Source organism: Carcharodon carcharias (assembly GCF_017639515.1).
Source record: "Carcharodon carcharias isolate sCarCar2 chromosome 27 unlocalized genomic scaffold, sCarCar2.pri SUPER_27_unloc_24, whole genome shotgun sequence".
In the NCBI taxonomy this organism is placed as follows: Eukaryota; Metazoa; Chordata; class Chondrichthyes; order Lamniformes; family Lamnidae; genus Carcharodon; species Carcharodon carcharias.
Genome location: NW_024470640.1, coordinates 1 through 72,089, shown reverse-complemented (window position 1 = coordinate 72,089; position 72,089 = coordinate 1). Strand labels below are relative to the sequence as shown.

The 72,089-nt window shown below is 41.4% G+C and overlaps 2 gene segments (V, D, J or C); both read right to left on the bottom strand.

Annotated features, from left to right (window-relative positions):
* Positions 1-37,066: 37,066 nt before the first annotated feature.
* On the bottom strand, positions 37,067-54,722 carry LOC121273915. The segment is given in 7 exon segments: positions 37,067-37,350; positions 37,490-37,617; positions 42,903-43,232; positions 43,730-44,035; positions 47,649-47,960; positions 48,910-49,209; positions 54,642-54,722. Coding segments are annotated over 7 exon segments (1,404 nt in total).
* On the bottom strand, positions 54,653-56,429 carry LOC121273916. The segment is given in 3 exon segments: positions 54,653-54,731; positions 55,841-56,209; positions 56,335-56,429. Coding segments are annotated over 2 exon segments (399 nt in total).
* Between the last annotated feature and the right edge of the window lie 15,660 nt (positions 56,430-72,089).

The following is a 72,089-nucleotide window of genomic DNA, read 5'->3' as shown; positions in this document are numbered from 1 at the left end:
ATCTCTTTTTGCACCAATATGCTGGACTCCCCCATCTTTAGGGTTAGGGATATTTGTGGAATAACTTCTTTCTCCTTATTCTTCTATTCTCCATCGCTATTCATGATTGGATGTGGAAGGATTGCAGATCTTTGGTTTGACCAATTGTTTGTGGGATATCTTAGTGTTGTCAATCAGATGCTTTTTCAGCTGCTTGGAATGCACAGGTTTCTGTTTTTTGTTACTTCATCTTTTAGGTCCGGTGGGTGCAGGCCTTGGCATGCTGTCCTACACCCTTCGCTTTATCAAAATTGAACCCTTCATCTGTTGGTAATGTCAAAGTGAGGGATGTAACGGGCCATGAGCTTACAAATTAAGATTTGACACAATGCTACAGCTGCTGAAGGCTCGTTGCACCTAATGGAAATCCGGCTTTGATTTTCTTGATTTGATTTCGCAGAATAGTAGTGCCACACCACACTACAGTGTGACGGTTTTCATGTTTACACAGAATGTGTACTGGAGGCTTCTTCCAATACTATGGTGGACAGGTGCATCTACATCTGCTACAGGTAGTTTACTTATGATCAGGTAAGGTGTATTCTTCCCTGTTTTTGGCTCCCTCACCACCTACTACAGGCAAAGTCTGGTAGGTGTTTCCTTGGGCATGCAGCCAAGTTATTTTTTACCCTTGATTCGGAAACACACTTGGTGATGGACGTTGAAGCCCCCTGAGTTCATTGTGTGACCTTGCAACTCTTAGTTGTTCTTGCAAGTGGCGCTCAACATGGAGCAGTACTGATTCTTCAGGGAAGTGTGGGAAGGGGAGCGGGTGGTCATGTGGGGTTGGGTGGGGTGTGGAAATCAGCTGGAGGCACTTGTTCAAAAGGGACGGTGTGCAAAACAGCAGAGCTGTGACCAGTAATGTTGCAGAGCTAGTGTAGTTGCAAATAATTTAAACTAAATTGGCCAAGCCTGTGCTCGCCCAATTACTGAAATAAAAGCAAGAAACAAGATGAAGAAGGCAATGCAAGTTTCAGATAAAACTAGAAACGCAATATTTAACCTTTTTCATAGACAATACTACGAGGGGTGGGGGGTGTGGGGGTGGGGGAAGAGAAGTGGGGGTTGGGTATGATTGTAGGGACAAGCAAGCAGTGATAGGAGCAGATAATCAAAAGATGTCACAGAATTCAATATTCAGTCCAGAAGACTGTAAAGTGCCCAGTCGGAAGATGAGGTGATGTTCTTTCAGGTTTGATTGGGCTTCACTGGACTGAATATTGAATTCAACAACTTTAGATCTTGAACTCCCTCCTCCATCCCCACCCCTTTTTCCGTTTCTTCCCCTTTGCTTTTGTTTCTTCCAATAATGTATATAGATTTTTTATTTTCCCACTATTTCCATTATTTTTAAATCTACATCTTTTATGCCCTGCTAGACTTCCCCCTCCCCCACCCCCACTAGAGTTATACCTTGAGGGTCCTGCCATCCATTCTTAATTAGCACATTCCTTTAGATAATATCACCACCTTCAACACCTCTTTGTTCTTATGTCTGTGACATCTTTTGATTATCTGCTCCTTTCACTGCTTGCTTGGCCCTACAACCACACCCTCCCCACTTCTCGCCCCCCCCCCCCAACACCACCTTAAACCAGCTTATATTTCACCCATCTCCTAATATTCACTCAGTTCTGTTGAAAGGTCATGAGGACTCGAAACGTCAACACTTTTCTGCTCCGCCGATGTTTTCAGATACTGCAGCTCCTATATTGCCGTAGAATGAAATGACTTATATAATATATCCAATTGCTGACAGCTGTCATCCTTACATACTATGGACGAAATCGAGAATCACTCATTTCGCAACTAGCTTGGATCTTCATCCCTGCCCGTTTCCCTGAAGTTTCCAGGTCTTTGCACTCAGTGTTACCGTCTCCAGCGTCCACATTTGAGAATCTGCTGGAATTTCCGCCACCTCCTGGGTGATGGCCTCACAAATGCATCGACCTTTCATAATCTCGAAGAAACCATTTCCTCCGCTCCCCCCTGCTCCATTATTTAACCACCCTGCACAGCTCCTCCTCTTCCTGCATCACCTTCATGATGTGAAACACCTTCCTATTCAAGCCCACTCTTCCCATTCAACTGACTGCCACACATGCTTTCCATGTATATACAGCGATTTGCTGGAACCTATATCAATGGAATAGATTGAATTTGGTGGTAGTGATGCTGTATCCCTTAAACTCAGGGGAGCAAAAGCAGATTTTTATATATTTTTTTCCTTCTGCCATTGGAACTTGCGTACTGTTTTCTCTAATCTGATGAGGTTAGAGGCAAACCATACTAAACTCCCGGTTCTGATCAGAAACGCACAGGCAACAGTACACAAACTGTTCTGAGAGGCAGTAGCAGGAACAAGATTTGCAGCGGCAATTCTCTAGATAAGAGTCGAACGGGCGTGTCCTTAGGTCAGCTCAATGATGTAGAAACCTTCTCTGATCAGTCCGTGAAAGTATTGTTTGATTATGTCTCAGTGTAAATGTAGACTACATAATTGAGTCTTCCTGATCTTGCTGATGGACTGCGTTACAAGAAGGATGTGTCATAATAGTTTTCACAGTTTTGGTAGGCAAATTGGCGAAAAACTATTCAGTGTGTCCATGTGGAAATGTACATTCAAGCAGCTGCCGTTATTAATCCGCATACCACTGCGCCTGTTGTCTCGCTGCCCTTGACCATCTCTACTGTTCTGCTAAAAATCAATGGAAACAAAGGAACAAGTTTTCAATATAGGTTCAGGAAGTGTTCAGCCATAGGGCTCAAAAGTCAGTTTAAACATTTCAGATCATATGCCTTCCTGCTTTTTCTTTTTGGATAACAGCCTAATGCAATTATTCTTCAACACTGATTCCGCCTCCTCTTGACCCATTTCTGCTTATTTACTTGTCCCATTGGTGCTCCATCTGCCTTTCACGAATCTGTTTTGTCGTTTAACTCAACGGCCATCTTCCCTAGCGAACTCTAAACAGGCTCATGGATAAATCAGGCCCAATATAGGAAATTCTGTTTTTGCTGCTTTCGGTGTTTCAAGTAAACATTTGCCGAAAGCAAATAAATGGACAAATCAATCTTTAACTCTGGCAAGTACGAGTTGTGGATTGCATAACACGCTTTTTCTCTCAGCAGCCTTATGAGCATTGTACTGCATCACTGCAGTGCCATTAATCTGCACTACCTACCTTCTGCAGTCTCTTGTTGAAAGATAAATTGAACTCCGTCTCTCTAATAGGGAACCCAGTTGGAATATAATTTTTCCGTGTATTATTGTAAGGACATTGTATTCTACATTATGCCGTTGCATGTTCAAGACACATTCTTGTACATCCACGTCTACAAACTGCTCTGGAATTGCATAATTTTGTTCACACCTCACAGTTCTGTGGATATTCCTCTTGGTTTGACGATCTTCTAATGCAACAATAAACATTTAAAGTCATGAAATTGATATTTTTGAAAATGTAATGCACTCTGATGTAATTCCTTGATAAATGATGTTCCTTCTACTATTTCAGTGATATATAGAATTTGCATGAATCTAAAAAAAAACGCTTCAATTTCTCTGTTCAGCATTCAGTTTTTATTTGGAACATTGATTTGTTTTGTTGGACAAAGAGTGATACATTGTTAAAACAATCAGTTTCAGTGTTGATTGGTGTAAGTTTCATACCATTCTGCCGCCAAAGTGATGTTGAAGTTGTGGCACTGCTCACTAATTCCGTTCTTCTCTCTCTCTTGCAGCTAATCTGGTGACGATTGTGATCCTGTCCCGAGAAAGGTGCCGTCTGTCCAGATGTATCACTTTCTATCTGGTCTCCATGGCGGTGACTGATCTCCTTGTCATTATCACTGCTGTCATATTAATCCGGCTTCGTGCTATCTATTTCCAAGTCAGTTCCCTCTCGACCACACCTGGCTGCATCCTGGCTATTCTACTCAGCTGCATTTCCAGAGACAGTTCTGTCTGGTTAACTATCGCTTTCACATTTGATCACTTCGTCGCATTAGCTACCAGCAGCATAAATTGAAATACTGCACTGAGAAAACAGCAGCCCTGGTTAATGGAATGGTCTCTGCGCTTCTCTGTTTGAAAAACGCCCCTTTTTATTTCATATATGGACCTTTGTGTGTCATCAATAACAGACCATGGCTGTGCAGCATGAAGCAAATTGCTTATTTTTCCGCCCTGTGGACAGTGTTTGCATGGCTCGACCGTATTCTAACTCCATGTCTCCCTTTCATCCTGATTTCTCTACTCAATGTACTGACTGTCAGACATATTCTATCAGTCAGTCGAGCCCGGAGGAGGCTCCGAGCCCAAAACAATGGACAGAATCACAGTGACCCAGAATGGAGAGCCGCAGAAAGTCCATCATTTTACTCTTCACCATTTTGGGCAGCTCCCTTCTGCTTTGGTTGACCTATGTTGTTAATTACTTATTTGTGAAACTTACAGGCAATAACTATTCAATCGGTTCTAATTCCAATGACCCGAAATTTATTCTGCAGGAAAGTGGTTTCATGCTTCAACTCTTGAGTTCCAGCACCAACACATGTATATATCCAGGGACCAGACTAAATTCAGAGGAGAGTTGAAGGGCGCAGTGAAATGCAAATTCAATCTAGTTACGAAATGGCATAAACAGTGAGCATAGCTGTACATACTGTTGCAGTAATTCTGTCTCTGCTTCAAATGGCAATAAAGAAAAACAGGAAGTTTATTCAACATTCGTTCTATGCGTACACTGCAAGTTCAATTGTATTAGCTGCCTTAATGTTACATTTACGTGTGCCTGACGGGATAGTATTTTGATCTTTTGGTCTGGTACTGGGGTGGCTACGAAGAGTTTCAATCGCACAGTAGGAAGTTGTGAAATTGAATACAATTAAATTCTGCTTATTTTTGAGCTGGCGCCGAACATACCCGTGTATTGACAACAGAGCTCTGCATGTACCCGCCTAGTTTCTTACTGTCATTCTAGGAATGGCAATTTCCAATTGTCCCGATTCAAGTCTGCATTTAAATCCTAACCCACGCCTTTGTATTGATTCTGAATTCGCTCGGGGAAACTGGGTGCGGTCTTTGAGAACATTTAATTTTAACCCCAAGCTCTTGTTGGCATTGCTGATTGGCATGCCGTTCCAGGGGCTGGAGTTAATTTCTATTGGTATTTTTGGGCGGCACATTCGGTAGCTTCAATAAAGATTGAACATTGTGTTCCTCCATAATTGATGTAATGATGATGAAGGGCCTTGTCGATCCCAAGTAGAGGAATTACGATGAATAATATTCTTCATTTGATGCATTCACTTTGGGAGTGCAAGGCTGAAATGGATGACTTTTAAAACCCACTTCGCGGGAAAGTTATATAATCCAATTTCTTCAGAGTATTGATAGACATATCTAGTTTGGACCAAGTTTTCAGGGCTCCAGGGACACTGAGGTAACTAATGACAGTCTGTCATCGTAGTCTATACTCCGCTACCAATGTTCTTTATTGCTGGCCGCATGTTACTTCATTGTGTTTAGGAATTAAACTCTTATATAAAAATAATATATAGGCTTAATTGCGGGCCATAGGAATTCTCAAACTTTACTCTGATCCTTTAATCGTTTACTTTATATATCTCATTCAAAGCCTTCTTTCGCCATCTAATGCTCTCGCTCTCTCTCGCTCTCTGCCTGTCTTTGCATTGTCCATTTTTTTGTTCTCCACTTCTGCTATATCTAACACTGTTCATTTCAAGCATCAACGTTTTCCAAAATTCTACAGATTGATTATATTTCTGGGCCATGACTGAATGTTATTCGATTCTGCGAGGTGAAGAAGTTCAGAGTATGGTCCAGAAGTTTAAACTGCCAAATGATAGGTGAGAGTGACTGCATTTGACATTGGCATTTGTTCAAATGTGGCATCAATGGGTTCCAGCAAAAAATGTGTTAATAGGTAGCAAAGGAAAATGGTCCACCGGCAATAGTCATGCCTCACACAAGCGAAGATTTTTGTGATTGGTGGCGGACAATCATCTCAGTTCCAGGGCATCACTGGAGGAGTCCCTTAGCATCATATCCTCAACTCAAACACCTTCAGCTGCTACAAGAATGAACTTCTTTCCACATTAAAATCAGAATTGGGGATGTTCGCTGATGATTGCACAATGTTAAATACCATTGGAGTCACCTCAGATAATGATACAGTCCGTGTCCAAATGCAGCAAGATGTGGGCAATATCCAGTCTTGAGCTGACAAGTGGCAAGCAACATTCGCGCCACAGAAGTGCCAGGCAATGATCATCAGCAACAAGAGAGAATCTAACTATCGAATCTTGACTTACAATAACATTAGAATCACTGAAGCCCCCACTAACAACATTCTGGGGAAAGGGGTTACCATTGAACAGAAGCTGAACTGGACTAGTCATATAAATACTTTGGCTGCTCCAGCAGGTCAGAATCTGGGAATCCTGTGGCAAATAACTCACATATGGTCTCCCGAAAGAGTGTCCACCATCTACAATGAACAAATCAGGGCACTGATGCAATGCTCTCCGCTTGCTGGGTGATTGCGCCTCCAACAACACTCAAGAAACTATGTACCATCCAGGAGAAAACAACCCGCTTTATTGGCACCACAACCAAAAGCATACCGTCATTCTAGCACCGATGCACAGTGGCAGCAAAGTGTGCCATCGACAAGATGCTCGACATGAACTCAGCAAGTCTCCTTATACAGCACCATCCCTACGCATGGCCGGCATCATCTAGAATAACAAGGGCAGCCTTTACACCACCGCCTGGAAATTCTCCTCCAAGCCATTCAACATCCCGACTTGGAAATATATCATTGTTCTATCACTGTCGCTGGTCCAAAATCCTGGAACTCCCTCTCTAACAGCACTGTGGGTGTTCGTTCAGCGTATGGACTGCAGTGGTTCAAGCAGGCAGCACATCGTCACCTTCTCTAGGTCCATTATCAAGGGGCAATGAATGTTTGCCTGGGCAGCGGCGTCCCGGGGTCATATGTGATAAAAATCAAATAGGGCACTTTTCCAACAATCACATATTAGATTTAATTTCACCTCCAATAGAGTTACCCAGCTCCTTATGACTATGATTTACATCAAAACAGTTTTAAACTAAGTGTGTTTCAAAGTAACCCTGCTAAACCTGCGGGCAATTGGTCTAGTGGACATTTCCCCTGTGGCTAGAATCATTCCTGATTCAATGAAATATGGCTCTGTTAGAGGTACTCTAACAGCTCATTCCAAGAACATGGCTGAAGGAGTTGCTCAGATAAAGGCCCTATATCCCACCATCTTCACCTGCTTCATCAGTTACTTTAATGTGGTCAGAAACGAGCAAGTTTCCTGATGTATGTGCCAAGTGCAGTACCATTTCCTACGCCTCATATATTCAAATAGACAACATTCAAACGCAAGATATCCTTGACAAATAAGGCTTGACTTGATGTTTGGCAGATGAGACGCATCAGAGAATGTCCTGCATTTGATCATCAGCAACAACAGAGACTAAATAGTCCCCTTCGCATTCCCTGACTTAATATCCCATCACCACCTAAATCCCAGTCAACACCATCAATATCTGAGTGCTAAATTGACAAGTAATTGAATTGGACACTGCGGCATTCTCATGCATGAGAAAGAAACAACAACTAGCCTGTCTGCATCAGCTGTTTGAATTTCGAATACGTAGATAGATGCAACAATTCAGACTGTTCTCCACGGAGAAGGGAAGGTAAAGAGGAGATTTGATAGAGGTGTTCATAATCTTGTTGTCAAAGTCGGCCTCCAAGATGAGTTTGGAAAATGTTTTATTGACAGTTTACTGAAACTGCATGCTGTGGAACCAACTTAGGATGAAGATTTTTCTCCAATCCCGTATGGTGCACTAAGGCAGTGTTAATTAATAATGCCATAGTAAACATGCAGTGGGAAATAGTGATCACAATATAAATGAATTTCACGTCGAATCTGAAAAAGATATAATCAAATTCCAGCAAAGAATAATAAAATTAATCAAAGCCTCATACATAGGTCGGATAGCAAAACTGTTTAACATTGTTTGATCATAAGGTAAAAGAAATATTGAAAATAAACTACAAGAAACTTCAAAATGAACAATTCAAAATGATCAATAGGAATGCAGATATATATATGAGAGAGAGGATAATAGATTTATAGTTAGATAGGTAGATAGTTAGATAGATACATAGGTCGATATATAGAGAGATATAGATAGATGGATAGATAGATAGACATACAGATAGATAGATAGATAGATAGATAGACAGATAGATTGATAGATCGATAGATAGATAATTAGTTGGATAAATGGATGGAAGCATGGATGTATGGATGGGGGGAATCGGTGAATGGCTGGCTGGATGGATGGATGGATGGATGTATATATGGACGGATTGGCGGAAGGATGGGTGGGTGTATCGGTGAAGTGATGGGTGCTTGGATGGGTGGATGGCTCAATGGCTGGATGGATAGATGGATGGATGGACGGATGAATGGATGGATGGATGGAGGGATGGATGTATGGACGATTGGATGGGCGATTGGTGGATGGATGGATGGATGTATGAATAGAATGCTCGATGGATCGATGGCTGGATGGACTGATGGATGGCAGAATGGACAGATGGATGCGTAGATGGCTGGGTGGATGGATGAATGGATGGGAATAAGTGAATGGAACGATGGATGGATGGATGGATGGATGGATCTATGGATCGATGGATCGATGGATGAATAGATGAATGGAGGAAGAGATGGATGGATGGATGGAAGCATGGATGAACGGATGGATGGATGGTTGGATGAATGGATGGATGGTTGGATGCATGGATGGAAGAATCGATGAATGAACGAATGGATGAATGGATGGTTGGATGGATGAACAGATGGATGAATGGTTGGATGAATGGATCAACGGATGGATGGATGGTTGGCTGTGTGGATCTGTGAATTGATGGGTGGTTGAATGGGTGAATGTTTGGATGGAAGAACGAAAGGGCGGATGGATGGGTGCATGGGTGGATGTATGTATGTATGGATGGATGGATGCATGGATGGATGAATGGATGCATGGATGCATGAATGAATGCACAGAACGATGGATGGATGGATGGTTCACTGGATGTATGTATGAATAGATTTGTTGGATGGACGAATGGATGGAATGATGGAGTAGTGGATGGATGGATGGATTCATGGTTGGACAGACGGATGGATGGATGAATGGATATATGGATGGATGGACATTTGGATGAATGGATGGATGAACGGATGGACGAATGGTTAGATGGATGGATGGACGGTTGGTTGGATGAATGGACAAATGGATGGATGGACGGTTGGATAGATGAATGGATGGATGGATGGATGAATGGGAGTATGAATCAAAGGATGGATGAATGAATAGATGGATGGATTGATAGATGAATATAAATGTATGGGGGTAGCAAACGTAAATACCTGTCCCTTTAAAGCTCAGTGAGCAACAGACATCATGGGGAATGAGGAAATGACAAAGATATTGAGGAACGGATGTGTGCCTGCTTTCACACGAGAAGGAACAAGTTAAAACAACAAACAAATGTTTTTCTAGTGACTAAAGGGGAGAGGAAATTGCAATAATTAAATAGCAGCAATTACAAAACTAAATGGAAAAACTCAAGTTATTAAAACCTGAAAGATCACCAGAGGCAGATGGCCAACATCCTATGGTTCTAAAATGGTACCTAGTGACAGTGATAGGTGACGGGATAGGTATCATCTTTCAAAGTTCCCTAGATTCTGGACAGCTCACAACAGATTCGAGATTAGCAAACATAACTGCACTATTAAATTAATGTTTTATATTACATGGAGCCACAGGCAAGTGAGATTGTTATAAGTCATCGGAAAGAAGCTGGAATCTGGAATTATCTAAATCTTTACAATGCAATATGAAAACGTCCAGGATGATTATCATAAGCCTGCATGGTTTTACAAAACGGAATCCTGCCTGACAAATTTTTTCCTGTATTTTTGAAAATGTTAACCGTAAATGCATGTGTCTTAATGAGCAGGAAAAAAAGAAGTCTTGCTAACACTTCAAAAGGTCCTGGTCAGGCTACACCTTAAATATTGCATGCAATTTTAACCCCTATCTTTAATAGAAGATACATCTACTGTGCGAAGACATTTCACTGGAATGGTCTGGATCAGACTGAGGTGGGGAGAAATTTATTCAGTTAAACTTCTGAATTCTCTACCACAGAGTTATGAAAGTGCTGAATCATTGAACATATTTATCCTGTCAGTGATTCAAGGGCTCTGGGAAGCGCATAGGAAAGTGGACTTTGAGTCCAAGCTCAGCCATTATCATATTGAAAGGCTGTGTAGGCTCGACGGGGACACATGATCTACTTTACCTATGTCTTCTGCTCTTGTGTTCCAATATTCTCAGATCCAGGGCAATAGCAGCTAGGAAGTGAGAAGGCTGCAAAAAGTGAATAAGAATTCTCTGTATTTGGCTCATTGACTACTCACCCCGAATGTGCTGGATGCTCAGACAAACTGAAGGCGCCTTCAGTACTCGAATGTAACAAGTAAGCAATAAAATAAAATGGAATGCTAGGATGAATAATCGGATGTGTTCATAAGATTGCAATGTTGCTGTTGAGTTGGAGATCACTGTTTATTTGCTGCCAATTATAAACAATAATTTCGGGTGTTTCCATGTTTAAATGCTGGAAAATATCGTGCATATTCTAATATTTTCATCATTTAAATGACCCAGCAAATATGCTCAGTGGATACTTCACTCCATTCTGTAACTCCTCAATAAATTTACTCTGGGCCCCTGCGTTAATAAACGGGTTGATACAGGAACTCAAGTACTGAAGCATATATCCACTTTCCACCAGAAGAAACATTGACTGCCCGAAGCTCGAACCTGAGAAATAAGTAACACTTGGAAAGAGGACATAAATGATATTTATGAAATGCAAGATGAATATGCCGGAGATGGTGACAATTAAAGCAATGGACTTAAGCTGCCTCTCCATTTCCGTGTCACTCAGATTCTCTCCATTACTCTGGCCCCGGAGTCTTCTCAAGGGCTATATTTACATATGGAATGTTTGTGACTGTCAGAACATTGACCAGCAAAATAACAATTAAAAGAAGTCACAGGGCAAAAATGGCGAGAATCTCTTCAAATGCGGCCCATAGAGGTGATATATAAAATGTTAATTTCACACTGTATAAACAGGAAAGATTGATAATTATAAAATTAAGGTCATAAACAAAGTACCAAGGTATATTATTCACACAGCCAAGGGCGCAAACAAAGCTTGTAACCAGGGCAACCACTTTATCGTGGCAAAATTCGGGATTTTCAGCTTCGGGCAACAAAGGGTTAAAATTATTTCAAAGGTGAATGCCATGATTACACCCACAGATTATTCCTCGACTCCGAGCATTAGCGAAAAACTAGGACTACATACAGGAGTGATGGACAGGGAGCTAAATGGGAAATAAGTAACCACAATCCGGTTTGATATCACTGAGGTCAAATTACATGGAGATCCGTCATTGCCATGGATACCACGTATGGAGTGATACATCTGGAGAGATTGCATCTCCCTTGAACAGGATCACGATCACTGTCAAATTAGCTGTGACAGAGAAACAGAGCCAGTGAATAGGCAATGGATGGACTTTGTGGTACAACTGAAAATGTTGGAAACACTCACTTACCAATAGTTACAAAGGGAGAATAAAGTTCGCATTTCTGCTTGATGACCTACATGTAACACTAGATTAAATTTTGTCCTAAACTACAACCTTTTCTCAATACTGCACAGTGCTCTCAGGAAGATTACGGGATCAACTTTACAATTGAGCTTTCAACTTTGTGAACTTGCAACTCAGTTACGTGTAATGACATCTATAAATTTCTGATTCAATGCAGAGAAAAGTGCAAAGACAATGACAGTTCAAGATGTTGGAAATTGTCAAGGAACACATATACCAGTTGGACAGAAAGGCAGAGAATGGCATTCTACATAGATAAGTGCAAAGTGCTCTACCTGTGGTCAACAATGCTATCACTTAAGGGGAAATAAGCCCTCTGCATATGAAATAAAAACAACTGGGACTACTGATTGTTAACTATTTGAATAATTCATAACAATGTTTTTCTTCATCAGATAAAGCATCTCAAATATTTGAAGTTCCTGCTGGAACTCAGTTAGCATTCCTCTTACGTATCTTTCTGAAGTCTGTTGGTTCTAGCTCTGCATCAGCACTTGAGCGCTGAAGGAATGGTGCACAAGTCAGTACGTCATCTACCAGCTAAACCGAGAAACTGAGATCCTGTGTAATAAGATGCCAGTAATTCATCGACATCAATTTAACAATCATAATTTCACCGACATTGACAGAGCCAATAACGCAATGGAAATATAACGCACAATGATAATTCTGGGACAATGAGTCCACGGTGACAAAATTGCAAAATCCGAAAGGTGGAAAAGAATGACTTTTGCAACATTACAATTTCAATGGCTCTGCGACTGAAAAATTCACTCTCCAGCCTTCTCCCTGTAACTATGGACATTGCTCCATTTCACCCTCAGGCAATGCATTCCAGACTCCAAAACACCCAGAGAGTGAAAACTTTGTTTTCACCCATCATATCGTTTTGTTTCTTTTTGCCAATTGTTTTATATTTGTTCCCTCTCATTCTCCATTGTTTCATGAGTGGGAACACTTTCTCTCCATTGGATCGACCCTGACACCTCTTGATTTTTGAATAGCTCTATTAAACCAGCTATTAGTCTTCTTTCCTCAGAGGAAAACAGTCCTCCCTTCTCCAATCTCCCTTTATAACTGAAGATTCTGATCCCCAGAAATATTCCTATAAACCTTTCTAGCACCCTCTCCAATACCTTCACTAATTTCTGATAGTGCTGCGCCCAGAACTGGATGCAATCCTCCACCCCAGGCAAATGTAGGTTAAAGCTAAATGCTAGGAAGTGTACGTTTAAAGTGATGGAAATTTTCTGGAAAATGGAAGGTAATGATGAGGAATTGTACCTGGAATGAAATGAAAGTGTGCCGGTACAAGGGAGAAATGGCACCATTAAATTTCAAAATCATACCAGTAATGACGAGCAATAGTGTCATAACTGGAAAATTACATGGTTATCATGGATAATTAATTTCGATAATCTGTAAAACAGGATAAATTATACCAATTAAAGCAAAGCAGTTTTCCCATTGAATGGGAGAAATTATCCTGTTAAAGGGAAGGCAGAATTTGCCATTGGGTCACGTTGCAAGGGAATGGGAACATTGGTGCTGCTAAGTCAGGAGGGTGATGGAATGCTTCCCAATTGCCTGGATCAATGCAGCTTACACAACACTCAAGAAGCTTAAAAACAAAAAAACTGCGGATGCTGGAAATCCAAAACAAAAACAGAATTACCTGGAAAAACTCAGCAGGTCTGGCAGCATCGGCGGAGAAGAAAGAGTTGACGTTTCGAGTGCTCATAACCCTTCGACAGAACTTGGAGTTCTGTCGAAGGGTCATGAGGACTCGAAACGTCAACTCTTTTCTTCTCCGCCAATGCTGCCAGACCTGCTGAGTTTTTCCAGATAATTCTGTTTTTGACTCAAGAAGCTTGACACCATCCAGGAAAAAGCAGCCCGCTTGATTGGCAGCACATCCGCAAGAAGTCACTCCCTCCACCACCTATGCACAGTAGCAGCAATGCTAAAAGATGCACTGCAGGAATTCCCTAAGGCTCTTTATATAGCACCCCCCAAATCCACGACCACCGTCATCTAGTAGGACAAGGGCAGTGGATAGATGGGAACACCACCACTTGGATTTTCCACTCCAAGTAATTCAACAACCTGACATGGAAATATATTGCCTTTCCTTCACCGTCTCTGGGTCAAAATACTGGAGATCCATTCATAGCAACACTGTGGGTCTACCAACACCATATGTACTGCAGCTTTTTAAGAGTGGAGCTCACCACCACTTTCTCATGGGCAATTAGAGATGGACAATAAATGCTTGCCCAGTCAGCGAAGCCCTTATCCCATGAATAATATTTCTTTAAAAAATTACCAATATACTATATTCAGGTGCCTGGCGTGGTTATCTTAATATGTCTGCAAATCAACACCAGTACATCAATCTCAGTTTTTGGATTTTTAAATATTCCCTATTCGAGAAGACTCTTTGAAAAAAAGAGGATTGCATTGCTCACTTAATGGCTACTTTACTGGGTTATCCATCCTGAGAATGAGGTTATTGGCCCAGAAGTATGAGTTCCCAACCACGGCAAATGTGGGATTGAAATTTAGTAAATTAAATGTAACCATTTCTTTCTTAAAGCTAATGTCTGAAACTGGGTGGGGGCTACAATATGAAATGGTGAACACAGATCTACTGCTTTTGGTAAAAATACAACATCTAGGTCGCTCATTCCCCTCTGGGGACGGATATCTATCAGACGATTTCTCACCTCTGTGTGGATCCAAACGAAAAATAATTGAGCTAAATCTTAGCTCCACTCTGAATTGACCAAGCAATTAATTCAATTGTGTCAAAATTCAAGAAAAACATGTTTTAGATAAATAAAACGAGATAGATCTGGCAATGATCTAAACAGCAGCCATGGAAAATGCATATCTAGCACTGTCAGACGTGTTAAAGTCGCCTGAGTAAGATCATAGAACTTCAGCAAAAATCGAAAGAGTTCTTCCATTGGCAAGCCAAACAATAGCCTGACATGTTACTTTTAAAATCGTGAATTTCATCAAATGATCGAAGTTTTCTATCATTATTCAAATGTATTGCATTTCTCATTATTATGACATACTGAGTTGGCAGCATAGGAAAATTATACGGGGCGTCCTTGGCATTGGCTATGGACCCTGCGGTGTTTCACAACAACTGGTCAAACCCGGGGAAAAAAAAACATCAATGTTGATGGAAACGTGCACATCAACTCAACTGAAGCAGTTCTCAATTTTACACAGAACTTAGAAGAAACACTGAGAGTGACAAGGGCACAAGGAAGGAATCTGAATGGGGATATTCAATATCAATTACAAAATGAGTCTTTTTGGCACCTTTACTGAAATACTGCGCAAGGCATGCCCTGAGGAATATCGCTTCCAGATGGAGCCTTGAACAGATTATGAGAGAGCCAAATCATCGGGTAAACCTATTCCAGAGCTTTTTATAGGTCAACCTCTTTCTCCGGAAATGACTCTTCCGCTCCACAAGTTCCTCCAAAGTGGAAAACTGAGCCCTTGGTTGTGTCTGACCATTATCCTGCACGTTTGCCTTTACTCATTCACATCCTTCCCAGAACCATAATAATTGTCTAATGGACATCATCTTCTGACCTACCAGCATTTTAATCAAAAGGATAATTCTCCGTGTTTTTTGCCAGCTCCAATGCGGTGATACCACCAAATAAGTCCTCCACTCCATTTCATCATTCTGCATGGACCATTCCCTCCGTGACTCTATAGCCCACTCTGCCAGCACTGCAAACATCCTGTCCCCTTCCCATTTCAACTTGTCACGTAACTACAGAATGAATAACACCTGCTTTTTTACTTTCTCTCCCCTCGCCGCCCAAATCCCAAACAATCGTTCCAGGTGAAGTAGCAACTTACACGTACTTCTTTCAATTTGGCATATTGTATTCACTGCTCACAGTGTTGTCTCTTATCTATTGGGGGGACCAAACGCAGATTAGGTGATTGTTTAGTTGAATACCTCCATTTTAGTCAGCAAACAGGACATCCAGATTCTTGTGCTTTGCATTTTAATTCTGCAATTTTCTGTTGGAATGAAACCTTTGCCCTGGGCCTAATTGACTGTGCTAGTGTAGCTCAAAGTATATGCAAGGGAGAGTATTTCATTATTCGATTAAATACTTTAGAACGTACCATATCCAACATTTTACTGGGCTATTTCAAACTATAATGTTTCGGCTACCATTTTCTTTGTATGTTTCGGTATTCTTTTATTTTCTTCTTTCTAAAATCAGATCTCATGTCCTATACACATCTTTTGTGTCTTGATTATTTTGTTGCCCCATTAACATTACCAAGATTCTGAAGTGCTTGGCCAGGCAGACCCTGAGAGGCTGTTTCCCTTGGTTAGAACACCGAGCACAAACTCAGGAGAAGGGTGCGATCATTTAGGATTGACATGAGGGGAACTTTCATCACTCAAACGTTTCGAAGCATTGACACTCTTTACCGGAAAGATTATGGTGCTCGATTGTTGAATGTATTGATGCTGTGATGCAAAGGCTTTCTATCTCTCAGGAAAGCTCGGAATATTGAGAGTCGACAGGAAAGTTGAATTGAAATCACAGATCAGGCATGATTTTACTGACAGGGGCAAAAGACTCAGTGGGCCACATGGTCTACTCCAGCTTCACCTTCTTAGGTGTCTTAAAAGATGTGCCTAGGGGAGGTGTGAATTACAGGATCCTGAATATCTACAACCTTAAAACAAACATAGTGCAATAAGAAATAAACAAAAGAAGGGAAATGAAACAAGTCAACAAGGAAAAATAAAACACGAGGTCAGATTTTGAAACATGAAATAGTTGAACTCAATTTTGTGTCCAGAGGGTTATAAAGTAATCATGCGCTGACATGGGAACGTTTGTAAACTAATTTTGCAGGGTGTGTTCGTAGAGATTGAATTACATACAGGGAACAAAAATAAAACAGACATCAGATCAAGTTCTGATACAATGCTTCAATTTATCAATACCCAGGTATCATCAACCTTAAAATTTGTGAGGGAAATTGTTTGTCTGTTCTGTCTTTCGGAGAAGCTTTTGGATATCAGCGTGACTGTGATAGCACAGAGGCAGAGACGGCCAGGTGAGGGTCTTCCAGTGCATTGGCTATGGGTGGAGCTTTAGCCAGTTAAACAGCTTGAAAACATCCATCATTAACAAGGTGGAGAGACCTTCCTTGCGTTCTTTTTGGGGAACGAGGGGTCAACTGACTTTCCAATCTAGAGTGGCGCAAGGGGATATATGTCACGGAGAACCCATGGCAAACATGTGTAATGCAGGAGGGTTAATAATTTTCATTCCCTCCCACTCACAGGAAACTATGAACGCAGTCACAAAGGGGAGAGGCCCTTCAGTTGCCCCCTGTGTACGAATAGATACAGTAATTTGCCTACCCTTTTGTCAAAGGAGCGAGTGCGCACTGGGGAGAGGCCATTCACCTTCTCCACTTGGAGGCTGCAATTCACTGATTCACCCCAACCTGCTTGCGAGTTCTCACTGGAGAGTAGCATGCCACCTGCTTTGAGAGTGTGAATTGATTCATCCAGATAATCACACTGCTGTGGCTTCCGCCAGTTCACTTGTGAATGCAGGGGATGGAAGTTGCTCGTATTGCCGCTGTTCATCGCGGCAATCATGAAACATGATTGGACTGGGAGGTGGTGTTTATTTGTTTTGACCTTAATAATCCATACAAATTGACTAAAGGTTAGTTTCCTGGATGTATATCAAAAGATCAGTTTTGATTTGAACACCTTGTTACAGATTTTTCCCCACTTCGGTTTTCAGCATCACCTGGCTAGGCAACCAGGACTAGAGCGTAAGAAACCTGGATTTCATTATGCTGACGAATATTCCAACAAATAAACATGAAAATAATGCTTATAATGACAAATCTGCTTTCAAGTGAGAGTGTAGGCATAGTAATCAATGATTTCTGATTTGTGAATTGTCCTGCATTTACGCTGTTCTGATCAAATAATTCAGTTTACATGTGAACAAGAACAATTATGCCTCACAATTGAGGGACACAAAAACAGCCAGGAGACATGCTGAGGAATCTTTGGAAAAGAAGAAAAAGCATAATTATGGTAATAACAGCAAAAAGATTTTTTTTAGCTACGCCAGTTGTCGGAAGAGAATCTGGATATTTGTGGCCATTGGAAGACAGAGCAGGGCAGATTGAAACAACATCACAAGTAGCCAGGATTAAATATGAAGATGTAGGATGGCAATTCTGTGAGCAGGTTGCCCATATCTGATAATGCTCATCGGAATTAGGCATTGTTCCCTGAGATTATAAGGTAGCTTCCTTATTTACTAGTTTCCAAATCTGGGTACTTCTGAATGAATGAACTATAGGGATGACTGCTGTTGGTCCTTATTATCACTGGGGAAGAGAGAGAATATTTCTGAGAGTGAACAGGCCTCCCTGAAAATGAGGCCTCATATACATCTTTTGAGCAACCAATTAAACAAAATTAAGAAACCCAGGGGCAAAATAAGAGAGAGACACTTAAAGGGAAACTGCAAAAGAGAACCAAAATCACAAAGGAAACTTATAACCTCAAATCAAAATGTGGTTAGTCCCGGCGGTGTCCACCGAGCACAGAAGACCTATTTGGTGTTAGCGGACACTGTGCGCTCCCTCTCTATGGAAACCTGTCTGTGAATGTAGTCGCAGAAGAGCGATTTACAAACTCGCTTTAATTTTGTGAGAAATTGAATATTTTTAGACTTAATAGCATGTTGCTGAACGTGTGCTGTGCCCGCTCCAATGACCATGCACCTTTCGTGAATGGTGGTGCCCAAAACTGATTGAAATACTCCAGTATTGTCTATCTACACATCGAACCATAGTAAAATAGCCACACCACTTCAGTTATTGTTTTGCATTATTTGACAATGCTGTCGTTAACTCTCTGCAGATGATTGAAAACAAGCTGGCATGACAACAATTGGCCTGGTTTGACCTTCTACTCTCCTCATTCAGGGCTAGTTGCCTGCCTTGATGGTGATGGGAGAGAGAGGACAATGAGTTTTCAGAATTTGATGCTGTAGATTTCAGCTGCTGATAATCATCCACAACATATTATGAATGCATAGTTTGAAGCTGCTGTATCTGTACTTGACGGATCCAGCTGAACATGGTCATGGTGACGCTTCCTACCATGGTAGCTGCTCGCTACCATGTGCAGATGGAATATAATCCCCAGAACGCCTTTATATTAGCCACTCTGAGCACTAACTCTCTAAAAGGACCAATCTGTGACCGATAACTTGTTGATGGCATGTTCAAGTATGGTATTCCTTCTTGTTGCTACCTTTTTTGAACCACCTGCCTGAGCTGTGAGTTATTGTGGCGCTTCATTTGCTGCCCCCATTACGCAGCGTGTCCTGTGCTCAGTTAAGCTTAATTATGTTTAATTCCACTGCACCCTTTTTTGATTAGAAAGCACTTTTCTTCCATTGCACATTGGCACTGGAGGGATAGGAGAACATTATAGTTAAAGAGAATAGCAATCCGATTTAACTTGATTTTAACCTTAGGGTTTACGTAAAATTTGTTAAATACTTTGGCTGACTCGAATTAAAAGTAAATTTAAACGGGATTTGTCGGCCTTTTCTATCCAGACATCAAAAGTGAGAGATGTGTTTTTGGGGATAGCCTTAGAGCATTTTAATGAAATAAGGCCAACAATACACGGGTGCTTGAACCAAAGCTGATTTATTTAACAGGCATTAACACATTGAAGACTAGCCCAATTATAATGGTTTCTAAAATCAACAGGTACAACTCCGGCCAGTCAAAATGAACATAGAATGAACATGCTTAATTTGTGTACATGATTAATAGCAACAATAGACATTAGTAGCTAACCCTTGCAGTTGCTTACTTACTCGCTAGTGTCCCAAAAGGTGGCATGATTTATTTAATGCCTTCCACAGCCAGAACAAGGGGATGGTTTCTCCCAAGAGTGAACACATTGGCCTTTCCGCAGGTTAATTTTGCATCTAAAGCCATTTTTGAATGGCTGGTCATGTAAACGAAGTTCTGATCAACTTACTGTCAACTGAGGCTGCTTAAGGCATTTCAATATCTTCTCGCGAATTTACTTTGCACGTTCCCTATTGATCCTACTCTTCTTATGTCCCGCTTTATTGTTTCTGATTCTCTCTTATTTAAGCATTCTTTATCAAACCCCCATTCATCTTGTTTCGTATTTTTCTCTTTCTTGAGGGAGATTTGCAAAACTCCTGAGCTATGTGTTTGAAGAACTGATACTTAATATCTGTCTAATTGAGGGGTAATTTTACAATGTGGCAAAATATATTTGGTGACAGTGAGAATTCAGCGGTACAAAGTGAACATATAGTGCTTTAGCAAATTAAAATTTAACGTTCATTTCTTGCTTTAAAACTTTCCTTGAAAATTACAAGACAGTGACACTTAAAAGTCAATATTTAATAATAATCAACTATGAATGGATGCAAGGCTAGATGCTGATTATTGTAACTAACTGTTGACAGATATTAGTAACAAGAGTTCTTCGAAAATGTAGGCATTTAACTGAAGTTTTATGCAATAAACAGAACAGTTTATACAGTGAACTAGAAACATTTGCAGGGAGTCAACAGAAATTTGTAGAGACTGCAAATTCTGTGCACAGGGTGAGAGAGATTCAGATTACTTCATAGCGATGATTAATAATATCACAAAATGTTACAATGCTTACAGCACTGAAGGAGGTCATTCTGTCCTTCGTGTATGTGTCCGCTTTCTGCAAGAGCCACACACCTACAACCCTACTTATCCCCTTAGCCCTCCAGTTTTTTCTCTCAGATAATCATCCAAATCCCTTTTGAAAACCTCGATTGAATCTGTATCTGCCACATTGTCAGGAGGTACGTGCCAAATCCCAAAACCCCAATCACTCGCTGGTTTAGAAATGCCTCACGTAGACATTTCTCCCTTTGCCAATCACCTTAAATGTGCCCAGGTGTTCCAGCTGGCATTATGAGTAGGCGCCCGTGACCACAGAGTACAATCCCGGACCTCAACATTGCTGTTCTACTGATATTCACTGTCCTCCCACCAGATTTTTAGTTAAATGAAGTTCCTCAACGTTGGAAGTACTGTTGCGAATCGTTTACACACCAGCGCTAATGTCTTCATGTTTTTCCTAAATGTGTTTAGCAGAAATGGGCACAATACTCCAGTTGACGCCGAATCGCATTTTTTCCCAGACAGTTTTATTCTAACGTCACCAGTTGTGTCAGTCGTAACTGAATGTTGAAGAGTCATGCGGACTCGAAACGTTAACTGTGCTCCTTTCCACAGATGCTGCCAGACGTGCTGAGTTTTTCCAGGTATTTTTGTTTTTATTTTGGATTTCCAACATCCACAGTTTTTTGCTTTTATCTTGGTGACTGAGTTAACAGCTCACTTACCGCAAAATGGCGGGTCTCTGTGGTCAAGTCCCACTGCAGTGCTTGAACACCAAGATCAGGGCTGTCATTCCAGTGCAGTACTGAGGGAAAACTGTCCGGTTAGGGTTGTTGCATTTCAGCTGAATCGTTCAAGGAGGACCGGCCTGCTTACTGCATAGGCCTAAAAGATCATTTGAGAGCATTTCAAATAAAAACATGGGAGTTACCTCAGTGTCTTGGCCAATATGGATCACTCAAACAACGTTACACCTTAAAAAAAACACCTGGTCATGACCACCTTGCTGTTTGTGGGTATTTACTGTCCTAGGCTTGATCACCATCAGCTGCTTGATCAATTAATTTCCTTCCATCATAAGGTCAGAAGTGGGGATGTTCGCACATGATTGCACAATGTTCAGCACCATTCATGACTCCACAGATACTAAAGCAGTCCATGTCCAAATGCAGCAACACATGAGCAATATCCCGACGTGGGCTGAAATTGCCAAGTAACATTTGCATCGCACATGTACCATTTCCAATGAAAGAATATCCAGCCATCACCCCTTGACATTCAATAACATTAACTTCTCTGACCCCCCTCACTATCAACATCCTGGGGGTTGCCATTGACCAGAAACTGAACCGGACTAGCGATATTAACCTGTGGCTACATGACCAGGTCAGAGGCTAGGAATGGTGTTGTGAGAAGCCCTTCCTCCTCGCTCCCCAAAGCCTGTCCACCATCTACATGGTCCAAGTCAGGAGTGTGATGGAATTCTCTCCTCTTGTCTGGATAAGTGCAGCCCCACAGCACTGAAGAAGCTGGGCGCCATCGAAGGCAAGACAGGATGCTTGATTGGAAGCACAACCACAAATATTCACTCGCTCCACCACCGACACACATTGGCAACTTTGCCTGCCGTCTACAAAATGCACCGCAGAAATTCGCAAATTTCCTTAGACAGCACTTTTGAAATGTCCGAACAAGGCCATCTGGAAGGACATGGGCAGCAGATACATGGGAAAACCACTGCCTGAAATTTCCCTCCAAGTCACCCACTATCCTGACTTGAAAATAGATCATCGTTCCTTCACTGCCGCTGGGTCAAAATCCAGCAACTCCCTTCCTAACAGCACTGTAGGTGTACCTGCACCACATCGACTGCAGCAGTTCAAGAAGGCAGCACCCCACCACCTGCTCAGGTGCAATTAGAGATGGGAAATAAATGCTGGCCAGCCAGTAATGCCCACATCCCATAAATGAAATTAAGAAAAACACACATTAGCTTCTGCATTTCCAATATGACGATGTTATGACGCTCTAAAAAGCACACCAATGTCGTAAAGTGCAAGATGACATTCAGAGCTGGGAAGGGGGCTCTAAAAATGCAAATTACCCTTTCTTTGTACCGTAAGTCACTTTTCATAAAGCCCTGTTTCCTGTATGCTTTTTTGACCAATTTCTCAACCTGGCCTGGCAACATCAATAATTTGTTCACACCTCCCCCAAATATTTCTGCTCCTGCATCCCTTCAGTGTTGTGCCCTCGGCTTTCTATTGCCTGTCCTCTGTCTTACTGCCTAATTAATGTAATCACACTGCTTTGCATTAAATTTATTCGGTCATTTGTCCATCTATTCTGCCACACTTGCTCTGTCCTTTCGAACTTTATCAATATCAAATCCTTTATTGAAGTTGTTATGTAGTGAGCTCTGGCTTTGTTTGCCCTTCCTCCCTCTTGATAGAATGAATCTTCACTTTACCCGAACGGCCCCCTTTTCCAAATTTTTTGTTTTCATTGATATCGAAATGTTAAACTAATTGGGAAATTATTGTCGGCACTTTCAGAGCAAATTGCAAAGAGTTCAGTGCCCCTCTGTGAATATAATCTGTCTCTGCACAAAATATCAGAAGTTATCATTTCCGACTATATTTCAAGGCTTCGTAGCCTGGATGATGGAAAGATCTCCATTTAGTTTTCCATTATAGACATTGTTGTTAAAATATATATTTTTAAATGTATTACAGGACAATTCAAATTGGTCACTACAGATGTCGCAATTTCTTTTGTTTCTTTAAATACTGCACGTATAGGACTTCACTATGCTAATCATTACATTTATATTTAAAATATGCATTTACCGTTCATGTAAAACATTCTCTGGCCATAAACCTAGAGATATTTTCCACGCTTTCCAGAGCCTTGGTGTACAATGGCAGTGGGGTCTCAGACAATGGCCTTTCGCCAATAAACATAGATGGCGGCTGTCCGAAATTTCCGTGCCTCCCTCAGTATGTCACCCTGGAGGTCAGAATATGTCAGTCTGCAGCACGTGACACTGAACAACTCTTTGCACTGAGAGACTGTTAATTTTCGGTCAGACCAAAAACTGTTGATTGTCCTACAGCAGCTGTTGCTCTGTATCTCAGCGTGATTCCCTAGGAACAGCCCGGACAGAACAGAATCCTGTATAAGGGAGCAGCTCGGGATGAAGCTGGATTGAGCTGCTCCATCACTTTCCATGCCTTCTTCCAAAGGCACATTCCATTATTAGAAAGACGATGATCTCTCTGACTGCAGCTGCCTCGAGGGCAGAGGGTACACGTTGAGACTATCAGCAGGCAGGATGGACCTGACTGGGGAATCCATTCTCACCAAAAACTAAACCAAATTCATGTCGATGGTTTGAAGTTTATAAAGGAAGCTTTCGTCAGTTGCGAAATGTGAAACACAATGGACCAGAAGTGGTAATCGGCCTTGGATGGCCATTTGGCCATTATTGACGTCCGTTACACTGGAGCTCCACATTTCTCACCTGGACTTTCGAACAGGGCTTCCTGAAAGAAATGGGGGGGGGGTAGATTCCTCCTTCATGGTGCAGAAAGCCGATCCAGAGCCATTCTGTGGCTCTAGCTGCAACGTAGCAGTGTAGCAGTATCTTTAAGGATTCCAAAGCCAGTTTGACACAGCACGGAGAGAAGGTCAGTGTGCAAGGTAGCAGTGTCAGGTGCTCTATGGTAGGTCCATGGGTGAGGGAATAGGGTAGATCGGGGTATCGGGGGTTTGGGTTTGTCGAGGCTTAGTCAGGGAAGGGGGAGCTTGAAGGGTGGTGGGCTAATTTTAGAGGGAGGCTGTTGATACGGAGTGTGGGGAGTCTGGTGTGGGAGTGTGGTTAGCGCTTGGGTTGTCGGGAGATGGGGAGAGTCGGGGGTGCATTGGGAATGTGGGGACTTTGCCTGAGGTTAGTTGGGTATTCCCGGGGTCTGGGTGGCAGTAAAAGTTTCGGGGATTTGTCAGATTTGGGGGGTAGTCGGGGATCAGGACGGTAGTCAGAGTGGGGATGATTTAAGTTTTGGGTCGTAGCCGGGGGTCTGGGGCAGAGTCGGGATATCTGGGCGGCAGTCAGGGTGTCCTGATGGGAGTCGGAGATCTGTATTCTGGTTACTCAGGAGCAGAACGGGTTTTAATCCTTCTAATGTTTCCGGGGTGCCTAATCTGTTACGTAAGTATGGACAATCCAACGCCTCAAAATCTAACACACAGTTTTGGATTGTTCCAGATGCAGAATAATTGCCAATCGGATGTTGAAAATCCACGGGAAATTCCCTTGCGGCCCTGAAGCGGGGAGTTACATGAGGTCCAGCAGCGCATCCTCCAGGCACCTCGGGTCTGACTATTGTCAGAAGATCTGGGACATAATGACCATTAATTCTGATCTCCATAGGGCCGCACCCATGGGGCACCCCAAAGGTGCTATGGGAGAAGCACAACCTCAACAACCTCGGCCCCTGGCTCGGATGCCACCATATAAGGATAGCACGGGAATTGACCAGAAAATTCAACTTCTGAGCTACATCTGGAACCATCCAAACCTTCTGACACGTGAAATTGAAACGAATTTTCAGATGGTTATGCCTGTCTCGGGAGAATAGATTCCCAGGAGAATTGAGAAGTGGCAAAATCACTTCTCACTCCTGTGTCACCAATGAACTGACACCCCCGACCTCCCAATGGAAAGCTCAACTATGTTCCTCAATACTCCGACTCCCTACACACCCCCGTCTACCCTCTGGACGCCACTCCCCCCAACTCACCTACACACCCCAGATTATCTCCCTCCCCCCACACCGACTATTCGCTGCCCCCCAGACTGCTCTCCCAACCCTCGGCTAACCACAAGCAACTGATTGCACCCCGACCTCGTGACTACCCAACCGACTTCATGAATGCCCCAACCCACCAGCTAACCACCCTCCCAACTCATCCAATACTCCCCAAACACGCCGACAACCTACTCCGATTCCCCTACCACCCTCTAGACACCTGATTACCCTATCACCCTTCCAGCTGCCTTTCCAGCCCAGGGTATCGCTCTAACATCCCGGCTCCCAGATCAACAACACTCGAAGTCCCTCATGGCATCCACTATAACAACCCTGGGCCCACACGATGATCCCTACTCACCACCCCCAACCCCATCACACCCGTCCCCCACCCCGGAAAACTTGATTCTGGAAGTCTAATATCCAATAGTAGATTTCCTTATCCTTGCTTGACCTGATGTCATTTGATGGCATGAGACTTCATGGATTCCGCAGCAGATGTTGAGAACACTCAAGGCCCTCTCCTTCCTGAATTTACACCACTGTAGTGACACCTTTGCTGGTTCTAGCCTGTTGGTTTATATTGCTTCCCGCCATTTTTTTCCAACCATAGCATTCCAAATCATATTTGTCGTAGTCAATTCCATATCTCATGCATCTGTCATTCCAGCACTCTGTCCTGAATTATGTCAACTAGCCTCCACACAGTTTTCTGCATATCCATCTTTTGTGCTGTCTGCAAACCTTAAATATTTACCCTTTGATCCCGTGTCCATATGATTAACAAACATCACAAATGGCAATTGCCTGAACACGGATACCTGTGGGACTCTATGTACACCTGCGTCACTATGAAAACCAATCGGGCACAACGGATAATGCCCTCTCCATTGCTTCATCGAAATGCTGAATCAAGTTTTATCTATTTTGCCTTATTACAAATCCATCTTAGCTGTCGTTTATTAAAGTACAATCTTCCAATTCACCATTAACATTGCCCCGATTGTGCTCACTGGACGTTCACCTGGTGGAAATGTTAGGCTGGCTGATTGTAATGCAGTAATGGTTTTCATATAGGACAGGACAAGAAATGCCTCTGAGGTGAATTTGTATGGGGGCTTCTAGATTGTCAAGTGACATTGAATGTCAATATGCTTCATCAACATTGAACATCGTAACGTGAAAACACTGCATGTCTAAAGTTATTTTCATGTATTATGGGGAAAATGGGCTCTATTGAATAAATATGTTTTTTCATTAAATCTGGTTTGCAACGGAGAACATGAAAAGCAAATAACGATCGATTTTTTGGGAATTACAATGAAAGTATGTAATTAATTTAATGTGAAATAAACGATAAAACCCGACTTATTAATCCGTCAAATTCTTTCTGTAACTGCCTTTCTATAGAGGAATGTGCTCCTGAGCAGTGTCAGCGTCATCCAGCATCAGTTCTAAATGAAAACGAATGGAACGTCGCGCCAATCAGCCCAAATTGCCGAATTTTCGGTCTCTGCTGCATTCGAAAGCAACACTGCAGCACCAACATCTTGATATTCCCTGGAATCCATTAAGTCTCAACTAAAACTCTCAGCGTTCCACGCTATAGAGACCCCAAAATCCTGGTCACTAGGTCAATGAGTAATAAATCTATCGAGTAGTGTAAAAAGATGCAGTGAAATAGTTAATATTGGTTCATATAATGTAAAGGCAACTCCTGCCGCTACAAAGGAGCATTAAAGAGACTGGATCAATATCCAGAGAATGCATTTGGCAGATCCTCGCCTCTTCAAAGCCTATACTGCATTTCAACTGTAACGTTGCAGGCCCCGAGTCATCGCAACCGCTGTCCCTCTGCAGCCTTTCCGTGGACATGTCATCAGGTCTGCTGCTTCTCCTTAGAGGATGCAAAAGGATCATCTGGGAAATCCAAAAACTAGCCGAAATGCCTCCGAAAACAAACTTTAATACCAACATATATTCTGCGGCAGGAGAACTCCTCCAAATTACATTATATGGTACTAAGGTGCCAAGCCCAGCAACGCTGTTGGAATGACAGTTTTGCAGAATTGAAGCTTCTGTTTCCAGAATTATGTATTATTACGTTGTCGAGTCCACATTAGGCATTCTAATGTCGGGGTGTGTGACTTCAGGGTAACATCGATTCACAGCCTTCAGGCACATGCGGAGAATACAGCTGCAGGCCAACTTTCACACCTGGAAGCCTGGGTCATGGTCTACACTGCCCCAGCAAACCACAGCTAAATCTCAGTAGCACTGCTGCAATTAATTTCGGGCCCCGGATACTAAGGTTATCCACTGACATTTTAATTGCTTCATGTCTGGGCCTGTTGCAGAATAATTGTTAAAGTTTGGTTGGTATGACCAGCGAAATATTGACTGGGAGGTAATAGAGTAGTAGTGTTATGACCGAATTAGCAATCTAAAGATCCAGCGTAATTCTCTGGGAACATAAGTTCAGATCCCACCACAGTAGGTGGGGGAATTTGAACTCATGAAACCATTGATAATTGCTGTAAAACTCCATTTGGTTCACTAAAGTCCTTCAGGAAATAAAATCTGCTGCCTGGCCTCTATATGACTCTTAAATACTCTCTGAACAAGAACAATTTATGATTGACCGAATTTTTAAAAATCCATTCTACTTTTTTCAAGGGGGCTAGCCCGGCAACAGAAAACAAAATCTTCTGCAAATTTATAAATGATAAATGAAGATAATGTTCTCATGCCGTCTTGTAACTTTTTTTAAAAAATGATTTTGTTGATCATTATTTTGTGCCCCTTTAGAGATGGGACGCTTTTGTTAGATTAACTTAGTGCTGTTTGATTACACAGATGATGCTCCCAATGGCCATTGGAAGCACAGAATGTGAATAGATGGTGTTTTGCCTTTTCAGCCTCCAACTCCGCTGCTTGTATATTTAAAGGCTGAGGAGTTTGTGGTGAGGCGGTGTTTTGTCAGTGGAGAACAATTCATGGGGATATTATGTGCGTCCATTTTCAAGCGTATTCTACCGTCACGATCAGAATAATTACGGGGGCGGGAAACGGGGAGATTGAAGTTGCTTCAGAAACAGTTAAACTTGGTGTGTGATAAGAAATCATTGTTACATTTTGCCGTCCACACGACTGTAGAAATACGACATAACCCTCGGTTTTGATGGGATTATTAGAGACCTATGACAACATGTAGAAGAGAACTTGGAACGAGCAGAGAGCAGATACTTACACATAATTGAGCGTGGATGCATTGCGCCTTAAACAGCCTTAATTCGAACCGAGTGACTGTTAACAAGGATGGTAAACAATGTGTGGCACCGGCAAGAAGAGGAAAGGGTGGAATCTCGTGTACAGTTCAAGTTTGATTTTACTACCCTTATCACTGAACTAATTTAATAATGAGGAGTAGTGGATATTTCACCCCATTTCTTAACTCCCCTCTGATCTTACTCTGGGTCCCTGCATAAATAATCGAGTTGACGCAGGAACTCATAAGCTGAAGCACATATGCTTTCTCCTCAAGAATGAAAGTTGAAACACTGATATCAGAACTTGAAAAGTAAGCAACGTTTCCAATTTCAACATAGAGGAAAGTTATGAAAGGTAACAAATATAACAGGATGAAACATCCCGACATACAGAAGATTAATACTATGGACTTTCTCCGCTCCTCCATCTCCGAGTCGCGCTGATTCTCTCTATTGTCCTGTGTCCGGAGTCTCCTGCGAGCTCAACTGGCAGCGAGAATGTGTCTGACTGTCAGGACATTAAGAAGTAAAATCAGAATGAATGGGAGACAAGGGGTTAAAATGTGATGAATGAGATCCATGAAAGTGAGGTATAACATTTTACATCGCAGAACCTGAGTACATTGTCAATTATGTACAAAGGTTCGTATATAAAACACAGGAATGTGTTTTTTACACAGCTAATTGTGCAGATAGTCCCTATAATCCGTGCCACCGTTTTTTGGAACAATATTTTATTTTCAGCTTCTGGCAACAAATCGATCAAAGGTGAAAGCTGTAGTTAACCAGGCAGAACTGTCTATGGCTCGTCTATTAGGGCAATCGGAGACAGCAGTCTGGTCTGATTGACAGGAAACTGAATGGGAAATAAATACCACCAATCCTGTTCAATATCACAGTGGTTATAATCAACAGGAGATCCGTCACCGCCATGGATTTTAACTAATAGGGTATACACGAGGAAAGACCGCTTCTCCCTCGGGAAAGGAACAATATCACCACCAAGTTAGCTGCAACAAAGAGAGAGAGAGAGAGGGAAGGTGGAAATAGACTGAGTTCGTGTGGCTGGCGCAGGGGGTGGGTGGGAGGGGCGTTGGTGGTGGTGGGGTTTGGGAGAGAACGAGTACAGGAAGGATACTGCTCAAACTCTAAATAAAGCACCTACTTTATAGGATTCTGCATGGAAGTTTACCTTTCAGATGTGGTTCCTAGTTGGAAAATAGGCATGGGCAAGTGTTTATGCATGAACAATTGAAATCTTAATTCAATATATGGCAGGTCAATGATAAAAACATGTCAAGGAACTTAATGGAAACTTAAGGAGAACAAACGACATTTTTAACACAGAAAAACCAACATAGAAGCTTTTAATAAAGTTGAAAAAATCTTACAGATCTGCAAAGCATTTCAGGCAATATTGACGAGAGTAAATAACAGAACAAGCCACAATGAGTGTGAAAGCTAATAATAGCACGGATTATATCTCATTGACGATCAATATAGTTCTCGCCCAATTAATTATTGCAAATTACTCGTTGTTGGGAACTATGAGAACTAAACGTGCTCAAAAATATCCACATACAGCGAGGAGTGAAGGGGCAATGAGTGTTTTCTGACTTTCTGCATAGTATGTTTGTGTGTGTGCAAAGATAAATCCTAGCACCCCATATAAAAGTCAAATGGAAGATCGGTGTCGATCTGAACCATTGGAAATGGCGGAAAATGAGGTCTCATTCCAAGTGAGGTCCCTCTTGCATTGCAGCACTGACTCCCTACTGCACTGTCGGGATCAATGATCAATTTGTCCTGTAGTGGATATTTGAAATCAAATTGTTCTGCCTCAGATGTGAATGACACAACCAAATAGGCAGCTCCACTCAATATCGACAAACAGCAGAGACGGGGAAATATGGGATATTGCCCGGTGCTTTCAGCAGAATGAAATTCCGGCGTCAAGAATGGTCAATCTAGAGCAGTCAGCAGCTGCTCATGTAGAAGAAGAGAAGCGGGCTGAGAGGAGAAACACATCTCTGTGAGTGTGGTGTTAAAAAAGAAAATATATCAAACGGCCACCGTTACAATGTTTATACATCTTTCAAAAACTGGGTGCCTCTTGATGTCCTTGCAACAAATGCATTGGGATAATATTGAATGTTACAATGCTCTCAATCAGCGAATCATTCGATGGGAATTATTCAATCGCTGTCAATGTGAACAACACAAAGTATCCACATTTACACCCTGAGAACAGTATGATAGCTCAACCATAGTCTGATTGTCAATAGTGGAATATGATCACATTTACACTACGATTAAAGTGTGATAACGCAACCACAGTTAGACTGTCAGTAACAGAAGATGACCAGGTTTACACCTTGAGTAAAGTGTTACAATTCACCTTCAGTAACGATGCCAGTGACACAATAGAAAGGCATTTACACTGTGATAACTGTGAAAATGCACTAGGAAGAACTGTGTAAATAGCAGAATAAAATCACATTTACCCCATAGTAATATGGTGGTAACGCACCCACAGGAATGATATGCATTATTCAGCAGAACTTTCGTAGGTGTAACTGGAGTAAATTATAAAATTAAAGGATACAATGGTATCGGATTATAGGAGGACAGTGTAGAACAAAAGGGAAGAAGTTATACTGGTGAGGTGAAGGATCCAGGTCGTCAAAGAGATGAAATTCCCATTTAAGCATAGTGATATTATAGCACTGCCAGCGAGAAATTGCAACCTTAACAGTGAAATATTATTTCACGAACAACGAGAAATTATACCACCAACAGGGTAATATTACACAGCTAATAACGAGAAATTACACCCTTATTAAGGTGATATTATACAATTAACAGCGAGAAATTAGCAGGATAATATGATAGCACTAACACTGTGGAATAAGACTTTTGACAAGGAAATATCATGCCACTGACTTAGAAAAATGGCACACATAACAATGTAATAGTATGCCATTAACAGTGAGAAATTAAACATTTAATGACAAAATATTAGACCAGTAGCAGCGAGAAATTATGCCAAAGGGAACAATTATATTGTCAAAATTGGGGCTTTATACCTATAAAGTGGGAAATAAAGTATTGTAAGAGGGGGAAAATGGGGGAATTTAAAGTTAAATTAGGTTAAAAGAGGAAAATTGCCCCGTTAATGCGGGGAATTATACAGGCAAAGGGGGAAATGGGGGAATTGGGCATAACATTATGGATACACAACGCTTTTAAATCGTGGAATTGCGGCAGCTAACCAATTTCCGTATCGAATTATTGATTACAATACTTTACTTGGAACCCCGATAGCTGCAAGGACTGGATAATAAATGGCAAGTAGCAGACCTTTTGGTGTCTCGTGCATTTCCAGTAGATGTTCTGAGTGCGTTCTGCACTACAATGAACGGTTGTCATATTTATGACTGATGTCAAGCTCCAGGGAGACATTTAGGTGGTTTGATATTTTGCTTTAATTACATTAATTGAAGAGAAAGACAGATTAGCTGCTACAGGACTGGTGTTTATGTTCTGGGGGAATGGAAAGTGTTTTTTTTCACGGGAGTTGACTCCCAGAGGTTGCAGCGTGATCACCGTTTATTTTCTTATAAAAAGCTATCGACCTGGATTTTGTAGTCAGGGCTGAATCAGAGGCATTTGGCACTGACTGTTCAGAGGAATCGAGTTTGACTAGTTCATTGTCTGCCGCCAGAATTTAAACAATTGTCTGAAGCATCTCGCACGGACAAAGGATGTGTGAAAAGTAACAGAGGGGTTATTTCTGGCGACGGCACGCCTCTCCTGACGTCACGAACAGAATACATGGCCCATGGGGTCACTTTGCAGCCCAAAGGCAGATGAGTGATTTATTATGATTTGAAACACTTCAAAGCATTTTAAAACTTTCCAAAACCTTCAAACGGTTTTTAACACTTCAAAAGCCCTTTAAACACAACGTGATGCACAGGTGAATGTACCCTATGGCATAAAATGACTCCGAGGCAAGCATTTTCAAACAGGACAGGAAATGGGCATAAAGGCTGTGGGGTTGTCATGCGACATCCGATGTTAAGATGCTTGTTTAATGTTGGAAACTTCAAAGTGATTTTTTCAAAGCAGCCTAAAGATAATTATGCAGCCACTGCTTTGGAAAGTATGAACTCCATCACCTTACTGCAATTCTCTCATAAAACTGGTCATGCTGCTTTACGCTTTCCATTTCATAGCCTTCCGGTTTCAAAAGGATCAAGGAAGGCCAGGACTGGTTGCCAAATATTCCTGTGTGCAAGGTGTGCAGGAAAGATTTGGCAAGAAGAAAAGGAAGGGGGTGACTCTATTGATTAGCGAGAGCATTGCAGTGCTTTAGGAAGAGAATGTCCCAGAAAGTTCAAGGACAGAGCTAAGGAAAGAAAAAAGTGCTCTGTGTAGCCTATCGGCAACCAACTAGTGGGAATGATGTAATGGAACAAGTCCGCAAGGCAATCAAAGATAGGTGCAAACATGAAAGAGTAGTTCTAATGGGGGACTTTATTTGCCTGAATATAAACCAGGATATTAGTAGTGTAAAGGGCAGAGAAATGCAAGAGTTCCTAGATTGTATTCAGGAGAATTTTCAAAGCAGTGTGTGTCCAGTCCAAAAGGAAAGGAGGCACTGCCAGTCTGGTTCTTGGAAAATAGATGGGCTAAGTAGATTAACTGTCAGTGGGGGAACATTTATGCGACAGTGATAATTATATCATAAGGTTTAGGATGACGGTACAAAAATATAATGGGAAATCCAGGGTAAGAATAATGTACCGGCGGACTGCCGACTTTAATTGGACAAGAACCAATCACGGTGCAGTGACGTGTGGAAAGCAGTGTGACATCATTCACTGAGGACCAATAGGAGGCGGCACTGTCATTGTGACGTCATACCCAGCTCATGCCTGCTGTTCATTGAAAAATGATTTCCGTTCTCATTAAAATAACAATTTAATTTCAACATTCATTGGACCATGGCATATATCGAACGGGATTGTTTTTTTCCTGCACTGAATAAGCAGCGAGTGATCATGGGCCGTCTGCAACCTACGCTCAGCGGAGAGGTTTGTGCCGCCTATGGCCCCTGACCCAGGACTGACGCCGAGAGTGTGAGCCCTTGGCATCTGAAAGGGTCTGTTCGCCCAGTAAGTCTTTCCGAGCCTGGGAAAGGACAGAGAAACTGGGAAGCACATGGAAACATAGATTTTGGAGCAGGAGAAGGCCATTCAGTCCCTCGAGCCTGCTCCACCATTTATTATGTTCATGGCTGATCATCCAACTCAATAGCCTGCTCCCGCTTTCTCCCGGTATCCTTTGATCGATTTAGCGCCAACAGCTATTTCTAACGCCTTTATGAAAACATACAATGTTTTGGCATCAACTATTTTCTGTGGCAGCGAATCCCACCTGCTCAGCACTTTCTGGGTGTAGAAAGTTCTCCTCACCTCAGTCCTAAATGGTCCACGCCGTATCGTCAGGCTGTGACCCTCCGTTCTGGGCTCCCCCACCATCGGGAACATTCTTCCTGCATCGACCCTCTCTAGTCCTATTTGAATTTTATAGGTTTCTATAATATCCTCCCTCATTTTACTGAGCACCAGCGAATCTAATCCTAACTGACTCAATCTCTCCCCGTATTTCAGCCCTACCATCCCAGGAATCAATCTGGTAAACCTTAGCTGCACTCACTCTATAGCAAGAATATCCTGCGTCAGATAAGGAGACCAAAACTGCACACAATATTCCAAGGGTGGTTTCACCAAGGTCCTATATAATTGCAGGAATATATCCCTGCTGCTGTATTCGAATCCTCTCGCCATGAATGCCAAACATACCATTTGCCTTTTTTTATCGTCTGCTGCAACTGAATGCTTACATTCAACGACTGGTGTACAAAGACACCCAGGACTCTTTGCACATTCCCCTCTCTCAATTTATAGCCATTCAGATAATAATCTGCCTTCACGTTTTTGCTCCCAAAATTGATAACCTCACATTGATCCAGATTATATTGAATCTGCCATGCATTTGCTCGCTCAATCAGCTTGTTCAAATCACCCTGAATCATCTCTGCATCCTCCTCATAGCTCGCCGTCCCACCCAGCTTTGTGTCATCTGCAAATTTGGAGATGTTACATTTAGTTCCCTCATCTAAGTCATTAAAATATATTGTGAATAGCTGGGGTCCCAACACCGATCCATACCGTACCTACCAGTTACTACCTGCATTCGGAAGAAGAGCTATTTATTCCTACTCTTTGTTTCCTGTCAGCCAAACAGTTTTCTATCCATCTCAATACAATACCCACAATCCCGTGCGCAACGGCGGCGGTTATGAAAAATGCAGCTTCGGGAGGAGGGAAATCCTGAACGGTAAAAGTAAAATATTCCGGTTGCTGGAATTCTGAAACTAAAACAAAAAATGCTGGAAACACTCAGCAGGTCCAAGAGCACCTGTCGTGAGAAAGACAGAATGAACGTTTCGAGCCCATATGGCTTTTGTTCAAGGGCGAAAGGCCTCCGAAGAAGAATAATACGGGCTCGAAACATTACCTCTGTCTTTTTCTCCACAGATGCTTTCAGACCTGCTGAGTTTTTAAATCATTTTCAGTTTTTGTTTCAGTTGTCCTGAACTGTAGTGAGGGAGAAGATGAGAGAGAGATTGGGAGAGAGAAAGGGATTAAGCATTATCTCCACCCATTCATAAATATCATTCCAAGCCTTTAAGAGGCGTAGATAATTTTTCTCTGCCGAACCCTTCCTATATTCAACAAGAAGGAACCTCGCGCCTGAACGCTGGGGTTTTAGAGGAAAGCGGCTCCATTTCAGAGCGAAACTGTTGGAAGATAGAAGATGGAGAGAAACTTCTGCTGATATTCCAGAGGTCTGGAGGCTTTGAAGGAACTTCTGACGAAACGATAAAGCAGATGGAACGAAATCCCTGGAGTGATAAATTCAAAATACCGCGGATTCTGGAAATCTGAAACAAACACAAAAATGCAGGCCTGACAGCATCTGAGGAGAGAGAAACAGAGTTGAATGTTCGAGTCCGCCTGAAAAAAGGTCATAACGACTCTAAATGTCCACTCTGTTTCATCCTCCACAGATTCTATCAGGCCTACTAGCGTCCCAGTGTTTTCTGTGTTTACCCCTGGGGTGCTGTGCAGTGAGTACAGGGAGTTGATTTCAGAGGGAATGGAGCAGGGGGAGAGGATCCTTGGGACGATGTTCAGTGAGTTCAGGGAGATGGTATTAGTGGGAATGAGCTGATCAGGGAGACAGTTCATTATCGAAGCAGAAGGGAGAATGACAGGGCTAATGGATTTAACAGTAAAGGTGGAAGTGGAGAGTCAGTGTGTGTTTACCGGAATAAGGACCGTGTATATGCTTAACAGAAAGGGGTGGGGCAGGGCGAGGTGCGGGCTATGTCTGTTTCTATATTTCAAAAAAAAATGCGAAGCTCGAGTCTCAGTATCCGATCGGCCCCAGGATCTGAGAACACGCCCCGTGTTCATGGTTTCTTGCTGCATAACGTTGAACCCCGCCTTTGAGTATTTTCGCGGTTTTGACCCCTGGTATGTCCAATAGAGCTAAAGCTCTGTAATAATTTGCAGGATTTGTACTTAATAAGCTATCAGTGCCAGATACGCCCTAGTCCCTGGAAACGCCCCTTGGTTTGTGCCACGTATTCTGCCTGTGTTATATATCTAACCTGTGGCATCACCACCTTTAAAGTGTTTAATCGGAAAATACAGAGGGATCTTTACCTTGTTTCTAACCCTGGCTGCACCAACCGTTGGAGTGTTTGATGGGGTATTGTAAAGGACGTTTTCCGCTCCACTTTCCTGTCGTGTATCAGCCTCCAATGAAGCCGAACCATACAGTTTGTAATTGCCAGACATGTGACTGTGACCGTCCAGAGTGAAATCACCGAGGTGACCCTCCCTGTTCAATCATTCCGCCTCAGGCAATAGCCAGAAACAGGCAGAGGTAAAGGTCTCCTTACACGGATGGGACGATGGGTGGCGCAATGGGGCCTTGGGTACAAAAAGATCCCAGACAGGACTGGTCAAACTGTGAGAAATGTGTAATAGGGAAAATGGAGCGGCGTCGATGGGCTTTGGAGAAAGGAATTCAGCAAAGTCACAGTTAGTTCACTTTTCATTCCAGATTTAATAGTAGTTTCAGAGAATATTTTACAGGAAAGTTTATTTTAAAGTCAACAGAAGTGAATATAATGCCTGAGGTCACGTTGGGAACAGAACACATGCGCTCTGAGTTGGTAAACTTTATGTACCACTGGAATTAAGATCAGAAAGAGAAAACAGCGGCTCAACGAAAGGGAAGAGGGCCATAGTGAATAAGGAATGAGAAAAGTTACTTAATTATAATTGAAATCCTAACTCTAGGAAAATTAGATGCTACAATTACATTACAATCATTATCATCTCGCACATTGATACAGGAAAACGGAAATACTGTTACAGGTTCGGTTAAAGGTCGGGATCACCACGAGAACATATTTGAAATTGGAACACAGAGATCTGAACAGCTGACGAAAAGCTACGGGGTCCAAATTTAACCGATCACTTGATCTGTAAAAGAGGGAGAAAATAATGAAGCAGATGTTTATGATCTGGTGCATTTATTTATATTTTTTAATTGTTCAAATATTTATAAAGTTTTCAAACCTCTTCTGTCAGATTGTAGTGTTAGTGGATTGAATCCTCTCACCTTCACCAGAGTGACGGCAGTGCTGTAGGAAATGCTCAGGAAGAACAGGACAATGAATGTGGAAGCGGTTGTCCAGATGTTCCCGTTATCGTCCTTATTGTCTTCAATCCAGATGCGATCTGTGGAATCTACAGGGATATAACCGAGAAATTCTAATTACATTCTTATTAATCGAGGGTGCCTTATTGTTTATATATATATTAATTTTATTCTATCTTCCTCAGGCTTTTGATCTGTTCAGTAATTAAATTTTCAATGCATATCTATTAATGAATAAGTGACTCTCAACAAGCTCTGTCTGTTATTAACTCCACAGCTGCTCTCACTATACATTTCTCATCCTGCCCCTATTGGAAAATGTGTTTTTATTCCTTCGATGCCAGTTTATTTTGGATGAATTTAGTACGACCTATCACTGGATTATATTATGATGGAAATTGCAGGAGGTTTGCTAATTGATCACAATTATTTTAATGATAAGTACTGATAGCTATTAATTCCAAGACTCTGAACTCTGTTAGATATCTTATGTGAATTTTGATCTTGTTTGTTTATTTGTGGTGGTAATGTTTGGCACATAATTAACTTAAATCATTTTATGATTTGGAATATTGCTTCAGCGTGTCTCCTGGCTCTTTATGTGTTCCCAGCAATTTTTGGAAGATGTGTCCTTTAAAAAAACATTTGAAAGAGACTTTCGTCTATAGCCTGGCATTTGCTTTTGTGCTTTTTAAATATTTGCGTATATGTGCACGAGTATCTCTTGCTCTGCCTTTAACTGTGTTTGTGTGCCCTGTTGTATGAGCGTTGATGTGTGTGTTCATGTGGCATGAGTGTTGATATGCTTATTTATGTGTGGCCCCCCTTTGTGTGTATGTTTGTTCATTTGTTAATGAATGTGTATCATTTGGTAATGTGTCTATGTGCGTTGATGTTTATGTTCACTTATTAATACCTGTGTTAAAGAGTTTGTTTACGTCCATGCCTGTTAATATATCTGATATTGTGACTTTTTATGTTCTAAGTTTGATATGTCAGTGATTGTGCCCCCATGGGCGTTGAGGCGTGCCTTTAGGGATGCTTCTGGCTATGTGTTAATGCATGTTTACGTGTCTATGTTTACTAAGGCGTGTGTTTATATGTCTTTGTTTTATTTTGAGTCCGTGAATGTATTCATAGTTGCTCTTGTTCTATGTTTGTGAAAATGTTACTGTCTGTTCATCTATTTGTCTGTGTGCCCGTGTGCCAATTTTTAATGTATGTGTAGAAATGACTATGCATGTGCACTATTGTGTACGATAGTGTGTCGTTAATTCTATATTGTTATGCTTGTTGAAGCATAGTAATGAACATGTTCGTGCATTTATTAACAGGTCCTGTCTCAGTCTGCTTACGGGGTTGTGTAATTTTGTAATTGTGTCTGTTGTTTGTATCCATGCATGTGTGTTTGCATGTGTTTGCGCACACTCATTTGCATGTGTGTGACTGAGAGTGCATGTGTGTGAGAGAGTATCTGCGCTTTTAGATGCCTGCCTTTGTGTGCGCGTGTCTGTGTGTGTGTCTGTCTGTTTGTCGAGATTACGTGTATATTTCTGAGTGTGAGGTTGCATCTGTGCATGTGTATGGTGTGTTAATGTAAATTTGCATTTCTGCATATTTTCTATGCATATGTGTGCTCTTGTGAGTGTGCGTGCATGTGTGTGTGTGTGTGTGTGTGTGTGTGTATTTGTGTGTGTGGGTTTGTTTGTGTGTTTATGCCTGTGCATGTTTATCATTGTGTGGGTCTGTGTTTGCATTTGCATTTGTGTGTACATGCTCTGTGTACATGCGTCTGTGTGTCAGTTTGTGTGTATATGTATGCTTGTGCTTGCACCTGTTTGTGTACGTGTTCCTCTTTTCCCGTGCCTATGTATGAAACTGTGTGCTTGTTTCTGTGTGCCTGTGCATGTTTGTGTGTGTGTGTGATCTTCTGCCTGTGTGTGTGTTTGTGTGTGTGTATATTTATCAGAGTGTGTTGGTGTGCATTTAGATGTGTGTTTGTGTGCTCTGGTTGTGTGACTCATTTTGTATATGTGTGTATGTGTCCATGTGTTTGTGTGTGTGTGTGTGTGTGTGCGTGTGTTTGTGTGTATACGTGTGTGCGGGTATGTATATATGCCCGTGTGATTGTGTGTGTATGCGTGTACTTGTGTGTGTGTGTGATTTTGTGTCTGGATGTGTGTGAGCATGTGTTTCTCTTTATGTATGTATGTGTGCATGTGTGTGTCTATGTGTGTGTCTGTCTGCCTGCGTGTGTGCCAGAATGTGAGTATCTCTGTTTTGCCTGTATGTGAGCTCGTTTATGCATCTGTGTGTGTATGTCTGTAAGTGCATGTGTGTGCATGACTGCGTCAATGTCTGTGTGTTTGTGTCTATCCAAATGTGTGTGTGTGTGCGTGTGTGTGTGTGAATATCTGTGTGTGTATGTCGATGTGCGTGCCTGTTTACATAGGCTTGTACGCGTGCTTGTATGTGTGTGTGTGCCTCTGTGTCTGGCTGTGTGCTTTTGTGTGTCTGTGTGTGTGTCTGTCTTTGTTTATGTGCTCGGATATGTGTGCATGATCCAGTGGGGTGTGTGTGGTTGTGTGTGTGTGTGTGTGTGTGTGTGTGTGTATGTGTATGCTTGTTTATGTATGTTTGTGTGTGTGATGCCTCTGTGTCTGGCTGCTTGCTTTTGTCTGCCTATGTCAATGTCAGTCTGTGTTTATGTGTTTGGGCAAGTGTGCATGATCCAGTGTGTGTGTGGGTGCGTTTGTCTTTCTGCTTGCGTGCGTGCACGAATGTGTGTATGTCTGTGTATGCTTGTATGTGTGCTCGTTTATGCATGTGTGTCTGTGAGTGCGCACGTGTGTGCATGTCTGTGTCAATGCCTGTGTGTGTGTGTGTGTGTGTGTCAATCCAAGTGTGTGTCTGTATATGTTTGTGTGTGTGTATGTATGCATGCATGTGTGCCTCTGTATCTGTCTGTGTAATTTTGACTGTCTGTGTCAATGGCAGTCTGTGTTTTTGTGTTCGGGCATGTGTGTATGATCCAGTGGATGTGTGTGCATGAGTTTGTGTATGTGTGTGTGTTTGTGTGTCTGTCTGCCTGTATATGTATCTGAATGTGTGTATGTCTGTGTAGAACTGTATGTGTGCTCGTATATGCATGTGTTTGTCTGTAAGTCCATGTGCGTGTGCCTGTCTGTGTCAATATCTGTGTGTGTATGTGAGTGTGTGTGTGTGGATGTGTGTGTTTGTTTACGTATGTTTGTGTGTGTGTGTATGTATGTATCTCTCTGTCTGTCTGGCAGCGTGTTTTTGTCTGCATTTGTGTATGTCTGTCTGTGTTTATTTGTTAGGGCATGCAAGCATGATCCAGTGCGCATGTGTGTGTGTGTGCATGCGTGTGGATGTGTATGCTTGTTCATGTTTGCTTTTGTGTGTGTGGGTGTGTGCCTGCCTTTGTGTATGTGTGTGTATGCAGTTTGGTTTCAGTGCATGTGTGTATCTCTGTGTTTGTTTGTCTGTGAGAGAGGGAGAGAGATTGGGTGTGTGCCTTTGTTGTGTGTGTGTGAGTGTATGTGTGATCTTTTGCCAGGGCGCATGTGAGTCTGTCTTCGCCTGTGTGTGTGTGTTTGAATGTGTGTATGTGTTTGTGTGTGTGTGTGTGTAATTCTGCGTGTGTGTGTGTGTGTTTATGCATATGTGTGTGTGTATTTTACGTACTAGTGTGTGCATTTTCCTGTCACTGGTTGTGTGTGCATGTGTTTGTGTCAATGTGTCGCTGTGTATGTTTGTCTGTGAGAGAGAGAAAGAGTAAGATCATGTGTCAGATTGCGTGTGTGCCTTTGTTATGTGTGTGTGTGTGTCTGTGTATGTGTGTGAGAGACCTTGTGCAACGGTGTGTGTGAACCTGTCTTTGACTGTATGTGTATGTGTGTGTGTATGTGTGTAAATATGTGAGTCTCAGTATGTATGTGTGCGTGATCTTGTGCCAGGATGTCTGTGTCTGTCTTTGTTTGAGTGTGTGTGGGTGGGTGTGTGTGTGTGTGTGTGTGTGTGTGTGTGTGTGTGCATGTGTGTGTTTGTGTGTGTGCGCACTCGCATGTGTGTTTGTGTGTGGATGTGTGTGCTTGTTTATGCATGTTTGCATGTATGTCAATCAGTGTGTGTGCGTATGTGTGTGTGTTGCTGTGTGTGCGTGTGAGTCTGTGTGTCTGTGCGTGTGTGTGTGTGTGGGTGATCTTGTTCCAGGGCATGTAAGAGTGTGTCTTTTCATCCCTGTGTGTGTGTGTTTGTGTGTGTGTTTATGAGCTTGTGTCAGTGTGTGTGTTTTTTTATAATTGTTCCATGTATCACTGAACATCAATAGCGTGGCCTGACCATGAAGGTATGATCGATGGAGAACAATATTCGCCATTCTGTGTATTACTGTGTTTTTTGTGGGGTTCAATGTGTGATCAAGCGATAGAATGCAGCAATTAAACAGAAGTACCCAGAAACATTAGAAACAGAACAAGAAAAATAGGAAGGACGGAATCAGCAATTCAGTTTTGCATTTTGAAAAATCATCAGCAACTTGTGATTTACAAGAACAAGAGATTGAAAATCATTTAAAAACATCATGTTGCACTATGTTTGCCATGACTGAAGATTACAACCTGAGCGCAGGAAGCTAGAAGCCGCCTTGTATCTGATCCCATAACACAGACAGCTTTCACTACTAAACCCTCTGCTCTCGGACTGGGAGTTTAGTGAGTTAATGTTCCGCTCTCCACTCCCTCTCGTTGGCTAAACAATTTCCTCTCCAGTTGTCTCATCCGGTTGGCGATGTGCAGGTACATTGTATTAACTAATGCACTCCCTCCTTTCTATGTTGGCTAAGTGGAGATACATTTCGCCTTCCCGTGTGACCCTCACTTCTGTTCCCAGTCGGTGTGATGCAGCAACATCCGGCTGGTAGAAGTTTGAATGGATGGACGAAAATTGCAGCAGGAACAATGGGATCTAAATGCTGCTGCTGTGTGTGCTTGTGGGAAATGGGAAATTGTCAGAATTCACCTCAGCGAGGGGCAAGTTGGTGAAGTAACTTTGCAGAATTCGGTAATGAATGAGCTTTATTCTGTCTCTAACCCAGGGTGTATCTGAGCTGGGAGCACTGATTGCACAAGACTCGGGTCTAAGACCTGTAAATTTCCGACATCAACTAAACAGGCCTAACATTAGCAAAACTAGAAAAAACAATTAATTAAGTGGCTGTGTATTTAATTCACAATTGGAGGAATATATTTATTATTTCTACTAATGTACGAAATGTAAGCGATAGATTCTCATTGACAAGAATTAACAGTGTCCATCAGTGCAAGGGAAATGTTCACAAAACTCGGTTTACCACTGGATTTATCAACCGTTCTGTTGATGAATTTCAAGGGAATCGCTTCATGTCCCACCACACAGGAATACGAAGCGCCGCTGGCCCACTCCTCCACTGCAATGGATAACAGGCTGTACATGAAGAAGGTGTTATTGCCGTTCTCCGCCATCACCTCGGTGTTCTTGTAGTTCCCCGGATTCACCGGCTTGTCATTGACAGTCCACTTGACGAAGATCTCTCGGGGGGAGAAACCTCTCACTAAGCAGCTGAGGGAGATGAATTTCTGAGCGGAGACATTTTCAGCCGGGGGCAGGAGGACAGAAACGGACGGTTCCCGCGGATATTTAGCTGCAAAAAATTTACAATAAATGTCAAAAGAAACTGGACAATTCCAGGGACAATGGCACCTGTGGTTAGATGTGAGAGAAATGTGTATTATTTTGACTTTTCAACATCTCCATTTTCCACTTTAGGGTCTGACTGGCTTTCTAGCTCGGGGCAGATGTGGATGCAATCATTTACTCTGAGAATATGTGGGATTGGACTGCAAAGTTTCATTAGTAACAGTAACAGGCCATTCGGCCGAACAGCTCTGTGCTGGTGTCTGAACTCCACACCAAGCACTTCCCACATTATATAATCAAACCCTGCAGTACAGTTTCTTGTTCATTCACCTACTTATGAATTTACTGCTGAAATGCATCATTTACGGGCCTGGGGGTTATAGTTAATGGAATTACCAATCAGACTAGCTCAATAATGCACTGTAAACTAATTATTGGCTCTTAAACTTACAGTGGGAATTTGCACACTGGCTCACTTATTGATTCATTCTCACCACTCACGTTCTTCCTTGTGGATGGAATTTCTTAAAGGAGTCGGCAGATCCTGATGGCTCACCACGCAGTAGAACTCAGCCCCACTCAGCCAGGCTTGTGTTGAGATGTTCAGGTGGCTAACCACGCTGTTAGGATCCTCTCCCGGCTGGACAGCAATCTCTGATTTCAAAGGCTTCTGTTCTTGTGTCCAGGACACGAGGACCCCATAAGGGGCGTTACTAACGATACAGGTTAAGGTCACTGTCGCCTCCAGTAAGACCTGTTCTATTGGCGGCGGCTGTAGAGTAATTACGGGATCGGTGCAGTCGGAAACTGTGAAGCAGAAATGAATGTCAACCAAAACATCATCTTCAGAATCAGAAACCCGGTATACAGCTTTCACTCTCACGACGGGAATATTTATTTGACCTGCCCCTGTCGTGTTAACGCCTTCATTATTTGAAGGTCAGTGACTTGCAATAATTCCGGGAGACTCCATAACATTCCCTAGGTATTTCCAGCCAGAACCACTGGGACTGGATAAACCAAATGCCAGTCCAACGATGTGAATAAATTCAGGTACAATTTTTTTATAGACAGATTATCACTTGTCCCGAAATCAAGGAATCAGAGAATGATAGAATGCTAACAGTGCAGGAGGAGACCATTCAGCTCTCTATGTCTCTCGGTAAGAATAATGTGTGCTTTAAACCCATTTATCCTCTCCGTTCTGTCACGTGCGATAACATTTTCAAAGAAAATGTTAATCTCTGTTTTTGAAATGTCAATTGATTCCCAGCCTCAGAAATTCTTGGGGAAAATGAAAGTGATAATATTTCACAGTGTGAGGAAAACGTTGCCACAATCACCTTCCTCAGAATTATTCTATCTCTAATTTGGAGGAATAAACATTTTCTCTCCACTTCCAATTGCATTAATTAACCGAAACACCGCAATTCGATCACTCATTAGACTTTCGTACTCAAAGTAAGGCAGCCGAGACTATGAAAAACTGCTATCAGCGCTGCTCAGTCTGAAAACAGCAGGAGAAATAAAGTGCACATCTTTGTCAGAATAGAAGTCGTGGGCAATCACCAGTAAAGGCCTGCAGACACCGATCCTATTTACAATATGATCAATCAATTTCGGATAAAAGTAAAACCAATGATTCATCACTCAATGTCCAAATTTTGAACAAAATGAACCATGTTTTCAGAGTTGATGGAAACCTGGACACAGGGGGATTCTGATTCAGAACGAACATGGGTTCAATCCCCACTCCAGATGTTTGATCACAAGTGTAGCTGATACCAGCAATGTAGAACTGATCGAGTACTGTATTCTGAGAGGTACCGACTTCAACATCAACTGTTAGGGCCCGGGGCTCCCTACTTTGTCAGTGTGACATCACATTTCCCCAAATTCTTCCAGGTTTTGCGTCGTCCACAAACCTTTAAACTGTCCCCTGCAAACCAATTTCTGCATCATTTATATATATAAATATTTATCCACTTAGCTTTTGTCCATTTAATTCCATGATCTATAACTTTCCTCACAGGTCTGTTGTGTGGCACTGTATCGAAAGACTTTTGGAAGTCCATATAGACCATATCAACGGCCTTGCACTCATTAACCATTTCTGTTATCTCTTGAAAAACCTCCAGCAAGTTAGTTATACAGGATTTTCCTTTAATAAATACATGATGGCTCTTCCTACTCAATCTACATTATCCCATATGATATTAATTCCATCCGGAAAAATTGTTTCTAGAAGTTTCCCCACCACCGAAGTTAAACTGACTCTTCTGCATTTGCAGAGAAGACTTCTACAAAATCTTTTGAACAAGGCCGTAATATTTACAATTCTCCAGTCCTCCAGCACCTGCCCAAAATGCAGGGAACGCTGAAAAATTATTGTCAGCGTCTCTGCAATTTCCATTCTCACTTCCTTCAATACTCTTGGACACATCTCACCCAGTCCCGGTGCCTTATCCACTTTAAGTGCCGACAGCTGATGCAATACCTCCTGCTTATCAATTTTAAACCCTTCTAGTGACTGCGTTTCCTCCTCTGTCACCATGGCTTGGGCAGCATCTACCTCGTAGGTAAAGACAGCTGCAAACTATTCAGTTAACACCTCAGCCATGCCTCTTGCCTCTATGGGTAAATCCCCTTTTTGATCCCTAATCGGCCTATTCCATCTTTTACAACCCTTTTACCGTTCATATGCTAATGGAATACTTTGGGATTTCCTTTTGTGTTAACTGTCAGTCTTTTATCATAATCTCTCTTTGTTTCTCGTATTGGCTTTTACGCATCCCATCTGAACCTTCTGTATTCAGCTTGGTTCTCAAATGTACTTACTACCCGACACCGGTTATACGCACATTTTCCCTTCTTTAACTTCATTTCTATCTCCTTTGCCATCCAGGGAGCTCCAAATTTGTTTCTCCTGCCCTTCCCTTTGGAGGGAACATACTTTGACTGTACCAAAACCATCTCCTCTTTGAAGTTAGCTCATTGTTCAGCTACTGTTTTTCCCACCAACCTTTGGTTCCAGTCTATCAGGCCCAGGCCCATTCTTGCCCCACTGAAGTCCGCTCTCTGCCAGTTGACTATTCTTACCCTGGATTGATCAATGTAATTTTCCACCATCATCCTAAACCTTATGATACAAAGATCACTGTACCCTAAATGCTCCCCTCCTATCGGTTTGTTTACTTGGCCCACCTCATTCCCAAGAACCAGGTCTAGCAGTGCCTTCTTACTCCTTGCACTTTACACTGCTGTAGGAAATTCTGCAAAGTATGATCTAGGAATGCTGCTCCCTCATTGACCCTTACAGTACCACTATCCTAGTATATATTCAGGTAATGTACCCCTCCCCCCACCGTTATGACTACCCGATGATGTTTGCACCTCTGTTATTTCCTTGCTCCTCTCTATCTTCCCACTAGCTATTGCGGTCTATACATTACACCCAGCAAAGTAATTGCACCCTTTATACTCCTTTGCTCCAGCCAAATTGGTTCTGTCCTTTAATGGCCTGACACATCCTTTTTCTCTAGTACTGCAATACTCTCCTTAACTAAAAATGCCCCAATGACCCCGCCTCCATTTTATGTCTTTTCCTGTCTTTTCTGAACATCTTGTAACTAGGAATATTTAACACCCAATTCTGCCCTTCCTTAAATTAGGTCTCCAATATCGCCCTAACATCACAAGACAATCTGTGCCTGTAACGCCCAAATTTTATTAACTATATTCTGTGTATGCACATACATGCTGTGCACTGCTGATTTAGACTTCATTGCATGCTCCCTTACCCCGACTCCATCTATTAACTGGCTATTCCCTCTTTTAGTGTTAACTGCCTCTCTCAGAATTCATTTTCCCTGCTATTACTCTCTGACATTCTCTCCTTGTTCCCATACCTCCTGAGTTGGTTTGAACCCTCGCCAACAGCAAAACCAATAATGTTCTTTAGTACCAAAAGCCAAATATTGCTGGAAATCTGAAATAAAAATGAAAAGACGACTTTCGAAATGCTTAGCTAAAGTGTATCTGTTTCCTGGGCAACATGTGTCCCTCAACAAGTAGAATGAAATAAATAAATAAATAAATACTGTCAGCATTTTGTTCCAGTTTCTAGGAGACTGTTGTGCAGCAAACCGCTGCTGAATAATCTACTTTACGACAATGAGCACATTTCCACTGTCATTCATTGGCTGCTAAGTGTTTTGGGAGTATCCGATGCTGGGGAAGATGTTGTATAAATGATAGGATTTCTTTAGTGTGCTTTTGTTTCCTTTGGAAGGAAACACAAACGGGCAAATTGGCAAATAGGACACATTCTCTGACTTTTAATCATTCCAAAATAATTCTTGGTTTGGACAGTGATTGACGCCAAGAATGGTCTTGAACTTTCTCATGTTATGTCTCTTACCCTCAGGTCTGGTGATGTTTAGGCTTTGAGTGACCCCTTTATGAGTCACCTGGCAGGTATAGAGCATGTGACTGAACCAGTCCCCACCGGGGACTGTCAACCGACTGGTCGCCGAGAAGTTCCCATTCACTTCAAAGCCGGGAGAGGTGACGAAGCCCGAGGCCATGGCCTGTCCATTCTTCAGCCATTTCACCTTGATTGAATTTGGACGGAAATCAACAATTGAACAGACGATGGTTGCAAATCTGCTGCTTGTGATTTCTTCACTGGAGCTCACGGTGAGGAGAACAGTTGGATGATGCACCACAATACCTGCAAGAAAACACATATTATTTGGAATTAGGTTTGCTTCAAACCAAACAATTAAAAACTGTAAAACTATTTGCATAACATCCAAAGGACAGAACCAGGCCAGCCGGCCCCATAGTTCAATGCTGGAGTTTAGGACCGCACGAACATCCTCTAGCCTTATTTCACCTCACAGTAGAAAAAGAAAATCTCCTTTACAATCTCCCTCATGTATTTGTTCAGATTCCCCTGAACAGAGTCTCGGTAATGTCTCACCTACAGGAATTCCCACATTCTGCTCACTCTTTGTATAAAGAAGATTTGGAATAGCCAATCGTTTCTTTTTAGCATTCTGTTTTAAACACGAGCTCTAATTCTTGTCTAATCTATCAAATTATTTCAGAAGTCTGAGGACCTTTATTTGGTCACACCACAAATTTTTATTTTGTAGAGAATAGACCACCAGCCTATTCGCTGTTACTTGACAGAAGTAACCTATCAGCTCTGGCAACGTCCTTGTAAATAGTTTAGCTCCTATTGCAACGGCCCTGTAGCATTCTCCTTACATGGAAACGAGAATTACATACAGTATACTCAGTATGATATGGAGGGGATAACTGCACACAGTACACCTATTGTGATGTGGAGACCTGAATTATACACAGTACACTACGTTGTGATGTGGAGAACAAAACTGTCCACAGTGCAATAACTGTAATGCGGAGACCAGAGCTGTACATATCACGCTAAGTGTGATGCGGAGGCTAGAACTCTACACAATCCACTAAGTTTGATGTGGAGAATAGAGGTATCCACAATACACTTAGTGTGATATGGGCACCTGAATAATACGCAATATTCTCAATCCATTCTAAGCCATGTGATGCAGAATTTGAACATAACTCATTTGCTGACCACGTTCACCCTTCACCCTGTCCCGCCAGTGCCGTCCTATGCATCCCAAAACACGAACCTGGCATTTCCTTCCGCCAGACCGAGTCGCTCCTTCGAACCTCGCAGTAGATTTTGCTGCTTCCCACCTCGGATTCGGTGATGGTTAACTCGCTGCTCAGGGTGTGGGTTCCCTTCTTGTTCAGCACTGATGGGTAAGTCTTCAATCCAGCTGTGATCGTCTCTTGATCTTTCTTCCAGGAAACGCTGGTGATTTCGGGCGAGTAGTCCGCAGCCAAGCAGCCGTAGGTGACGGAGCCGGCAGTGTTTGCTTGTTCACAGGAGGAGAGCAGAGCGTAGAGGGTGGGAGGAGACGGTGTCGCTGGGAAAGAAGTGTCAGTTGAACAAGTTAAAAATTTGATTCGTGCTTATGAAATAAGCAAATTGTTCGATGTTTAAGATTGGTATCATTTATTTCCAAAATATCCCGGTCATAAACTGCATTTACGAGTTGATATGCCCGACGGGACACGCCGCCATGATGGCCAGTCTTGTACACAAGATGAGGCGCAAGTCGGAAAAGGGAAATTCTGCACATGAGGCTACATAATTGCGAGTTAAATAAGGAATATTTTAACCTGGGCTTCCTCCAGGCTTGCTCCTCTGTTGAGGAAAACATCAATCATTCCTCAAACTGTTTCACTTTGGACCTTTCCACATTATTTCCACTGAGCTCTCCCTTAAGGTTTTTTACTATCAACCGTTTATCACCAGAAAATGACTAATTTAATGCAGTAACATTTAGCTATCTCTGGGCCAGGATGGCTGATTATCTTCCATGAAGGTCATCAGTGGGCCAGAGAGGTTTTTATACTAATCTATTATAGTTTCATGATCAATATTTTGTTCTTTTCAGGGGATAAACTTGGATATTGCTTGGCAGCATTTGCTCTAAAGATTGTGTAACTCCGACTGGTTAATCGACTAGCTTCATTAATTACAAATTTTTAGCACTTTTATAAAGCATGACCCAGAGTTGATCAATGAGACCAAATGATAGCATGAACAGTTGGCTTTCGGCCAATCACAATTTCGAATTAACTCTCCAAAATTGCCAATCTTCAATGATGTTTAGAAATAATGCATTAAAATCAACTACTTTTGTTAGATAAACAGGTTGATAGGTTTGTAGCTAGACAGAGATTTAAAGAGATATATAGATCTGTAGAAAGAGAGTTAAATAGATAGTTAGGCAGAGTTAAAGAGATAGATAGTTCGAGATAGAAAGTTAAAGAGATAGATAGATAGATAGATAGAGAGACAGATAAGCAGGTGGATAGATAGATAGATTGATTGATTGATTGATCGATAGATAGATAGACGGATAGAAAGGGAGAGAGATAGATATAGAGATAGTGATCGACAGATAGAGACAGAGAGAGACGGAGATACAGATAGATAGTTAGATAGATAGATCGATCAATCTGTCGATCTTTGCATCGATGGATGGAAAAATGGATGCATGAATAGATACATGGGCAGATAACGGCGATTCATCTACATTGCCCAATCAAATGTTCACAGTTCACAGACTGAACTGATTAGATAGAAGAGAGAACATTGAATTTCCACATCAAACCCATCGTCCGAGTAAAGCCCTTAGAACAAGAGTAAACCTACCTCTATGATAGTTCATCAAATACCGTTAGGACGCTTGGGATCGGGTTGTGCATTGAATTAAGTTAAATTCATATTTTGCCAGCTTTCATTCCCACCGTAGTTTGTATGAGACACGGAGTAAGGCACTATACTGTCCATTTAATGTGCACAATTTATTTCCAGATTCGATTATATCGCAGAAGGTAACGTTACAGTCACTTCCTTTAACTGTCCTGAAATTGTGCTTTAGATCAGGTCAATCTGATTCAAATATTATCTGATATTGAAAATGTTCAACCATCATCCATTCCTCACAAACTTGGCTTTTTTTTCGAATGAAATGTACATTAAATTAACGATCAGCTAATTCATTGGAGGAATTGAATCATTTACTTTTGCATACTTATTTCGGAGCACTCAGTATGCTTGATACTAATTAAAGTTCCTTGAACATTGATAATGCCAATACTCTCATGTCAGATTCAGAACTGTTGAATTATACCTAAGCTCTCTTTGCACAGTTCTGTGAAGTGCTGTATTTCATGAATAGTAATGGTGGGATGCATTCTAAAACACCATCTATACTGCAATTTTCGTTCAAACTTGCATTTAGACTGGACTACCAACCCAACCCCGGTTCTGATACAACAAACACTGAACAGATAAAATATCTTTCTACACTTTGCATTCCTTCTGAATTGCACAAACTGGGGTACTGATATTATTTCTGAGACAGCTTCTCAAACTTAAGCACAGATTTGCACCTTTCTTGGAGATAAAAACTTCTTAAATAAATGATTCGAAATGAATTCCTGAAATGCTGGAGAATGAAGCAGAAAGTTCACAAGCAACCAGGAGGCGCCTGATTCTCACACAGTGACCACACACAGAGAAACAGAACAGACGTAAACAATGCAAAAATCATTCTCTTAAAGATAGATTTCTCCAGTATCCATTAATCCATTTGAATAGATTAAAACTTTTGTAAATTTATGACCACGTCACTTCTCTGAAATTAAGCTGATTCTAAATGGAAAAACTCCCTTTGACGGGCCGCAATTTCTCCCTATCTGTGTGCAGTTTTCACAACAGCCTTAGTTTGGCTGAGAACAGGTACATCAAAATAATTTACGTTCAGGTTAATTGATGTCTATAACAGGGACATTGTAACAGAGCAAGAATTTAACAAATCGGGAGATATTTACACTGAACTCCAATTAATCACTGACGTTAATTCAGAACTAATTGTAAGCATTGAAACTGCTGAGGCAAAACACGAAGGTAATTAATTAAATTGTACAGCAATATCCAATGGAGCTGAAGGCAGTTGAGTAAGAAACATGTTGCTTTCCAAGTTAATTGAAAATAATTTTAAAAATGCTCCAACCATGAGTTTTAACTTTAATCCTGGACTTAGCGCAGCCCATTTGAGAGATTTTTTTGTAATGAATTTGCATTGATCTTGGACTCAATTTACACATTGTTGATATTTTACCCTATTATGCCAAATTAGTTAATGATTTTATTCTTCTTCTGATTTGTCTCTTGTTAATAATAGGCTTAATTTAATTAAGGTGACACTTCTTAAATTAAACAAATAATTCCATACACATTCGGACATATATATTATGTTACTTTTAATAAATTAAGATGATCAAAAATTTTATAAGAATGTGCTCCTCTGCCTACACCCGTGTCAGCTTTTCATGTTTGTGGCTATGTTGGCACGACATAAAAGCTCTTCTGTTCTAAACGTGCATTGCATATGATAGATTTATAAGTGGGGAACTTAAAATTGTTCAAACACTATCCGGGTAATCACCTTGGTAATAAAAAATGGAATGCATCATCCTCTAGTCACTATAGCAGGACCCCGGAGTTGAAATATCAACCCACATTTCAACAGCAGTTTTATCTTTAATAATTAATGTAGCCCTGGCAGTTTACGCCATTTTCGGAGCCTCCCATAGATAATAATACAGCCAAGCTTCGACAAGTCATTCCCGTAAACCACACAATGCACGTAAATGAGTTTTAAATATATAATGAAAATAAAATGCTGCGGATGCTAGAAATCTGATATAAAAACGGAAAATGCTGGCAAAACTCAGCACGTCTGGAAGCATCATTGGAGAGAGAAACAGAGTTAACGTTTCGAATCCGAATGACTCTTCTTCAGATCTCTGCTTCTCCATGGACAGATGCTGTCAGGCCTGCTGAGTATCTTTTCAGCATTTTCTGTTTAAATATATAATGTTACTTATTGAAATTAAGATCCAAAATCATCAATGTAGAACTGAGAGACAACAATTCCTCTGCTTCACCTGAGACACTGAAACTCATCGAGCAAAACGAACAACGATTTTAATGAGAATTAAAGGCTCCCATTTAATTCAACCCATATATCTCACAGTTTTGCAAGGTTGGTTGTTGTTCTTCATTTGAAAAGTTACATTTATAATTAAGCCAACCTGCTTCAATAGCAATGTTTGTCCATCTCCCGCCTTATGCATTCCGGACTTTCTCTGAACTTGAATAGAATTATTGAGCAATTCCTTAACTGCAAACTGTTTAAGATTAGCTTAGTGATAATGGGCTACACCAAAATTGAAGGAACAGTGCTGTTTGGCTGCACCACAAAGCTTCAGCAACCCGGCAGATATATTAAGTTAGCTTGCTGCAATTTACAAAATGCATTTAATATTGATAATTAATTAGCACCTTTCAACCTGTGTAAACCAGGGAGCAAACAATTAATTTAAAATCCCTGTTTGAACTAAACACTGCAGCGCGATCAGTGTGTATTATATTAAAAAAAAACAATGAAAATTGCTGGAATCTCTGCATTTGTTCTGCTGATATTAATTGTGCTGCGTTTTGCAGCAGAGTTGTGGATAGCACAGATTATCTGCTAAATGTCTATCAATACTATTTGTTATTGTTGTAATCTCGGGAAATTTTATCGCGTTATAACCGCTTGAGTTATATTCATTTAACTCCCCATCACAGTTCAAATTTGCTGGTTATGTACTTTAACATTGCATTATTACCTCAAGTATTAATTAGGAATATCGGAAACAAAATATTAATTTTTGAATCTGCAATTAGCACTGAAATAAAAATGCATCAATATATCTATCAATCTTGATTAAAAAGCCTACCTGCTTTATAACTATAGCCCTCCTTCACAATGGTTTAAGTACATAACCAACACACGACATTTCACGCTGTAGAATCAACAAACAGGTCCACGGGCTTTAATTGTTCAAAGTAACCCAGGCACATACTCTCCTCAGCACTTAACACCAAATCACAACAGCCAGGGACTGAATCCAACAACTGCTTAATTACCTAAGTCCTTTCAGCAGAATCAGATTCAACATTTCAAATAAACCTCAATACATCGCATGGAAATCGCATTCATTGAACAAGTCATTTATTAAAATAAAGCGAAATATGAAACAGTGGAAGAAGAATTGTATTTCGATGCATCATGTTTAATGCATTGTGTTGATTTTCACTGTATATTTTAGTAATATCTGGCGATATTACTGCGTTTTAATGTTTCAAGTTGTTTACATTTAAACATGACCCAGGCAGTAAATTTGTTAACTCTGTTGTTCTTAGTTATCGTAGCATTTCACTTATTTAAGATGAACGTTGGTCAACATTATATTGATATTTTTCAGCGCAGTTAAACACAAATAAAAATGGTAAACATGTATTTTAAAACCCATAGTTTAAAGTGGCATTTTGACCTTGATAGCACTCGGCTTCCTGTCTACAATCTTATTGCCAACACTTTTAATCACAATGTTTTCAGTCGATTAGAAAACTTGCAGCAATCAGGTGTCACAGATTTTAAACATGGTAGAAAAACCAAACTGTTTAACAAAACTCAGGTATTTAAAGTAAGCCAGGCACAAATCCTCATCAGCAGATAAAATGCAAATAACTCAAAAAAGTCCTTAAAATTCCCAGAGCATTTTTTTGCCGAGAAGCAGGAGAATTGTTCAATCCCTTTGCAGCATAATTAAATGAAACATTGTAAACACAGAATGCAAAGTTTCGGTTAATACATTAATGACTAAAATAAACAGAAATGTGAAACAATAAAGCAAATCCAACAGCGCAGAATGAAGGCATGTTTCTTACCTGCAGTCACCGTCACCATTGTTCCTTGGCCCCAGTAGTCAAGATAGCCACAGTGTTACATTCGCTGGTCTGGTTCACACAATTACAGTTCTGCACACAAGGGGAAAACTTCAATGTTAATTTAAATGTTACGAACCTAGAGGCAAAGTAAAATCATGGTCGACTTTATCAAAAATGTAAAATTGTGAAATATTTTTAAATCTTTATAAATTACAATGTTTTATTTGTATTTCACAGAGTAACTGATGATCATGCATTGAAATCAACAACCATTGATTTAATAATTAACACTTTATCACCTCTTGAAACCTGTCAATTAGGGAGTTCCAGGTACACATAGGGCTTTGTTTAATTTAGTTGTAAAGTAAGAAAAATGCATTGACCCAAAAACAATCAATTAGCCCCGACGAGGTTTTTGCATTAACAGTAACGGCTGTGCCATCCTGTATCACTGTGAGACGCACCATGTCAGAAACTGCGGCGGACTGTTAAATGTGACATAGAGAGATTCAAATCCACAGCGGCCTGAGAAACCTGATTCTGAATACTCTAGGAATGTATCACTGTGATATTTCAGTTAGAACTCTTCATTATGTTTATAAAGCGGATCAAAATACACCTTTAACATATGTGCCCCTATTTAGCGAGACAATCAAAATTAGTAAATACGAAGACTTTTATATATTTTTCGTAATTCAGTGTTCCTTCAAACCCTTATTGTTGGTCATATTTATCTTATTTGACTTTCCTGCTGTGATACTGATCGCAGATTTAATCAACGTCCCTCTCTGGGGTATTTGTATGAGGAGTTCGCTATACACAGCACCGTGACCCCCGTAGTACCACAGTGACATGAGCAAGCACATATACTGCTCTCACTCACTGATTGTTGCTATAAGAAATAAGACCTTTCAGTCAGCAGAAGACTTGCGTATTTTGATTACAATTCATCCAAGAGTTTTACTCAGGATCAGAACTTTGGGCTAAAATTATCCCCATTCACTCAATAATTTGCCAATAATTCCATTTGGCTCCCGGTCGTCAGTTGTGCACATTCTAACCCGTATCTGTGCTCTTTAATATACAGAGTTAGTCTTTTGTTTTTGTTTTTATTCTTCGCCATTTTATTGCTTTGGAAAATGTAACTTTTCAATCTAGGTTCAATCACATCTCTTAATCTATTTTGAGCTAATACTGACCTCTGATTCACTGTAATTATTCTTCTGCAGTTTCTGTACGAGCTCTGGGCTTGTTCAGGTCACTGTGGTCTCTTGCACAGTAATACCTCGCGGTGTCTTCGGCTCTCAGATTTTTGATCTCAATATAAGTTGTGGACGAAGTTTTTGATGGGATGATTCGACCTTCGACTCCAGACGCGTAATATGTGGTTGACGAGGGGTTTTTGTAAACAAGGAGCCACTCCAGCCCTTTCCCAGGAACTTGTTTAACCCAGTGCACATAGTAGCTGTCCAGACTGAATCCGCTCACTGAACAGGACAGTTTGCGAGATTGTCCCGGCTTAGCGGTCTCTGAAGCCGGCTGGGTCAGCACGATGGCGGATTGGACATCTGTTAGCGAATGGAAAAAATGTAATTACATTAGATACCAATCAAATCAGTGAATGAAATAACAACACGATATCAGAAAAGAAGCAGACTTCTGTTGTATTACTTATACAGTCAGGGCTACTCACAGGTGAAGTAAGCCAAGAAGAAGCAAAGGCACAGCGCAAATCCCATTCTGCAGTCTCTGGGTATAACTGACTTGGGAGCGTGACTCTGTTGTAGCGACACCTGCGGATTGTGAACCAGGAGCTGAACTGTCCCGCTATTTATACCGGCTAGAGTTAAATAAGAGAGAGAGAGAGAGAGACAGAGCTGGAGAATGGGAGTCACTCTCCTCCCCTAGTTAATAACCTGACCCCTCCTCTCTTTTCCTGTCTGGGTCCAGCTGTATAAACAATTTTTAACCATTAATAATCGTGTTCACAAACGTATCTTTTTAGATTGTCTAATTATCCTTTGGAATGAGATACTATGTCTCCAAAGCAGGTTTAGTTTTAAATTGATTCAAGGCAAATCTTTGAATTCTCAATAAACACCTCACATGAGTTAGTGTCCAATTCCTCTCACATGGACGTAAACGCTCCCATGCAATTATTTGGAAGATCAGGAGAGATCTCCCCTGTGTCCAGGGCCAATATTTAACACTCGGGCAACATCGCAAAATCATATTATCTGGTGATTTATCGCAGTGCAGTGTATTGGATCTTGCTGTGCGTGCATGCACGGCCATGTTTCCTTGCACTACGTTGGTGATTATATTTTTAGAAATAGAAAATCTTCCTTGCCTGTAAAGAGCTTTAAGGTATCCTATGGTTGTGAAATGCACTGTGGAACTTCAAGTCTTTCTTATTTCCATTGGCCCCTAATTGTGGGATCAAAGGTGCAAATGTTACTGATATTTGTCCAGAGAAAGCGATGATATTTGTGCTAGGACATAGAATGTTTCGGAGTAATATCACTTAATTTCAGATATAATCCTTCGTGAAATGTGCAGCTTCTCTTTAAAACAATCATCCGTGAATCAAAGTTCCACTGGATCTCAGTTCACCTGTGTGAATACTGTTCTTCCATTTCACACTGAACTATTCTAAATGCGATAAGTTGAGATTTACACCGAAGAGTCTTGTGTAATGAGACTACACAGTCCAGCCGAACCCTATTTATTTGAGAATTAAATCACAGTGCCTACCTTTCTAATTGATGTGACATATGCATCCCACAAACCATGGGGATATATTTAGCAACGCAGATAAAACAATATCGATCAGGCTGAAACCACTAATTCAGAGACTTGGGGCATCGCGAGTTTGATTTTTTTTTTGATGTTGTTAATTTTCACCAAGGAAGAGAAATCATTGAATTTATGGTGATATTAAAGCAGTTGTGTTCAGCAGTTCAGATGCCAACACAAACTGTACCAACGAGTTACATATGGAAATATAAAGCCTGCCATTACAATTGTACTAACATTTCAGTGAATAATTTGAGTTCCCAGTCAGTCAGTCTCCAGACTGGGATTGTAACTCCACCGACTGCAGGTGTAAAGTAGGAACTTATTAAATGAATCAAACATTGGTATTATAGCAGTTAATGTGTTCTTTATATCTGTGTGATAGCAGCTCAGCTGGCATTTCCTTCCACAGGATTGTAAAAGGACTTCGCAATTATCAGAGTCAAATTGGCCTTAATTAATTAAATTCTCAAACTCATTGTATTGTTGTTGTCGCATTTATCTTGTTCTGCACATGCCATTCACAAATGCAGTTTCCTTAAAATCATCTCATGAGAAACACAGTTTAGATCGACATTGCCTAACGATTCATTAACAGATAAATTTATTCCCAGTTTGTTGAACAACACGTTCATTCCATATGTCTCCGCCACAGAAATTGGCAGAATCCCAGAAATGTATGATCAGGGAGGAGCGGTAAGTCACATTGCAATTTACAGGAAACATCTGTGGCTGTTGTGCAGGAACTTGAACAATCAGTTTCCTGCCCGCTGATCAAATATAGCAAGGCAACAAGAACCCAGGTGTTAGCAAAGGAGCCTATTTATACACAGATCTGCCCAGCAACAACATGCCCACGCAGTCCAGGTTCATCTCCATTGGGTATATTGACTTTCATTTCGAAAGAATTAATAATTTGAGATTGCTTCCCAGAACCTGTATCATCTCTGAAGTACCAGAATGTAAATCCTGGGAATGATTCTCAGAGGATGGGCTATTGTGGCAGAAACCGAAGGAATGATTTAGAGAGCCAGGGGCACACTTGATGCTCCAGGGAACACAGACCCTGGATGTGATCCCTAGAGATTGGCAGATATTAGAAGCACCAGGGAGCATAAATCCTGTGATTAGTATCAAACACTTAGGCCCAGCAGACTCACCAGAGAACATAAACGCTGGGAATTGTCGCCAGAACCTGGATTTTCTGATGTATGACCGTTTAGCTGCTCAAAACCTGAGAATTGCTTCGAGATGCAGGGATTATCTGATACGAAGTGCCCTTTAATCACAAACCATATTACTGATTCCCAGGGGCTGGTCCCAAGTCACACAGACACACATTGAATCACAAGCCATGGGCAGTATCTCCAGGTGCTGGGCCTATTTGACACAGGCAGCCAAATGAGCACAATCCCTCGGAACGATTCCTTGTAACTGGTCCTATATGACACCGACAGACATGGCAACAATAACTTAACTGGTTATCCCCTATTTCTGGGTCTACATAACATAGGCAGTGGATTAAAACTCCCATCCATCTCTTTGTCGCCTCTAGACCTGAATACTCCAATGGTTTCCTGACCATCCCCCCAGTGTCCACCTTCCATAAATCAGAGCTCAAGCTAAATGCCCTTGCCCGTATCCTAATGCACACAAGTCCCGTTGGTCCATCAGTCCTGATACAAATCGACTCTCGGTTAAGGAATGCATCAGAAATAAAATTATCACAGTTGTTAAACTCCCTCCATGGCCTCCACCACCTCTCCCCCGCCCTCACTACCCTCACCCCCATCCCAATCAGCTCCTTCAGCCTCACAGTCCTTCGAGATCCCTTCCCTCCTCGAATCCTCACATCTTTATCACTTGCTGCCAACTGCCTTGACTCTGAGCCATGGAATTCACCCATAAATCCCTTCTCCCTCTCTCCTCCTTTAATATCCTCGTTAAAAGTTACATCGTTGATCTAATGTATTGTCATCCATCCCGGTCTCTCCTTACGTGTCTCGGTGTCACATTTGGTCTGTTAATGGTGTGGTGAGTCAGCGTAGAGCAATTTACAACATTAAAGGTGCTATATAGTTGCAAATTGTTGTCGGATATAATTCGATTTTTTCTGACTGAAGGAAGTTATAAGTGTTTTATTAATCTCAGTGCATATGTAGTGAGATTTTCACTTTTACTGCAACATGCTGAAATCATTACAAGGTCACAAGTGAGGCGCTGATGATCAACTAACAATCTGTCACAAAGAACAATGTGTTCATACACGTTATCCAAACTCCAATTTAATCACCTTTACAATGATTCCTGAGGACAAGCTGACATTGCCTTGGTAACAGAATGGTGAGTGAGACAATGCAATCTAAATATGAGCACAAAATAAATGGATAATCAATGCACATTAAGGCTATTACAGGACCTAAAATTATATTTTGAATCAAAGGGAATAAAATATTGAAACATAACTGGAAAACATAATCATTTACCTTTGCAGAATTCGCATAGGAACATTAAGAATGATATGTTTAGACAAACACGCACAGGCACATACTTAAACAAACAGACAATCAGAGATACAGTCAGACAAACAAAGACATACACACACACGTGCACATACACACAGACACACACACACACACACACACACAAACACACACACACGCACACACACACACACAGACACAAACGCATACATTCACAAACGTTCCCTGATCAAAATTCCTCCCTTCAATTAACGCCAATAAATATACATTAAAATAAATTAACAGGGTTTGAAACACTTTGTCCTTTTGCTAGTGTTTCTTTGCACAACAAAGCTTCACTCATACAGAATTCTTTGCATTTTGTATCCTTTGCCACCCCCTGTAGAACGTAATGATCTTGTATATCTTTGTAGCTTGTTTCTATATGCGTTAATATGAAAAACAATAACTGATAAAGGCATTTTACAGTAACATCAATGGCAATCTTTCGCCACCAGGTGGCAGTGCTAGCGCGATTGCTTCCATGAAAACATACATACACTGCCTCAGTTATTACTGCTCCATAGCATGTCTATGTTTATATCACAGCAGACCTTCACTCAGTTATTGCTAGTTCTACTTCATTCACAGATGTTGACATTTCTGTCAAGGCCGACATTTACCAGCCATACCTAATTGCCCTGGAGAATATATTGGTGAGCCACCTTGTGTGTGTTTCAAATCCAAAAACAGTGCAGGTGGGAAGGGAGCTCTGGGGTTTTGACTCAATAACAACGAAGCAAAAAAATCCATATTTCCAAATCAGAATACTGTGTGTGACTTGGAGCGGCACTAGCAGGTGTTGGTGCTCCCAGTCACCTGCTGTCCTTGTCCTTCTATGTCGCAGAGCTCTCGGGTTCTGAAGATGCTGTCGAAGGATTTATCAGAACGGGGTTAGGGGCTTCCGTTATGTAGAAAAACGATAGAAATAGCATCCTAGAGCAGAGAAAGTTAAGAGATGTTTTGAAAGAAGTGTTCAAGTTTATGAAAGGTTTTGCAAGGCCATAATCTGACCATGTCTCAGTCCATATTATACTGGGTCCAGTCACGGATATTAGTGCAATAAACCCTGTGCCCATCCATACTTTACACCAGGCCCTTTTTCAGTTATTGCTGCACGAAGCATTTGTCTGGTTATATTGCACTCATCCATGTCCTTATTTATATTACACTAGACCCTTTCTCCTTTATTTCTGCATTATGTTATGCAGTAATGGTAACGATTAGCAAGTTGGTTTGCCTAAATTATAACAAAGCAGCACTGCCTCAGGCGGCAATAACTGAAAAAGGGCCTAGTGTAATGTAGGGATGGGCATGGATGGTTTACGTTACATTAGACAGTCTCTAATGTTTTACTTATTTATTATCGACTGATTTGGAATAGTTGTTAAGTCAAACGTATCTACCCATTCCCAGTTCTCATTGAGAAAGGGCGAATTTCCACCTTCTTGAAAGTATCAAGCGGTGTAATACCTTTGAAACTGCATAAATCCCAAGGCCCGCCCGAATTGTATCCTCTGCTGTTAAGGGAAACAAATGAAGAAATCAGCATCACATTATAATCCTTTACAACTTCAGGCACTGAGACAGGGCGAGAGGATAGGTAACATTGTGCCTTAGTTCAAAACATAGAATGGTATAGACTGTGTAATTACAGGACAATGAATATAATCTTGGAGACGGGAATAGTATTGGGAAGAGAACATTCTAAGGGACAGGGTGCATCTACATATAGAATGACACTGACTAAGCAAAGCTCGACAGCAAGAATTTGTTAAAGGAAGGGCGAGTCTGACTATTATGTTTAAAGGTTTTGAAGGGATAATAAGGAGTGCTGATGGATACAGCGCATTCGATGTAGTCTATGTGGATTTTAAAATGATCAGGTTCTACATGGCAGAACGGTTCCGAAATTAAAAGCCAAGGCAAAGCGGCGAGGTAAATCCAAAACTGGTTCAATGACAGGAAGCAAATGGTAAATGACACGGGGTGTTTCTGTAAATGGGAGTGGTATCCCCCAGGCCTTAGTAATAGGACACTTGCCTTTTCTTGCATATATCAATTACTTGCACATGACTGAAAAGAGCATGATTAAGAAGGCTTTAGATGATACACAAATTGGCTGTTTGATTAAGAATGAAGCAGAAAGCTGTTTACTGCAAGATATCGACCAGTCAGGTAGACATAGGAATGGCATAAAGATGATTGTGAGGTAGTGCATTTAAGGAAGGCTAACAAGATAAAGTAATAAACAGTATATAAGAACATGAGAACTAGGAGCAGGAGTTGGCAATTCAGCCCCTCGAGCCTTCTCTGCCATTCATGGCGATCATTGCTGATCTCGTTTCGGCCTCAACTCCAATTTCCCACCCTCTCCCCAAAACCTTTCAACCCATTACTAATTAAAAATCTATCTCCTCCTTAAATTTATTCAGCACACTGGCATCCAGTGCATTCTGAGGTAGTGAATTCTACTGAATCACGAATGATACGACATTGAGAAGTAAAGTAGGATTATAGAATGCAGAGATTCCTAGAGGTGTCCGGACAGGTAGATAAGGTGATGAAGAAACAGATGGGATTCTTGCCTTTATTCCCATAGGCATAGAATATACGAGTTGAGACGTTCTGCTGGAACTTTGTAAAACAATATTCAGACCTGAGCCAGAGGGTTCGTTGCAGCCCTGGGCCAGAGACTATAGGAAAGATGTGATTGGGCTTAAAACATTACAGCGGAGATTTACGATGACATTGTCGCAACTGCGGGAAGTTTGTTATTTGGGAGGATAAGTTGGTTTGTTTACTTTTGAACAAAGGAAGCTGAGGGAAGACAAGACTGAAGTGTATAAACTATGAAAGGTCTAGTGAATGTGGATACAAAGCCCCACTTCTCCTTGGTTGAGAGTCAATGATAAGGAGGATCATAAGCAAGAGGAGGAGGATTAGCCTTTTCAGACCATCGAGCCTGCTCTGCCATTCAGGAACATCGGAGCTGATCTGATTCTGGCCTCAACTGCAGTTTCTTGCCTGCCTCCCTTAACCCATGAATCTCATGTTGATCAAATTTCTGTCTAACCTAGCCATGAATATATTTAATAACTAGCCTCCACTGCATTCTGGAGAAGTGAAGTCCAAAGACCAATGACTCTCAGAGAAGAAATTTCCCCTCATCTCCGCCTTAAATTGAAAAACACTGATTTTGAAACCGTGTCCCCTAGTTGCAGATTCCCCAGCGAAGTGGAAGCATGTTCTCAGCATTTACACTGTAAAATCCCCTTATAATCTTTGAGGCTTCAATCATATTACCTCGCATTCCTCTGCTCTTCAGTAAGTACAGGTTCAATCTGCTGAACTCGCTCATAAGGCAGCTCCTTCCTCCCAGGCATCGGCCTAGTGAACATTCTGTGAATTGATTCCGATGCACGTATATTTCTAGTAACAGAGACAATAACTGTACTCAGTACTCCAGGTACTTTCTCACCAATGGCAAGTACAATTATAGAAAGAATTCCCTGCTTTGAAAGTCCATACCTCTTGCAATAAAAGGGATTATTCAATTTGCCTCCCTAACTCCTTACTGTGCCAGCATGCTTTGTCTGATCCGTATACAAAGATATGCAGATCTCTCTGCACTGAAGAATTCCTCAGCCTCTCAATTTAAATAACACCTTGCAGTTCGATTTATCCTGCAAAATTAAGTGACCCCTATTTTTCCAACCTTATATTCCATGTGCCAAATTTCAGCACAATCACTAAACTTACCTAAATATCATTGTAGCCTTTTTGTATCATCCTCCGAACCTGTTTCCCTTTCCAGCTTGGTATCATCCGCAAATCTGGCTAAAATACTGTCGACCACTTCATCGAAGAGTAAATAGGTCATGGCAAATGTTTGAACCCAAAGAATTATGGGAATCTAAAACTCATGTTGTGAAAGTGCTGTAGAAACTTGAAGTGAAACAATCTAAAAGGTTACAGACCAAGAGCTGAAAAGTTGGACAAGGTTGGTTGCTGCTTGTTCGCTGGGATGAATGCCCCTCTTCCATATTGTAGATTTCTATGACCCTATGATTCATTGCTGTTAATAAGGGTTTTCACGGTATTGACCCAGCGACAGTGTTGAAGTAACGATATATTTCCAAGCCAATGTGGTATTTGGCCTTAAGGGGAAATTATAGGTCTTTCCATGGTTCTGTCACACTTATTCCTCTAGGTGCTAGCAGTCAAGGCCTTGCACGATGCTTTCAAAGGACAGTTGGCGAGTTGCCACAGTCCATTTCATCGATGGTGCACACTGCTGTATTTGTGCAGTGGTGCTGGAGGGAATGGATTTATTTGATGGATGGGATTGCCAATCAAGTGCGATGATTTTTCCTACATGGTGTCTTCCTTCTTCCGAATATAAGAAATAGTATTAGGAGAAGATAATATGGTTCCTCGGGCCTGCTCTGGAAGTGTGTTGTTGGAACTGCCCTGATCCATGCAAGCTGAGATATTCAATCACTTTCCTAAAGTGTGCATGGACATTGTGAACAGATTCTGGGGGTCCTGAGGTGCTCGCCATACAATGTGCTGCCTCAAACCTTTTCTAGATTCTTCATATATGTTGCTGGTTCAGTTAACTTAATTTATTGCTGTGGCCCCCACAATGTTGCTGGTGTTGTATTCCGCGATGGTAATGTCAATGAATAACAACAGGAGATGATTAGATTCTATCTTGATGGAGATGGTCACTGCCTGGCGCTCGGAACACGTTATGTCACTTTCCACTCACCAGCAAACATTTAATATTGTCCAAATGTTTTTTTTTTCTGCATGGAGGCATGAATTGCTTCAGTATCTGAGGAATCGTGAATGATGCTGAAAATTGTGCCAATATTCTTGAACATCACTACTTCTGACATGACAAAGGAAATAAGGTCATTGACGAAGCAACTGAAGATGGCTGGGTCTAGGACACTTTACTGGGGAACTCCGAGAGCGATGCTCTGGTGTGGCTTTTTTGGCCTCCAGCAACAGCAATCATTTTCCTTTGTGCTAGGTATGATTACAATGAGTTTTCCCCCTGATTGCAATTGACTTCACTGTTGCTAATGCTCCTTGGCGCCACAATCTGTCAACTGCTACCTTGATGTCAAGGGCATTCACTCTCATATTAGGAATTCAGCTGTTTGTCTTTGTTCAAATCAACAACGTGATGTAGTTGGGAACTGAAATGCTCTTGTGAAACCTAAACTGTGCATTGTTGAGCTGCTTGTTGGTGATGAGCTGCTGCTTGATTGCTCCATCAGTGACAACTTCCATCAGATTGCTGATGGCTGAGAGTAGAATTATTGAGGGTCAATGGGCCGCATTGGATTGTTCAACAATTTTTCAGCATGTTACAGCTTGATTAGGCTGACACCCCATTTTAGATGCTCTTGTTGCAATATCTGGCTTACACTTCTGAATTCATCATTGAACAATCGTTGATCCCCTCGCTTCATCCGAATCGTAGAGTGAGGGTTATACATCCCATGACGTACATATTGTGGGGAGATAAGAATGTTGCTCAAACTAATGGCCTCACTGACGCATTGTTTTTAACTGCCAAATATCGTCCAAATCTATTGCATTTAGCACGATGATTATACCACACAATGTGGTGGGTAGTGCTCTTAGTCTGAAGATGAGTCTTTATATCCAAAAGGAAAGTCCGATGGACACTCCCACCAATACTGACGTGGAGAGATCTATCTGTGCCAGGTAGAGTAATGGGCTCCATCTCAAGTAAGTTTTCCCCTTGCCTTCCCTCAACACCTTCGAGGAGACCGGTCTGGTCGATATGTCCTTCATGACTCGGCCAGCTCAGTGGGTAGTATTGGTATCGATCCATTCTTGCTGATGGGCATTGAAGTTCCATTCCCTTTTTTGCTCTCAGTGTTTCAACAGAATTGTGTTCAACATGGAGATGTGCTAATTCATTCGTTGATGTAGGAAAATAACTCGATTTAGGAAGGAGATTTTCCACCATCACCTGCTCTGCTGCCAGGAATATTCCGGACTACTGGAGTCAACCCGGTGGTCCCGCAGGGGCATTCCTTCCCGACTAATGTCCCGCCATCTCTTATGAGTCAATCAGGCGTGGGGATATTGGTTGGAAGGTATTAACATTGAGCACGACGATGTCAGGCGGGTATTCAACTTGTCTGCGTTCATTCTTTCTCAGTTGTGGCATATGTCCACAGATGATCGTGCAGAGAATTTTATAGAGTTAATTGGACTGTCTGCATCTTCGCCTGTGCCATGGTTGATGCCGTCTGGCTTTACTGACTGTGCTCATATTGCAGATTCTAGTAGCCGTTTAATAAAAATGGCTGCACACTGAGAAAGTTTAGAGGGAGATTAAAAGTTAACCACCTTGCTCTTTATCTAGAGTCCCATTGGTAAAACAAAACATGTAAGGGGTTGGGGGGGGCGCGATATGTATTTCGGAAACGGACATTTATAGATCAGGTGTGGTTTGATGAATCTGGGAGATGCACCTTTCCCATTACTGATATTGCATGCATTTTTAATAGTTCAGATGTATAAAATTAACTAAGTTTAAATTCTCAAAAGTTTTGTTGAAAGTTGAACTCATGTAATATTTGTTTGTGTTACATAAGGCCCTTTCTCGGTAATTGCTGCAGTAAACTGTTTATGTTTATATTTCATAGGACTTGCCTCAGTTTTTATTATAATGGGCCAAGTTTAAGATTATTTTAAACCAGGCCCTGTTTCAGTTATTTTTGCACTGGAGCAGCTTTCCATTTATATTATACCACGCCCTATCTCTGATTACATTACACTAAACCCTAGCTCAGGCACGAGCTGGCAGTGACACTGCCACAGATTCACAGTTCAGAAGAGGCCCTTCGGCCCATCGAGTCTGAAACAGCACGTGAAAAACAACTGACCTACCTACATAATCCCATTTACCAGCATTTGGCCCATAGCCTTGAATGTTATGACGTGCCAAGTGCTCATCAGTAGCCCAGTCACCCATAGGCCCAGACTCATCTTCTGAGGACATGGATTCAAATCTCACCACAGCAGCTGGCGGAATTTAAATTCAATTGAGACAAGAGCCATTTAGAAGCTGGGAATTCTGCAAATTCCTGTCCACAATCTACAAGGCACATGTCAGGAGTGTGGTGGAATATTCCCCAATTCTCCGGGCAACAAGGGCAGCAAAAACAGAGGAACAATATCAACTGGAAAGTCCCTCTTTCTTCACTACCCTTGGGTCCAAATCATACAACTCCCTTCCTAGAAGCACTGTGTGTGTCCCTACAACACGTGGACTGCAGCGGTACAAGAGGTTTGCTCACTACCACCTTCTCAAGGGCAATTGCATTTGGCAATTGAATGTTGGTTCAGCTGGAAACGCCCAAAAAACATGAATGAAAAAAAAATGGAAATGGAACTGGATCGTTACAATTTTCATTGCTGTAAACGCATCTGGTTCACTAATGAACATTCGGCAAGTAAATCTGCATCCTTCCCCAGTCTGGCCTAAATATGACTCCAGGCCCACAGCACGTGGTTGACTCTTAACTCTCCTCCTACTCTGAAAATGTCTAGCAAGCGATTCAGTTCTAAGGCAGCGGAGAATGGGGGAAATGCTGGCGGCTTTGATCGGGATAATTAGGGCCATGAAGGGTGTTGATACATGATGACTGGGTCATGTCTTCCTTTAAATTACACAGGACTCTGCCTCAGATAGCAGTGAAAAAGGCCTAGTCTCAATTTGTGTTTTACACTAGGCCCTGTTGGAGTAAGTGCACTGACGCATATATCGCTTCACATTAGACCAGACCGTCTCCCTTTTTGCATCATACGAGCTACCGAAAATGTTATTTAGCATTAAACTGTCTATATTACGCTAGATGTTGTCGATCTCTATCTCTCTATCTGTCAACCCTGCGTACCTGTCTGTTTGTCGGTGTATCTATCTATATTTCGAACCATCCATCTAGCAACTTCAGATCATCAATTACCATTAACATTTCATGATGCTGACGTCTTCTTCGAGTTCTTGTGTGGAAAGTGCCTATTCAGATTCCAAAGTGTGTTTAGCTGCCTTCAAAATTCAGTTCGAAAGTGGATTAAATCACATGGAGAATAAAGGACATCTACCCACCATTTTCTCTGTTTGTTGGCAACTGATTACTTATGCATTACTGGGGTCTGTGATGATCTGTGCAAGAGACGGTGAAAATGTCACTGTACCTATACCTGATGTGAGCATAATAAGTCTGTAATTCTCTCACTTGGAATGGAATGTAACACTTTCCACTCTCAATGAAATTCAATAAAAAAAAATAATTTGTTTCTGTTTCCATTGTCTTGTGCTGCGCGTTAACTTCACTATTTCCTCACCGGTTTCCAATACGTTTGCCATGATATAATACAATGTTTACTGATGCGGGTTATCTGAACAGAAACATTGTATAGGGCAGTAATAATTGAGTAAGGACCCACTGTAAAATATAAAGACATATATTTTCCAATGCAATTTTAACAGAAACAATAGTGTAAAACATTATAAATAGAAACAGGTTCCAGTGCAGTAACAACAGAGACAGGACCCAGCGTAATATTAACACATACATGCTTTAGTATAGTAATAACTGAGATGTGGTCGAGTGCGACATATACAGACACGGGATATGGTTCCCTAATAACTGAAACAGAGCGTTATATAATATAAATCGAGAAATGCTCTAATGTAGTAATAACTGATTCTGGGCCGGCCTGAAACAGAAGCTTGATTCGCAAAGAACTAACTGTGTCAGAGTCCAGTGTAATTAAAATACGAACACCAGTTTATGTATCCATAAATTTCACAGGTTTCAGCAAAACTAAAACTGTGACTTGAACTCAAAGAGTAATAATTGAGGCAGGATCTGGTGTAATATAAAGGGAACCCGTTGCTAGTGAAGTATTTCTCCATATCGTCCGTTTATAAATCTGCCTATGTATAAAAACTTTTTTTTGAAGCTATGATCACTGGATATTGACGCAATGAACAGAAGGAATTGGTGTTCTCTGCTAATTCTCTCAAAACCTCTCATCATCTTGGAAATAGCGATTAGGTTTCTGCTTAATCTTCTTTATCACAAGCAGAATGCTGCCAATTTGTCCAATTTATTGTTGTTACTAAAGACCCTGATCCTTGTTAACAAACTGGTTACCTTCCTCTGTACACTTTCTGAGACCTCAACGCACTTCATAGCATCTGAAAATCATAGATTTGTGCAGCACAGAAATAGGCCATTGCGCACACCCTAACCATAATGGCCTGAAATGATCTATCAAGTCTAATCCCACTTCCTAGCTTTTGTGCCAGGGCCCTTGGGGCTACAGTACTTCAAGTGAACATCCAAATATATTTTGACATGTGATGAGGGATTCGGTCTAGAACACCATTTCATGCACTGAGTCCGAAACACTATTAGACACTCCTAAGGATAGACACGGGACAGTTCAGACGCAGAGTAAAGCTACCTCTACATTGGTAAATTCCGGGGTGAGGCAGAGTAAAGGTCTCTTTAAACTATCCCACCAAACACTCACAGGACATGTATAGCGCTGGATAGACAAAGGTCCCTCTATATGATTCGATCGAATGCTCCCAAGAATGATACAGCAGTATCAGATGCAGAAAAAAATCCTTCTACAATGTCGCATATACCATTCAAAGAAAGGCATAGGAATGTTAATTTGCAGAGGAGTGTTCCCTATAACCTGTCCCATTTAATACTCCCATGTTGTTGAGTGAACCAGACACATTTTAGAGTTAAGTTCCTTCTGCGAACAGCCATCTATTTGGTTAAAAGTCAATGAATAGGGGTGAGATTAAACTTTGGTAAGATACTGACTTCACGTTATGAGTTACAGACGCTGACACATTAATGAGAGGCCAGACATGCCCGGAATAGGGGAGAAAGGGAGACAGAGCGGGATAGAATGTAGGAAACTCCGCAAACACATTTTCAATGCTGCTGTATACCGGATCAAAGGACGCTTCGCCAGTTTTAAACACGGATATCACCTTTACATAGTTATCCCATAACGTAGAGAAATGTCCCAAATATCAACCATTACTGGAATCCCCTGTGTGATTTGCATTTCTCTCTGTTGTTATTTCTATGCTCTGTTGGTGGGGAAACATCTATTGTATTTCAGTCGCTCAATATTCTATTCTGAGGCGTCTATTTCTGTGTTTATTTACATAAACTCCTCACTAGTTTCAAAGTGGTGTTCATGGCAGCGGAATCAGATCAACAGTCACTTATTGATTATGTTCAGCGCAAAACAAGTTTATTTTAAGAATATTCACAGATGGTATAAGAATTGAACACAATTTTTAGAAAACCAATTGGTACAGATGTTATTAATTTTAAACAAAAGAAGCCATTAAATTTAAGAAAAAATGTTTCTGAAAGTTCTGCTGCTTAAATCGATTAAGCATTACTGAGCAGCCTGATATTCCACTGAATATCGATTGGTGAAAGGATGAACCCCTTTCACATGAACATGTTTAAATAATGAACAGAGATATGACGTTTAATCACATTCTTCTCAGACCTTCTAACACATCACCATGTATGTTTTGACATGTTCACTTTTAGTAAAAACTCGGTGTTTATACAGCACATTTCACCATCTCAGGAAGTCCCAAATCACATATCTCATTAACCTAATTGATGCACCTTATTTCGAATTATAATCCCTTGTGTCACGGTAGAACTACAGGAGGCAATTTGTGTTCCCACCAACAGAGATGTAATAAAAGCCCAGATCGCCTGTTTATTAGTGACGTTAGTTGCGCATTAGGTATTGGTCTAGGATACCCCTGCGCTGTAAAATAGTGTCAGCGGAGAATGATGCTGAGTATTTCCAGATTTTGTGGCCTTATTTTACATTGAGAGCATCCGTAATAGTTTACAAAGCTTTGACCGTTGTTTTTATTTGTTCTTTTGTTGTGAACGTCGAAAGCAACGCCAGCCTTAACTGTCCATCCACAAGTACCCTTGAGAAGGTGGTGGGCAGCCGACATCTTGAACAGCTGACGTTTGTGCCGTGCGCCTCTGACTTTCCAAGAAGTGCTTTGACCCAACTACATGGCCTTCTGGACCATTCCAAGGGCCGTTAATTCAACCATGTTGTTGTGGGGCTGCAGCCTCACGTAGGCCAGGCTGGTAAGGGTAAGATTTCCGCCCCGAATGACATTAGTGAACCAGTTGCAACTTCATGACAATTACGTTGTTCGATTATTAATGCAATGAGTAATTTTATTCCAGCTTAGGTTTTAATGAATTAACTGAATGGAAATCCCGCCAGCTGCCGTCGTGGCATTTAAATCATGTCTCTGGAGCATTTCTGATCTCTGTATTACCAGCCCAGTTAATTTACCTCGATGCTGCTATTCCCTAAGACTGAGATGACATTATCATCGCCACATCTGAATGATCACTCCACTGACCATTCTGCAAACCTGCAGTTGTGGCTCTGAATACATTCATATGGAATCGAAACGTTAACTCTGTTTCTCTCTCCTCAAACCCTGCTAGGCCTGTTGAGTCTTTCCAGCACTTTCTGTTTTCAGTTCAGTAGTGGTCACTGTCCATGGAGGAGATCCACTAATGCAAGGCACTGGACATGTTGCAATTGCTATTTTGAAATTATAGCATTTGGTTCTATGTATATAAATTTCAGGAGCAGGCTCCAATCTTACACACATCAATTTAGTTGTAAGGGATCCGTTGCCTTGTAGCCTGGTGTCTTAGCCTGAGTCTGTTGAAAAGAGTTGACGTTTCGAGTCCTCATGACCCTTCAACAGAACCATGTTTTGTATCAGTAAGCACCGAAATAGACCTGCCTCCGTTTATATTATACAAACCTTGTATTAGTAATCATTGTAAGAGATCCTGTCTCAGTTGATAGTAATCAATACCTTGTATCAGTAATCCCTGTAAAAACCCTGACACACTTTATATCAATATAGACCTTGTATTGGTAATCACTGTAATAGTCCCTGTCTCAGGTTTTATTTCCATTGGCCCCATATAACAGTGTCAACGATTGTTAAATGCTAATTTCG